This window comes from Eutrigla gurnardus, assembly GCF_963514095.1.
Source record: "Eutrigla gurnardus genome assembly, chromosome: 8".
NCBI lineage: Eukaryota > Metazoa > Chordata > Actinopteri > Perciformes > Triglidae > Eutrigla > Eutrigla gurnardus.
This window is the reverse complement of record NC_139922.1, coordinates 3911771-3972718: the sequence shown is the minus strand read 5'-3', so window position 1 is coordinate 3972718 and position 60948 is coordinate 3911771. Positions and strand designations below refer to the sequence as shown.

General features: G+C 44.2%; 2 protein-coding genes across 3 annotated transcripts; both read left to right on the top strand.

Annotated features, from left to right (window-relative positions):
- The first annotated feature begins 250 nt into the window (after window positions 1-250).
- On the top strand, window positions 251-9676 carry LOC311017216 (troponin C, slow skeletal and cardiac muscles-like). Of its 2 annotated transcripts, XR_014597602.1 has the most exons (7): window positions 251-382; window positions 1152-1182; window positions 1525-1671; window positions 1810-1924; window positions 2193-2329; window positions 9140-9381; window positions 9517-9676. XR_014597602.1 is itself a non-coding variant. In XM_084015436.1 (6 exons), the coding sequence occupies exons 1-6, from the start codon at window positions 359-361 to the stop codon at window positions 9169-9171; spliced, it is 486 nt and encodes a 161-aa protein (XP_083871562.1). In that variant the 5' UTR covers window positions 251-358; the 3' UTR covers window positions 9172-9676. The 2 variants fall into 2 exon arrangements, 1 of the variants encoding a protein (XP_083871562.1); XM_084015436.1 differs by having other exon boundaries at window positions 9140-9676.
- A 2869-nt stretch (window positions 9677-12545) lies between these two features.
- LOC311017213 (phospholipase A and acyltransferase 2-like) lies at window positions 12546-24796 on the top strand. Its single transcript, XM_084015432.1, has 4 exons — window positions 12546-12628; window positions 13090-13210; window positions 16954-17252; window positions 23261-24796. The coding sequence occupies exons 1-4, from the start codon at window positions 12614-12616 to the stop codon at window positions 23357-23359; spliced, it is 534 nt and encodes a 177-aa protein (XP_083871558.1). The 5' UTR covers window positions 12546-12613; the 3' UTR covers window positions 23360-24796.
- Window positions 24797-60948: the final 36152 nt, after the last annotated feature.

Here is a 60948-nt window from a genome sequence, read left to right as displayed (position 1 = left end):
TCTCATAGATTTGATAGAATCGGACCAGAAGAGTGGTAAGGTCTTTCAGAACCAACTACTACTAACTAACTACTGTAGAAAAAAAAGTATATGACAGCTGGCATTTTATCCAAACTAGCTGAGCGGAACACAAATGGAGCTTTGCCTCTTGTGCTGCTGTCAATGTTTCACCATTGTTAGTTGGCTTCTGTTAATTTCTTTTTATAGATCTCTGTCACCCCTCCCTCCGTGGTTGTAGTGGGATGGTCGAGAGATTTTTAGTGGCTCACTCACTCAAACCATAAAGACTGAGGCAGCTACTGCTGGCAGTGTTCGTGTCTGAGTGCAGTAGTGGTGTATCAGAGGCAGACCAGCAGCTATGGATGACGTCTATAAAGCCGCGGTGAGTACTGTGTGATTTATTTTTCTGATGATGATCCACGCATTCAAGTATTAATCACAAAACCTTGAAACAGATATTGTCATTGTGTGTTAATAAAAGACAGACTGTTGCACAAAATGATATAGGAGGTGTCTGCAGGCTCTGATCTGATAAGGAACACAGTGACAGCTGATTCCTGTCAGTCAAGTTTAACATTCATAGAATGAAAGCACCCACAATGCAACGGCAATGCAGTAACTAAAAGTAAACTTAACTTGACTACCAGAGAGGTTTGGATTCAATTATATTGGTGTTTTATTGGTTCAGATTCTACTGTCAGGAAATTCTGCTCTGGTGTTCAGCTGAATTCTTGTTGATTCTGAGGTCATGACCTTCGTATAAACAACTAAAAGATAAGGATAATCTTAGAATAATTGTGTTTAAATTAGACTAACTGTAGAAGAAAGTATACAATATAACACTTGATTCCAACTTGTATGAAACAAGTGGTGTGATGAGCTCACACAGCACAGAGTGATTAGCTCATGTGTCTGACAATAGAACCGAGACGGTCAGTTGATAGGAAGAAGAGCAGCGACAGCTGATGGCTATTAAACACTGCCTTTGTTCTCTGCCACACCACAAGAATAGTAAGTGAGGAAAGAAGGATGACATGCAGTCAGCCTGCTCTCACAATTTTATCTGCATCCCTGCCCAGCTCAAACTCTTCACTGGAAAAAAGAAATGAGGAAATACAAACCATAATCCTCCTGATTTTGTTTCCCTCCAGGTTGAGAACTTGACAGAAGAACAGAAAAATGGTGAGGACATGACTTCTGTTACTGATACTTACTACTCCTATCATCTCTATATTACGATCATATCTAACTTACTACTACCATCATCTATATCTACCATTATATGCCTCAAGGATTCAAGTAAGACTACTGCTGCTACTGATACTTTCTACTGCCATCATCTATATCTGCCATTAAATGTATACCCGATACTGATTAAAAAAAAGTACGACATCCTGTATTGGATGTGTATGTGTCAGACTTTACTTCTGATATGTTTTTATTCTTGTTATTGTTTTGTGTCAACAATCCTTATTGACGTTAAACTCTGTAGTTGTGAGTAACTTGAAAGTATGTTCCTTCTAGAGTTCAAGGCTGCGTTTGACATCTTCATCCAGGATGCAGAGGATGGATGCATCAGTACCAAAGAGTTGGGGAAGGTGATGAGGATGCTGGGACAAAATCCCACCCCTGAGGAGCTCCAGGAGATGATTGATGAGGTGGATGAGGATGGTATGTCAGCAACACACTGTAACATTTCATAGCGGAATAAAATTATTTGAATACAATTAGACCGACTTGAGTGTACATTAAAGACTTTGAAAGGTCTAATAACTGCAAATATGAGAATGTGATGGTGTGTATTTACAGGCAGTGGCACAGTGGATTTTGATGAGTTCTTGGTCATGATGGTTCGCTGCATGAAGGAGGAGAGCAAAGGGAAGTCAGAGGAGGAGTTAGCAGAATTGTTCCGCATGTTTGACAAGTAGGTTTATATTTCTATTTCTTATAACACAGCATATGCACTATCATAATCATATATAATGTATACTATCACCATAATAATCAGCAAGTTAATAGAAGAGAAGTCAGTGTTTTAAATCAGCCAATCAAAGAACTCTTTGGTGACTTTGACCAACAGCCAAAACTTCACTAGAATACATTGTTAGAAAGACATTATGTGGTTCAGCAAAACAGATGTTCAACACATGTTCCAGATGAGTGTAAAACTGACTCCTCTATCTTGCGTCGAGGAACGGGGATGGCTACATAGACTTAGAAGAGCTGAAGACCATGTTGGCCTCCACTGGAGAAGCCATCACAGAAGATGACATCGAGGAGCTGATGAAGGACGGAGACAAAAACAATGATGGAAAGATTGATTATGATGGTACGGGAGCCACACACCAGCTATGTAGGAAACATAACAAACTGAACAACAGAATACATTGTCACCTCCACAACAACACCGATGTAAATTTATTTGTTTGTCACTGAGAGAGTCATCATTATTAGAGGTGGTTAGAGGAGTGTCCACAAAGATAATAATAATGATAATAATACATATTATTTCAGGGCTGTTTTGAGGTTGATTATTTGAGGGCTGAAGGCCCTAGCATCCATTGTGCTGAGCCCTGAGGTGTGAATGAGCGCAGGGAGCGAGAGGGGCCGTAAAGAAATCAGAGATAACTGGGGGCGAGGTTGTGGAGGGCTTTGAATGTGAACAGAACTAGTGTAGTGGGATGAGAATGGGGTGATGTGTTTGGATGTTTTGTTTCGGGTGTTGATCCAGGCAGTCGAGTTTTACATAATGCCTGTTGAGCAGTTTGGTGGGAAGGCCAGAGAGAACAGCATTACAAAAGTAAATCCGGGATGACCAAATTCGTGGACCAGTGTTGGATTGAGACAAATGACAGAATGACCAAGGGCCCTAGTTTCGTACACCAGGCGCAGTCAGCGCGCAGCGCACCTGCGCTACGCCGACGGGGTGTGTCCGCCTGGACTTTGCAAGTTTCGTGCACCGCGCAGGCTAGCGCAAGCACGCCTCCCGTCATTCCCACCCGCGCAAGTGGGAAAGAGGGAGGAGAAGAAGGCGTGAGTGGGAGATGAGGAGGAGACAAGGCGTTAAGGTACGTGTCCACAGGCAGCGGTGTTTCCCCGCGTCCCATTCATTGTCTATTTGAAAAGCCGTGCAATGCATTCTGGTAGCGTCGCAGCGAATGTCAAGAGACGGTGCACGAGGTGGCCGCTCCTCATTTGCATAAAGTTGAAGTCGAATCTACTTCATGCTAATCAGAGGCGCCGGGCTTTTAAATGCGAGTGGACGCGCCGCTTCGCAGTATTGCACGCTTGGTGGGCTGCCACTAGAGGATGATTGACAGGCGCTCTCCTTCATACAATCACGTGCACACTTCATGGCTGCACCTGATTGGACGATCGCTTTCACAGCTGTCCTGTCTGCTCCGGAGTTCACGCAGACCAACATGGCGGCTCGTTTGGAAACTTTCTCTTATTTTACGAAAATAGTTCACCGAAAGGTGTTTCTGAAAACATTTTAAGCGAGAAATAAGCTATGCAGTTGCTGAATCTGTCTTTATTTTAGATCGACAACATTCAGTTTAGAAGATTTTCCTGAGCGTTCCCGAGGCGGCGAGTCGAGCCGGGCGCCTCTGATTAGCATAAAGTAGATTCAACTTCAACTTTATGCAAATGAGGAGCGGCCAACTCGCGCGCCGTCTCTCGACATTCGCCGCGACGCTACCAGAATGCATTGCACGGCTTTTCACATAGACAATGAATGGGCCGCGGGGAAACACCGCTGCCTGTGGAGACGTACCTTGAGTGGGAGACGAGGAGGAGAGGAGGCATGGACTGGGATTAACACAGTGGGTGGGAGATGGTGACAAAGTGAGGTTGAGTATAGGATAAAGATAGTGAGCAGCTGCACGGAGGAGGTTGTTGGTGATTATAACAAGGGCTGTTTCATTAACCAAAGTGGAAGGGTTCATGGAGGTTGTTTGAGTCAAGGTGGGACTGACGTTGAGCAATAACCCCCCTCTCAAGATCTTTTGGAGATGAAGGGAAGGTTGGAAATGGGCCTGTAATTGTTTAGGTCAGCTGAGTCAGCGCCAGATTTTTTGAGGTTGGATGTAATTGCAGCGGTTTTGGCCCGTTAGGGGGGGCTACAGTTCCAGTGGTGAGGGAGGGGTACATTCATTTTTGGGAGCAAGCTGACAGGAAGTGGAATTGGCTTTGAGGATGAGCTCAGAGAGCCCTGCGATAGGCGTCCTGTCCAGGTGAACCCCGCCTTCACCCAATGTCAGCTGGGATCGGCTCCAGCCCCCCCCCCGTGACCCTGAACACAGGATAAGCGGTAGACGATGGATGGATGAGTTCAGAGATGGTGTCTTCCGTTGCTGTGGTGAAGTTGGAGAGGGAGCTGGTGAGTGTTAACTATCCAGGGAGGGTCCCCTGGGGAAGAGCAGGACGAGGCCAACTGCAGGTTGATTTTGGTGTCAAAATAGTGCAGAAAGGACAGCTGCTGCTGCCAGCCCATCTTTCTACTTAGAGTTTGTTTCATAATGGCTATAATGTGTCATTTCATTATCAATGTAATTTCTATTTATTTTGACAGGAAAAGCTTGAGAAGTGTGTGCTCATTTGTAAATAATAATAACAACAATCCACAATCCATTTATGGAGCCGTGAAAGTCAACAACAACAACTCCAAGTAAAAGTCTTGTGTTAACAAATGAAGGGGTTCTGTCCACAGAAAGGCGTTAGAAGGCTTTTATTTTTAATCGGAAACAGGACGTGCAGAGTTAAAAAATACATTTTTTTCATGTCTGTGACATTCTACACAAATAGACATCAATACTTTGATCATTTTGCAGGAATGTGAATTTACTGTCAAAAGATAATTTGTCTGTCAATCTTTGCTGTAAACGCAGTACATAAAAAAAAACAAGCATCATCAGATTCTGTGACCACTGTTGCAATATTGTGGATCATCCTCACAAATCCACTGAGCTAGAAGAATAGAAGATTTGATTTATCTATTCCGGTCACACAATCAGATGTTGCACAGAATGTGGTGTAGCACCGGAATAAAAAGCAAAAGGTTTTGAAAAGTGAACCGGATATACAGTCTAAAAGTGCTGTCATTCTCTCTAGTGGCCATCAGGAGGCGAGTCCATGAGAAAATGACCCTACTTCTAACTTGATTTATTATCTCAGTTAACATTGTAAACATGAATTTATGATCTCAATTGCTAAGTTTCAAGTTTTCTTCAATACAGCATGATCATTTAGTGAGGGCGTGGCTTGTGATTGACAGTTCACTACCGCCACCTTGCTGCCCCCGCTACCATGCTATCTATGCAGTTAGCTACTAAGATTACTTTAAGACTAAGGGCCCTAGTTTCGTAGACCAGGCGCAGTCAGCACTCAGCGCACGTGCGCCACGCCGACGGGGTGTGTCCGCCTGGACTTTGCAAGTTTCGTGCACCGCGCAGGCTCACGCAAGCACACCTCCCGTCTCGCCCACCCACGCAAGTTGGAAAGAGGGAGGAGAAGAAGGCGTGAGTGGGAGACGAGGAGGAGACGAGGCGTGGACTGGGATTACACAGCCGTTATACAGCCGATTCAGATCTTCACCAATCAAATGAGCTCCTCTCCTCTCCTTTAATGCGTTAGGGGAGGTTCAGTGCAAGTTCCGTCCCGGACAGAAGCAGCGCCGCCGCTCCAACCACGCGCATCACGCGCTGTGTGCGCGTATCATAATAATAACAATGCCGATATTATAAAAAACAGGAGAGAGAGAGGGAGATGTTTTGGTCCGAGAGGCTGAGTTTCCGTTACGCGTGCCATCCGCCTTTGATCTGACGTCAGATGTGACAGGACAATCTATATAGATATAAATTCACGTGTTGATTCAATTAGTTGCATTAAATAGTGTTTGTTGTGATTATTTATTGCATTTAAATGTGCCTGGAACTGTGGAAACCTGCCTGTGAGGTCTCGGTGACGTGTACGCACTGCGCGCCGTCAGCCAAACTTCCACTCTGCCAGCTGTAATTCGCCTTGAATGAATGGACTTTATTTGCGCCTTGCGCCGAGAGTAGACCAGGTTGGAGCTGGCGAGCTTTCAGCGCAGTCTCTGCGAGGCTTTTTGCCACGAAACGTCCGCTACGCCAAGCTGAATCTGTGACGCCTCCAACTGCTGCGCCGCCACACCCATCTTGGCGCAGGCAATCCCCCAAACTGCCAAACTGACTTTCCGCAAGGCTGCGCGGGTCGAAACTTGGATTACGCCGCCCTGCGCCACGCCACCCTGCGCAGCCCTGCGCTGCGCCACGAAACTAGGGCCCATAGTTGTAAAGTTGACCTTGACTTATGGAAGCTAACTTTGTGTGGCATAGTCATGTACGGTTAGTGTTGCAACAACGCCACCTGGGGGAAGTTAGCCCCCAGGAATTCCACCTTTAAAGGGACTTAGGGCAGGATTTGTGAAAAAATAAACATTCACTTTAAGTCTTTTAATGCTAATGGGTGATGAAGCGTTCAAAACCAAAAAGAATGAGACCACACACATATCTCCCCATTGCCTTGAACAGGCTGTGTGCTGCATGATGTACTGCAATTCGTGGTCCGAATTTCCCGCGCAGTCCGGCGGACGTGACGTCAAATGACGCTGAATGCGCGTACTCGACGGCTTGGAGACCAGAAGAAGACAAGCGCGGTGGACTCAAGTACTGTATGTGTAGTAATGGACTCTGCTTCGGCCGGAAAACGACCCACCACCACACAAAGTCCACTACAAAGTAATACCAAGAAGAAAACGAAGGTTTTATCAGCGGCAATTCGTCATCCTAAAGTTACACTAAAATAAACACTTGTTTACTTACTTCGTCGCTTGACATGATGCTGTTCGCAGATGTATGCTACCAACGTAGTTCCGCGGAGGCATGTGCGGAGGGCTTGTAGTAAACAGTCACGTGAACAGCGAGTAAATAAATAACCGTGTCACAGCATCAGCTGCACTGAAGAGTTTGTGCGCGCTACCGCGCCGGCTTGGCAGATGGCTGCAGTTACCCTAACGGCCGTCGTGTCACTGTTGAGTCGTATTTCTTGATCCTGCCCTAAGTCCCTTTAAGTAAGGTCACACAGGTTCGAAAAACTTCCACGGGGCAAGAGACAATATTAAACAATAATTATCTTTATTTGATACAAAAGTATAAAACCAGATAGACACACAATACCCAATTAAAACAATGGCACTGGCAGGGGCGGGGAATAACGTGGCACAGGGCCGTGACGTACCGGACAGCAGGGGGGACAAATCAAACCAAAGAGGACTTCAACTTATAACACCCGTGATACCACACTCACACTGCAGCAGAACTCGTGAAGGGAAGACCACCACCAGGACCACTGCTGCCGACCGCTCACGGCCCCTGTGCAGACAAATCAAAATTAAATGAGGCCAAAAGTATCATAACGCAAACATAACATAATTGAACACAATAAGGAATACAAACAAATCATCAAAACATGCAAAAACACCCACAACTAAGCAAAAGAACAAAACAAAAGTAAACAACGGGGGCAACAAACAATAACCTAAAGAAAACAACAAACAGGGAAATGACTAATAATAATAATCTAACGGCAAATAATTAAAGAATAACGACTGCCAACCAAGCGCGGGCCAAACCAAAAAGCAGCCAAGAGCCACGCAGTAAATAGGGGGGAGCCAAAGCAGCAGCGTCCCTAGGGAGTGGTGGCGGGTCCAGGCCGGCGGAAATTCACCACACACTTTAATGAGCCACGGCAGGCACGAGGGAGCCAGGTGATGTTGGTTGGTTTGGGAAGCCCACCGCGCCACGCCAGATGAATGACCGACACAAATACCTCCGATCAGCTAGCGTGGTTCTACGCAACCCCCGCAGCCTGCCACGCTGGGCGTAGGGGATGGTAGAGCCTGCTGAGCCACGCCACACGCGCCACAGCCACCAAGGTGGAAGCGGAAGAGGAGGAGGAAAGAGAAAGGGGGCGCTCCTATTTATAAGCGCGCCAGCTTGCTCTGCCATCACCATGAGCATCACGTTGGCACAATGCCACATTTTGCTAACAGCTTCACTCCAGAATCCGCATGGATACCGATCCAGTAAGGTTGCTGCTCATGGTGCTGTTCTTCCGCTCAGGCAGGCGGTGTGGCCGGGCAGTAGTGACCTACTGGCAATGTAGCAGGTCAGAGATCTCAGTCTTGGAATTTAGTTGAGATGGTGTTTTTTACATCACTGAAGGCTTTTGGAAAACTTGTTTCAGAAACTCTTAGGGGAATCGTGAAACAGATGCCTTCAGATTCACAATAAAACTCAGACAGACAGTTGCGACAGGCTGATTACAACCAATTACAACCACACATTCACGGAATGGTGAAATTATCGTATTTCTGGTCTTTTTTGGGATTATTGATCGTACATCGTACAGAGGGCAAAATTATCGTACAAATACGATAATTATTGTACACCTGGCAACACTGAATCCACCAAACTGCCAAACTGACTGTGCGCAAGGCTGCGCGGGTCGAAACTTGGATTACGCCAGCTCCGCCACCCTGCGCAGCCCTGCGTTGCGCCACGAAATAGGGCCCTTAGTGTTGCTTTGCATACATGGAGAACAGAGTTTTGTGGTGCCTTCTCTTTTAGACCACACTGGGACAGTTACATAACAATAATAATAATAATTTTATTCTTTTGACAGCAGAATGTAAATATGTTCAGATACATAAATACAACAAACACATTAGCAGAGATAAGGTAAAAAGACAATAAAATATAAATAGATAAATAAATAGATAAATAAAATTCTTACCATAAACCAATTCTTCACCCAAACATTCTGGGTGAAGAATTGGTTTAAGGTTACAATTAGGTTCTGGTTAGGGTAAATCTCCAGGAAATGGATGTAAGTTAATGACAGCGCTTCAATTGTGTATTCATCTGGATGAAAATTTCTTTTAAAACCACATTTGTTTTTCAGAATGACAGAGGAAAAAGACCATTTACAAACACGTGTGGCCTTAAACTTAAAAGGAATAATATAGGACATTAAGAGCATAATTAATGCATATGAATCAATCATGTCATTTATATTTTACAAATGTACATTGACTTTGTGATTTTTCTCTCTGCAGAGTTCCTTGAGTTCATGAAAGGTGTTGAATAAATGATTGAGCTGGAGGTGTCGCAGTGCAGCATCATCTCGTGCCACCCCTCAATAAACTCGCCTTCTGACTGTGTTCAACAACTTCCCTCAGCAGACGCCTGCCCTGTCCTCTCCTGTCCTCTTCTATCCTCTCCTGTCCTCTTCTATCCTCTCCTGTTCTCTCCTATCCTCTTCTGTCCTCTCCTGTCCTCTTCTGTCCTCTCCTGTCCTGTCCTCTTCTGTCCTCTCCTGTCTTCTCCTGTCCTGTCCTCTCCTGTCCTCTTCTGTCCTCTCCTGTCCTCTTCTGTCCTCTCCTGTCCTCTTCTGTCCTCTCTTGTCCTCTCCTGTCCTCTCCTGTCCTCAGAGGACGCCTGCCACCTGTCCTCCCTTATTTGTTACACAGAGGGCCAGAAAGGTTTGCTGACAGATTTCAGTGACTGCAAATATCTCTATATTTCTGATACCGCTGATAAATCAAATGTCATATGTAAAGACTATTTTCATTAAAAAGATTTTCATAATTGCATATTTTGTCTGTGAATTTTCCAGATTGAGTCAATCTATTATTTTCTTTAAATAGTGGATTGGGAGTTTTTAGATCATTTTGGCCTCTGGATGAAGGTAGCATGAGTCCATAGTTACTTTTCACACCCTTCCTGTCCAGTTAAAAGCATGTTCCTCCAAATTGTTGATTTAAATAGTTATGTTTATAATATTATAGAGATACATGGTTGTCACAGGACATATGATGATCTTGTAGAATATAATGTATTGATGTAGATTAATCTAGTTAGAACATGCAACATACACATTAATGCAGCAGTAATGTTAATCCAGAAACACCATACAGATTTAACAATGTTACTTCACCGTTTAACTCCTTAAGAACATTTTACTGATAATACCTACTGTAGGTTTAAAATTGTTTAAAAACAGGACTTTAACTTGTACTTTCACATCTTAATCTATAGTATTGGCTATTTAATATTGATACGCTGGACCTGCAAGTAACGTAAGTTATTAAATAACAAAAAATATAATTCCATTTCATATATACGTTTATACTTCTACTCAACTACAACATTTATTTCAGAGATTTAGTTCCAAGATACTTTGAAAAAAAAAAAACATGATAGCCTCATAAAAATAGCCTAATAAAATATATTTCGAAAGATTGGTTTTGCCCCATAACTTCTCAGATCATGGTTAGATATAAATAACTATTTGACACTCCAAAATGTAAAATGCTGCCAAAGCAATGATTTATACTGATCTAATAATAAATTATATAATTATATATGACCCCGCGATCATGAACAGGATAAACGTTGATCAATAATGGATGGATGGATAATATCACAGAGGCCATTTTCTGTGGAAAAAGTACTTTTGATTCTCTAATTGTATTTAGCACATGAGGAGCCCCCAGGGCTGTCAGTTCACTTACGACCCAGCTCGTCAAGGGGAAGAGAATTAGCATAAAACCAGATGCATTTGGTGATTTAAAGTTATTTAATTAGCAAGAAAACGGAACCTAAACAAAATACAAATAACAGAGGCAACTCAAAAAAGATAAAAAAGGGCCTGGGAGTGCTGTATAACTCAAATAAACCAAAAGAGGACCTGGAAACGGCGAGTTACTACAATTGACAGAAACAAAAAATCTAACAGAAAATAAAACCTCCCTGTCTATTTTCAAAACCTTCCAAACCAAAACTGTAGGTGTGTGTAATCAGTACTAACTCCTATACCTGGCCCACTCCCTAAACAATTCACGAGTGCCTCCTTTTCACACAAACTAAGTCTGTACAGTGTCCACACTCAACTATACAAAGTCGAGAGACACAGTTGACGTGCTGATCAATAGAAATCCAAGCCGCCGCGACTGACTGTCCGATTGATGCGCTGTTTCCTGTGCCGCTCCAATCAGGATCCTCAGGAGGCCGGCCAAGAAGTGGGAGGAGCAACAGAGTCCTGAAGTCATACCCCCCTGCTTGACAGGCAAAACGTTGCACCAACACAAAGAGAGGCTGGAATTCAGTCTTTTTCATTTAAAACACAGATGAACACTGAACACTGCAATTGTATCTGTATTGAAAAATAACTGCGACCCATCTGACTACTTTCAAAGGTTTGTGACTTGGTGTAACGATAAGCACCTATTTTTGAATGTAAACAAGACTGGTAGTGTTTGACCAAACCATCACTCGGGCCAACTCATGCAAATATCTTGGTGTTCAGATGACAAGACTCACGTCCTATTCCTGTAGCTCTGCTGTTTCTGCTCTACTCTTTCTGCTGACACACACACACACACACACACACACACACACACACACGCACACAATAAGTGTGTAATGTACACACTTCTTCGAGCTGATGTTTGGGCATGTATGCTGTCATCTCAGGTGGTATGATTGCAGTTTTAAAGGTGATGTTTGTTGATTATTTGAATAATAAACTGTATTCATCCCGAGGGAAATTACTGTACAGCAGCTACAGTAAATTGATAATGAACAATAAACCGTTCCTCTAGTTAATCCAGTCAAGGTTTGATGGATTCACAGTATATTGCTCAGCCAAACTCAGTGCTCTTCACAAGTCAGCTCCCCCTGCTGGCCACAAGGAGCCTCTGCTCCTCAGCCATTTCAAACCTTTAGTCCACCACGCCTCCGCATTTAGATACAGCAAGGAAAATGGAAAATGCTAATAACAGTCATTTTTTTATATAGGTTTTACATTCACTATTTTGAGTTTCATATTTGTTTCCATTTTCTTTTTTCCATCTTTCTAATTTTTAAGTTTTCAGTTTGAGTATTTCCATTTGTCTCTTTTTTCATTGTCACTTTACATTTTCAAATCACATTTTAGAGACATTTTTACTATATATTTTTGCTTTTTCATTTTCCTTTTTACTTAAGATCATTTTTGATCTGATTATTAAAATATTTATTAATGAATCTCTTTTAATGTATTATTTGAACTTTTGATTTGAATTATGAACAAATATCTTCCATATTTACTTAATGTAGAGATAACATACACTCTTTAATACTAAATTACAGCCTCTTGAATACTGTCTATTGAAAGAAAATGCATTCATTTTGAGAAGTACCACTCATATTAGGATAGTGTTTTACCCTGTCAGCTGAGCGAAAGTAATGCAATTACATTGTTATCTATTTTCAGGAAAGAAAAAGCTTAATATGTTGACTGTTCTTCAAGTCTGTTCTTAACATGTAGCATATTTGATGGCTGATTTTTGTTCGAGGCAGTATTTTTTATTTTACTATTGAGGTATTAGTATTTTACTGTATTGGCCAATCAGCTTTCTTTCTTTGTCCTCAGATAACGTCCAAGAAACAAACAGTCCAAACCAGATTGTTACACAACACGCCATGTTAGGACAACGTGCCTCCCAACAGCGAGCACAGTCCTCACACTTACTCCCCAGGAGTCGGCTATGGATAACCAGCAGGTAAGAACCAGACAAAGACCAGCTCTCAATGAAACAAAAACTATTAGAATATGATCTACTGTATTTTTGATCAATCTACTTTCTAGATAAAGTGATGTTATATAATATGCTAATAATATAGCAATGCGACTTTGTCGGTGGAACTGTGTGATGGAACCCTGTTGAGCCATTCTGCATTCATATATTTTGTCATGTTATTTTGTATTACATTGCATATAAGAAGCAGATATGTCTGTCCAGCTCCAACTCAGAATAGGTTCAGTCAACCTCAACAAGATGTCAACAACATTGTTAATGCATGACTCACAAACAACCGTGCTCAGACTTACATCTGATGACTTTGACCTGTACTCACCAATACTAAAGAAGGAACTCAATGCAATGTAGCTCAACCTGCTTTGTGGCTGCATGGGAGTGGAGCAGGGTGGAGACATTTATTCACATTCACTCTCATGAACCAGGTGGAAGAAATCACAGCTGCTGCCAGATTCGGAGACTTGATAGAGTTTTCCTACCCCATTGGATATTCACACTGGGGCGTATATGATGAAGATGGATATGTAATCCACTTTGCTGTTGCAGGTGAGGACAACATTACAGTTAACATTAAATCGATTAATTTTGTTTCAAAAAGGAAGAATGTACAATATCACCTGTGAAAAGACTCCTGAAGGAGTCATACACACCTTGTTTCACTTGATTTTGTGCATTTTTGCAATGAATGAAATGACCCACAGTGTTCGGGCCCCAGGGAGTCCAAGGAGAGGATTGCCTCCATTGATTTGGCGCCATCCTCTGATAAAAGCTCTATAAGCTTTAAGTAATTATGGAGCAGTTAATATCTAATTTAATAAAACAAGCCTTAGATATCTGTATTTTAAGTATTTGACACATTAAGAAGAGATTATTGTGTCTTGTGTTCAGCTAATTTTTCCCAGAATTTAAGAATTTTCCTTATTAACCAAACAGCTAAAAAAATGTCAAGTGTGATGTTAGAGGATACATTTTCTTCACAACCTGGCAACCCAAACGTTTTTCTTATAATAGATCTGTAAAGCATTACTACTACTAAAAGCATTACTGTCGACTAACAAGCAGTGTGTATTAAAACCTGATATACTGTATATCTTCGTCCTTTCTGCTATTGAGCTTCACTTATAGCTCAAAACTAACAGGATTAAACTGCTGCAGTTTGTTTACACAAGTGTTCACTGCCTGCTATTGGTTAACAATGTCCTGTGATCAGGGGCCCGTTTCACAAAGCAGGTTCAACAAACTCTGAACCTAACCCTGAACTCTGAGTTGACCAACTCTGAGATGGGCAACTCTGAGTTTTCGGTTTCAGAACAGCGGTTTTGAATTAGTTCAGTCAACTCTGAGTATGTAAACTCTGAGTTCCGCGTGTGCCTGCCGACTCTATAAAGACATCATCAATGGAGCTCCGATACTACGATTCACCATGGCAACGCGGAGAGCGTTATTAGATATTACTGAGTGTTTATGTAGAAAACAAGCTCATCCTGAGAAAGCGGAGCAACATAACTGCAGCAAAGTAGCGATAGTTGGCGTGGCAGACAATTACTACCCGATCTAATGTGTATAACTGAATGAAACAGTCTATTGATCTAAAGGTAATAACTCTTTATTTTTTGCCTTGCAGAGCAACACTGTGGTGTAATGGTTAGCAACGCCGCCCACGGTGCAGGCGACAGCGGTTCAACTCCCGTAGTTCACAAAGTAGCGCATCAAATAAATTATCATTTCCATTGGGTGTAATCCCCCCAGGCACAGAAAGAAAGTGGTGTCAGTTGAAAATTAAGCATAAGAATATTGCGCAAATACGTTGACTAAGGCATATGATTTTAATCATATTTCACATATTAAACAGTAAATATAAGCAGGTATTTCAACACAGGAATGTACTTAAACATTTCATAAATCTCCCGTTCGCAAAAACGCTAGCTCTGCAAAGAATCTGGTTGCGGATTATGTCCGCGATATGAAATGTTGAAAATGTCGGAGAATATTGTTTAGATAATATCTAATGTGATTGTAAGGAAAGGTAGGCTAATCAAAATTCTCTCCCGACGCAAAGCTGCTAGAAGCTAGCGAGCAGGTTAGGTTCATGGAGTATGTTACCCGGGTAACTGACTCAGATTTATGCTGAACTGGTTTTGTAAAACCGAAAAACCAGAGTTTCCCTCATCTCAGGGTTAACTAACTCAAGGTTTTCACTAAACCTGCTTTGTGAAACGGACCCCAGATGTAATTTCTTTCATTGGGTTTGGATTAGACGTGTCCAGTTTCTCACTTTATTTTCCTTTGAGTGAAGAGATGAACTATAACATCGAAATGTATCTTTTTAAGGAGACTTGAAAGAAATCAAACATGGAAACATTGTTATCTTCACAAGGAGCCTTCTCACCTTCACAAACCCATAATAATCATTCTGAGATCTCCCATATTAAAAAAAATACACAACTCACCAAAATATACATATATATATGCTTTACATTTGTTTTTGAAAAGCTCAGTAGCACTGCTTCCACTGGAGATATGGACAGCTAGAAAATGTATTTACTTTAGTCGGAGATGACTATGATGGAATAAAAGCTAAAGGATAAATAATTCAAATTGGGACAAGACGGCAAACTCTGAAAAGTCCATGCTGAAATGCCTTAAACCTGCATTCCCTCTGCTGGCCATCAGGAGGTGACTCCTCCTACTTCTCACTTGACTGATCAGTAAATATTGTAAAAATTATTTTATTGTCCGTAGGTGTGAATGTGAGCGTGTATGGTTGTTTGTCTCTACATGTTGGCCCTTCGATAGACTGGCGACCTGTCTAGGGCAGGTGTGTCAAAAATCGGCTCCAGCCCCCCCCCCCCGCAACCCTGAATACAGGATAAACGGTAGACAATGGATGGATGGATGGATTTTATTGTCACAATCGCTTCAAGTCTTCTTCAGTCATGATGTTCATTTTGTAAATTATGGTCCAATTAGAATCAACAGACAGAAGCAGGGAATGCTTTAGGGCGTCGCTACCTAGTGATTGAAAGGTTGCCACCACGCCGCCGTTGCCACGCCGCCGTTGCCACGCCACCGTTGCCACGCCACCGTTGCCACTCCACCGTTGCCACACCGCTGTTGCCACGCCTTACATACGACCCCGTAGTTACAACCCTAGTTACAACCCCATACTTACAACCCCGTAGTTACAACCCTAGTTACAACCCCATAGTTACAACCAGTGGCGGTTTTTCATATGGGCAGTATGGGCAGCCGCCCAGGGCGGCATTCGTGGAGGGGCGGCATGAGCGCCCGCACAAAAAAAAGGTGCGTCTGCTGATACTGAGAGAGACTGGTTCACAGCGCCGCGAATAGGCGCAGCCGCCCCGTGCCGTGAAGCGATCGTTTCGGCGTCTGCTCTATTTTTTGCGTGTGTCGCGAGCGTTCGTGTCAATTCTGGCAGGAAATCACACAAAGAAACATGGGACAAACCGGTCAATTTTCAAAATTAAAGCAATTTTCAAAATAAAATACCGCAATTGACAAATGCGATATTTGTGTATCTAAACTCGCACTGGGAAACAGGAAGAGAAAATACATTTAATAAATGTGAAGAGTAAATAAACAAATATGTGTATTTCAACTGTATATCTACACTGTCTACTACCATACACACTCTCTCTGTCTGTCTGTGTGTGTGTGTGTCTCTCTCTCTCTCTCTCTCTCTCTCTGAACGGATAAATAGAAGTGTACAAACTTCTTATAGAAACATGGCATATTTATTTTATGAGGTTATGATAAAAAAAATAGCTCTGAATGAACAACAGATGAGCAGAAGCGCTTGTCGACCGTCTGGTCTGAACAGGGGGGCAGGGGGGGGTCCATTTGTGTGTGTGTGTGTGTGTGTGTGTGTGTGGGGGGGGGGGGGGTGCTAGAGGTGAGGTTCGCCCAGGGTGTCATGAAACCTAGGACCGCCACTGGTTACAACCCCGTAGTTACTACCCCGTAGTTACAACCCCGTAGTAACTACCCCGTAGTTACAACCCTAGTTACAACCTCGTAGTTACAACCCCGTAGTTACAACCCCGTAGTTACTACCCCGTAGTTACAACCCCGTAGTTACTACCCAGTAGTTACAACCCCGTAGTTACCAACCTTGCAAAAATTCCAAGATGGTGAAGGCCAAAATGCCAAACACGCAGCTTCAACACCCAAAAACCAATGGCTGACTACGTCCACTTCTTATATACATGATAGAGACTGAAAACTGCGATTGTTTGCACATCCTGTAAGTAAACTGTCTCACTCTTTAGATGAGGGACAGCTGATGAACAACATACGAACTCACCTACAAGCATTCTTCCCTGTGTGTGGTGACCTTCTTCTTGGAGAGACCAAGATCCGCAGAGTCCCTCTCAGTGAGGTGAATGTCCCGAAAGGAGCCCAAGTGTCCATCAGTAACAGCCGCCACGACTTTGCACCATCAGACTCTGAGGACATGAGACGACGCTGCAACGCCCTTCTGGATCAGGACTTCTCTTATCATCTTTTTAATCTCAACTGCGAGCACTTTGCCACTTTTGTACGCTATGGAAAAGCTGTGTGCAATCAGGTATGAATTTAACATTGCGAATATTTGAGTATAATATAATATTATTGAGTTAGTTATGGAGTCAATCCAAGCTTATACATTTACATTTAGGTCATTTAGCAGATGCTTTTGTCCAAAGCGACTTACAATAAGTACATTTGTCAAAAGAAGGAAACGAAACAAAGAGGGGGGGGGGGGGTGTTAGTGGGTCATGCTATGTAGAGTCGAGGTGTATGGGGTCAGTTCAGTCTCATTAGTAATGAATGCACAGAGAAGGATTCACAAATGTATTTTGTTATTTATATATAAATGACTCTCTTCTCACAAATACATTTCGTTTTAAATAAATGTCATATAAATCCATAAATATATGAATTAAAAAAATATTTGCAATTTTCATCAAAAATGTATTTGTATGTTGTTGCATTTATATACAAACTGTTAAACTTGAATTTAAAAGACGCTTTTCATTTGTGAACTTGTTTGCATTTGTTCGTGAACTGTATTTGTTTGTGGATTTTTGAGACTCTCCTGAGGTGGCTGGATTCACAAATGCATTTTTTTCAACAAGGAACGCCCTTCTCTGTAGCCAATCAGGCGCCTCCCTCGTTTTCAGCCACACATGACTGCATTCCCACGAGGGGTACCTCACCATGGCCACAGCACAGCTTTTTCTCTGTGCATTTTGCGTGGCTTTTCGGTAAAAGAATTAAGGACAAAAAGTATTTAAAAAAGTGATTTTATTCTCTCTCTAGCCAACGTTAGCTTGTTTGTAGCTAGCTAAATCCATTAGCTAGCTAACGTTAGCTAGCTCTTATAGTCAGCACTTTGAAACCAATGTAGTAAGCAATTTACCTATTAGTTATTATGGTTCGCTTGTAACATATTTTTGCAGCCATTAACAACAGGTAAGCTTTAGCAAGCAAATGACCGATACCGTTATGTTTTCTGATGTTAGTAGGATCATATTATGCTAGCTAAGTTAGCTTATGATGCGTTGTCTAAAAGCATTATGGCTAACTAGTTAGCTAACGCAAATGCGCAAAGAAGCTGTGCTCTGGCCATGGTGAGGTACCCCTCGTGGGCATCTGATACCCCTTTTCCACCGAGGCATTTTGAGGGCCAGTTCGGAGCCGATGCCCAATCGCGAACCAGTTCTTCCTGTTTCCACAGACAAAGAGCCGGCTCTCGGCCTGGAAAACTGGTTCCCGAGCGGCTCCAACTCCTTGCTGGGCTGGAACCAGGCCCGGCTTACGTAAGGGGCTGGGGGCGGGGTTAACGCTCGAGGCAACGGGGGAAAATACGCAGCTGCGGAGTTTTACTAACGTTACTGTTCCCGGTAAGTTTCACTTTTAAAATGTTTCACCTCGTTGCAAACCAACGACACATTTCTGTTTAGTTTACCAAGCTAGTGATTACGTTCGTAACTGCAGCAACTAGTGGCTTTGCTTCCTCGGGTAATGTAAGCCGACCGGCTAGCTAGCCAGCTAGCGTGATATTGCTAACAACAATGTTAGCATGCCACTTTCTGACTGCCGTTGGCTCACTAAACGTTCCAACTACCAACGTAACATAACATCTGTGTTTGCAGCGTCGTGGACACGTTTATGATTAAACCACTGTTCTCTGGTTTGTGTTTGTAGAGCTGTCGGACATCGGCGATATTGAACGGAGGTCCAACCTGCAGATGACTAAACATCAAACACTCCGATCTATTAATCACACACTGTTCTACACTTTAAAAAATGTTGTGATTTTAGTATTTTGTGTATTTTATTGTTATTGTATTATTTGCCAAAATAAACACTTTTTTCTGAAGAGACATGTCTGCTATGCTTGAAAGGAGCGCTGCGGGGAAACCTCAGACGTATACAGTGACGTAATGACGTGGCTCTCTGGGCTCTCTAGCCGGTGGAAACGCAAACAGGTTCTCGGACGGTTCGCAAGTTGAACCAACTGCGAACCAGCACAGGCACCGGCCCGGCTCTTGAACTAGGTTCGCGTTGGTGGAAAAGGGGTATGATTGGCTACAGAGAGTTCCTTGTTGCATTTGTGAATCCAGCCACGTCAGGAGAGTCTCAAAAATCCACAAACAAATACAGTTCACGAACAAATGCATACAAGTTCAGAAATGAAAAGCGTCTTTTAAATTCAAGTTTAACAGTTTGTATATAAATGTAACAACATATAAATACATTTTTGATGAAAATTGCAAATATTTTTTTTAATTCATATATTTATGGATTTATATTACATTTAGTGAATGGTTGTTTGTCTCTACATGTCGGCCCTGTGATAGACTGGCGACCTGTCCAGGGTGTACCCTGCCTTCGCCCAATGACAGCTGGGATCGGCTCCAGCCCCCCCGCGACCCTGAATACAGGATAAGCGGTAGACAATGGATGGATGGATGGATTATTATTTAAAACTAAATGTATTTGTGAGAAGAGAGTCATTTATATATAAATCACAAAATACATTTGTGAATCCGTCTCTGTGCATTCATTATTAATGTGACTGAACTGACCCCATAGAGGTGACGTCTGAACAGGTGAGTCTTGAGCCTTTTTCGGAAGATGGCAAATTACTCTGCTGTCCTGACATTGGTTGGGAGTTCGTTCCACCACTGAGGCACCAGAACAGAGAAGAGTCTGGACTTTGCTGAGCGACATTTGTTTGATTTCAGCGATGGTGGTACTAGCCGGCCAGCTGTAGTAGAGGAGGGAAGTGCTCGCTTCGGGGCGTGTGGTTTGACCAGTGTTTGAAGGTAGATGGGTGCCGTTCCATTGATGGCCCTGAAGGCCAGTGCCATCATCTTGAATTGGATGCGTGCTGCAACAGGAAGCCAGTGGAGGTCACAGAGGAGGGGGGTCACATGGGAGAATTTGGGTAGATTGAAGACAAGGCGTGCTGCAGCGTTCTGGATACGCTGCAATGGTTTAGTCGCAGAGGCCGGGAGTCCAGCCAGGAGAGAGTTGTAGTAGTCAAGGCGGGAGATGACCAGTGCTTGGACCAGGAGTTGCGTTGCATCCTTTGTGAGGAAGGTCCGAATCCTGCGGATATTGTAGAGGGCCAATCTGCAGGATTGGGCCACAGGGGTGCAGGAAAGTTGGTCATCAAGGATTACACCCAGGTTCCTCGCAGTTGAGGAAGGCTATACTGTGATGCCCTCGACAGTGACCGACAGGTCCATGCGAGGGCAGTCTTTCCCCGGGATGAAGAGGAGTTTGGTTTTATTCAGGTTCAGCTTGAGGTGATGTGCAGTTGTCCAGACAGAGATGTCTGCCAGACATTCCGAGATGCGAGTTGCAATGTGAGTGTCAGAGGTTGGGGGAAAAGAGAGGAACAGCTGGGTGTCATCTGCGTAACAATGGTAGGAGAATCCATGCGATGTGATAACAGAACCTAGTGATCTGGTGTATAGTGAGAACAGAAGCGGTCCTAATACTGAGCCTTGAGGGACACCCGTGTCCAGAGAACAGGGTTTGGACATAGAGCCATTCCATGCGACCTGAAAGGTGCGATACGTCAGGTATGATGTGAACCAGGTGAGAGCAGAGTTACTGATGCCAAGTTCAGCCAGGGTGGAGAGGAGGATTTGGTGGTTGACTGTGTCGAATGCAGCAGATAGCTCGAGGAGAATGAGAACGGAGGAGTGGGATGAGGTTAGAGTTCTCAACGGGTCGGTCCAGCCCGACAAACCCGACGGGACCCGAAGTTTCGGGCCGGGTCCGGGCCGAAAAAATACGCAAATGAGCCGGGTCGGGTCGGGCCTCGGGCTTCCTTTTTTTTATAAAACACATTTCATCAAAAAATAAAAAATAAAAAAGGCCCAGGTGACGCGAGCCAGGAGACAGATGATGCGTCAACATCAGCAGCAGCACCCGCTCCCGCTGCAAAGAAGACACCGCGCTTCGACCAGTGGGAGAATATATTGGGTGAGACGGGAACAGACGAGGATGAGGTGGACAGCTACGTCCGTCAAAGGCCAACAATGAGTGACGACCAGGACCTGCTGGGCTGGTGGAAGACCAACAGCAGTGTCTATCCTAAACTGGCTCAGTTGGCGCGGCAGGTGCTCAGTGTGCCAGCCAGCAGCAGCAGCAGCGAGAGACTGTTCAGTGTGGCTGGCCGTACCATTGAGGAGAGGAGGACGCGCCTCAGTCCATCCACTCGTGTTATCGTGATAACAAGTGTATGAGGAAAACAATGCAGGCGCGCAGGAGGTCGGGGTCGGGTCGGGTTCGGGCCGACAATTCATGCTGGTGTGTCGGGCTGCGTCGGGTTCGGGTTTAAAAACCCGCGGGCCGGGTCGGGTCGGGCTGTAATTTTCAGGCCCGTTGAGAACTCTAGATGAGGTTCTGGCGTCTCGCAGGGACTCAGTCACTGTGAGGAGGGCCGTCTCAGTGGAGTGAGCAGTCCTGAATCCTGATTGATTAGGGTCAAGGAGGTTGTCGTCGAGAGATAGGATGACAGTTGGTTGTAGGCGGCACATTCCAAGGTTTTAGAGAGGAATCTTATGACATTTTATATATTTTAATATGTGATTGTTATGATTATGTGAAGCACATTGGGCTACCGTTCTGTGTATGAAATGGGCTATATCAATAAACATGACTTGACTTGACTTGAATGAAAGAAGAGATACAGGTCTGTAGCTTTGGATGTCAGCAGCGTCCAGGGTGGGTTTTTTAAGGAGGAGCTTCACTGTAGCAGTCTCTCTGCCGCTGGAATGACACCTGAGGTGAGGGAGGAGTTGATCAGGGTGGTGAGGAATGGCAAGATGTCGTGTGAGATGTCTTGGAGAAGAGAAGAGGGAATCGGGTCAAGGGAGTAGGTGGTGGCACGGTTAGATGCAGTGTTTGGAATAACGCCGTTTCAAAGAACGGCGTTAGGTAACGCCGTTATTTTTTCAGTAACGGTGTAATCTAACTAATTACTGTTTCCGTCGTTACAACGGCGTTATCGCCACTGAACGTTAAGTGCGGTGCGTTACTATGAATTGAATTTGTCAGTTGTCGGTTAAAAAAAAAAGTCAGGATCGTGTTCTGCTTGCGCGCCGCTCGTGCCTGGTCTCGGCAGCCTGTTGTCCGTGGAGAAACGTGCAAACTTGCAGCGAGCTGGAGCCGGAGTTGGGGCTGCTGCTGGTCTGAGCGGCGCGCGAGGGCCACGCGGTGTTGGACGGGAATCCAGTGCAGCTGTGGAGCGCGGATGGTGAAGACGGTGGTGATGATGATGATGAACGGCCCGGCTCGTGGAGGCACCGGGGTCTCGCCGTCATTATGTCTACTGCTGTGCACTCTGACCCTGTTTTGTGATAGACACAGCGTCTCCCACTGTATAATTTCTCCTCAAGTTTTAATTATTCCCGCATGCGAGGTGCGGAGAATGCGATCTCAATTATTATACACAGGACTACATGCTACGTGACTATAGGAGTAGACTACAAGACTACAGTTTGCCATCTCATTACAAGAAAAATCCAAATTCTTTGACATAAAGCAACTTTTTTTACAGTAACGCAAATAGTTACTTTCCCTGGTAACTAGTTACTTTTATTATAAAGTAATTCAGTTACTAACTCAGTTACTTTTTGGAACAAGTAGTGAGTAACTATAACTAATTACTTTTTTAAAGTAACATTCCCAACACTGGTTAGTAACAAGTGCGTGAACGTCTTCAGAGGTGAGGGGGCTAAAGCTGGTAAGGCCATCAGAGTTGAGAGTTAGTGGAGATGTTTTCTGGGAGGTTATAGGAGTGAATGAGGAGCTGATGTCATTTACTTTCTTGGTAAAGTAAGTTACAAAGTCATCAGCAGAGGAAGAAGGGAGAGGGGTAGGAGGGGTGAGGAGGGAGAAATATTGGGCAAAGGCAGCTGGGCAGGTCACAATCTATCACAAGCCTGAGACATTATATTCCATCTCTACTCTACTAAACACTGCTCCTTTAAGAAGTCTGAAATACACCTTTAGGTCCTTGCTGAACATTAAGGACCAATAAGAGACTGTTATTCTGTCATTCCTCTATAGATCCCCATAAGATCCATGAACAAAGAGTGTGAAGAGGCAACTGCAGTCTTCAACGACATTGTCAGCTCCGAAGAAACTACTCAAGACCATTCAGAATGAGCCATCCAATTCTCTTTTGTTTTCCACTTCATGACATGAATTGATTTATTCAAGAAGTGATAGAAGAAACATGAACAATATAAACTTTAAGAATCATGTAACATTAAACATTGGCCCTCTGTGTGGTTGGATTGATTTTCCTTGATGGTGGAGTAGAAAATATGTAGCAAGAAAAGAAGTGCTGCAGCTTTTTTGAATTATTAATTAATCTGCCAAAGATGAATGCAGGACTTTTGCTTGTAGAGTATTTTCATGTTGTGGTATTAGTTCTTTTACTGCAGTGAAAGGATATGAGTACTTCCTCCTTCACTCTCCACACAGACACACACGTTTTACATTCTGCTTCTGTGTTAGCATGAGCGCAAAACGTTGGCCTCATCCTCATCATGAACCTCATAAGGACCTCTTGTAGTAAGTCCACTGGGCTAGAAACGGCAGATGCTCCGGGAGCCAAGGCCACGTTTGTCTCATGTTTAGACTTGAGTTGAGACCTGTCAAGAAATTCACGAGTCAAGTAACGCTAAATTATTGAATAAGCATTCTTCATGGCTACTGAATCTAAATCTAAATCTCTACATGACGTTAGACTACCATACAGCGCCTCGTACTGAATCATAATAACTTGCTACTAAACTTGATTATTTGTGGTCTCAGAATATTTACATTTACATTTACATTTAGGTCATTTAGCAGACGCTTTTGTCCAAAGCGACTTACAATAAGAATAAGAATATACGTTTCTGTTATCTGGTGTCTTTTGCTTTACAAAATAGAAATGAAAACCAAACCCTTTTTTAAATTGCACTCCTCCTTTTTGGCCCTTGAAGAGAAACATGCCTTGTATTTAAATTGTATTATTATTTTAAACAATTAAATGAATATGATACAAAACTCAATATGGGTCTTGACATGTTGTTGTGGTTGGTGGCTGGTGTGTATCAGCTAGTATCTGTTCTGAACACAGACTGGGTGATGATGGTAAGAAGAGAGTTTCAGCTGGAAGGCGATGATGCTTTGCTGATCAACCAGGGACACGTCTGTAGGTTTGACAGTAAGTGGGAGAACAGCAGCCTCTATTGGGCCAAGAGCAGATTGGAAAAGACAGAGGATATTACTTCATCCTTTAGAAAAACATCAGTTTCCATCAGGCGGCAACAATAAACTGTCCAGTCTCTCCAGAATCCTCTGTTTGCAAAAATACATCTGATTGCATGGAAGTCTATTAGAAAATGTCCCAATCCCACTGTCCCCTCTAAAGCCTTAAACCCTGAAACCTCAGGGACTTAAGTGTAATGAAGTAGAAAGTAGCATAAAAATGGAAATACAATTGCCTCAAATTGCATTTAGAGTTTGTTACTTTTTCATGAGAAATATACTGTATGCTGAAATACAAGCTCATAAGAAATGAGATGTCATAAAGAACACATTATTTGTTTTCCCTGCAGAGGACTCTGTCACGATCATTTTCATTACAAATGAGAGGTATATTCACATATCTCATGGTATAACTTGGCTTGAAACATGTGTACTGAATACAAGGTAAGTTAAGAAAGAATCAGTCACTTTACAGTTGTGAAATTACATAATACATATTCAATCATAAAAGGAAGTAAAGTGATAATGATTTGTCAAAATAGTTGGATCCTATTTGCTTGGAAGTCCGTTCTGGGTGAGTTTTGTGATGAATGAGACGACACTGAGGTCAAATGAAGGCTGGTAGTCAACAGTGAAAACACTGAAGACTGAAATCTAACTTTTAGGTCCAGATCTCATCATCACTCTCACTCACATGTCGGGGGATATCTTCTTTGTATTAAACTCACCTGAGTCTCCAGTCCCAGGCCAAACTGCCCTCAGGCCAGGCTTTACGGGTGGAGGAGGAGCATCCACCCACCTTCATATGACACCGTATCTGGGAGGACATGGTGAAATGGCGCCACCTACGGACAAGATGTGGAAGAAGGTTTGCAGGATTGATGCTATAGTTTTAAACAGGCATTTAGGTGGTACCACCTACCACGAAAGGTGGACTGATGTCTACACTGAGCTCATCTACCTTAAAAAGTTGCTTGGAAAAGAAATTCTGATACGTTCATACTTTGAGCCCACTACATTTATCTAACAGCTTCAGTTACTGGTTCCTTTTACAGTAAGATTAAGATTCAAATAACGATATATTAAGATTAAAATTTAGTTTGGGAGATTAAACTACTGCACAAAATAAATTAAATTAATTAAATTGGCTCCTCCTCAACCATCTGACATTAAAATGCATTAGACATAATAACCCACCATGTGCTGAATTAACCATCATGATATCATATTTTCTACTGCATTTCTATTGCACATTTGCTACCTGCACCTACCCATGTTAGAGCTACATCCAGTCATCTCCAATCACTGGACCACTTCATCATTCTTTTCTGGTTCAAAGCTGAAGATGTAACACAACCACCAGACTGTTTCCACCGGCACCGCTCTGGTAGCCATGGTGACCACAGACGTTCAGAAGTCACATTTTTCTATAATTTAGAAAGAAAATATTGCACCAGTCCACAAAGTCCAGGTTCACTTCCCTGTACTCTGTCGTCCCTGTCCCTGAGGAGGCCGACGACCGCAGAGTCATCAGAGAACTTACGGAGGTAGCAGTGAGGAGTTGCACGTGAAGTCTGCAATGTAGAGGGTGAAAAGGAAATGAGCCAGGACGGTTCCCTGCCCCGTGCTGCAGACCACTGTGTTGAACTGCAGTCTACTCACATACTGAGGTCGGTTAGTGAAGTAGTCCAGGACCCAGGCAGCATTCAGAAGGCTTCATGCCTTAAAAGAGGAGTCAGACAAGGGGTTGTCTGATTTTACTGATTTATTAGAGTCAACTAGATACAACTGGTGATCTTAGGTTGGCTTTCGATGTGAAAATACTGCAGTGCATGATGGGAAATGTAACAAATAGTTCTCAAGTAAACTGAAAATCATCTTTTTGTCAGCTTTGTTAAATGATTGTGTTGTGTATTAAACGTGTGTCTCTCCTCAGACTCCCGGTGGTCCCCGGGTATGACCGATCTGGTATCTGTTCTCCGCACCGTGAGTCAGCGTGGTCTGTCCGTGAATGACTGCGCGGTCTCAGATCAGTACAACTCATACTTATCTGGCAGGGGAGATGCCATGATCAAGAAGGTGGTTCACCCAGGGCGAGGCTTAGCCATTGCGCTCCGGCTGAGCTGCAACTCTGTGAGTTCCCCAAATGTGGGAATCTCAACTGCATAATTTAAGATAGTGGGGGACTGCGTTTGCGCTCTCCCTGTCAAAATCACCTGTCAAATATTAAAAATAATACTTACTAAAATTTGATATATGGACTTACTCTGGATGGCGCTATCACTACACGTACTAATGACATAATTTACGTAAGTAAAAAAGTTGCCCCATTTTCATTCAGACGCGATAAAAAACAAGTGTACCTTGTATATTATACATATTTTTATATGAAGTACAACTGTTTACTTTTAGTTTGCAGTATTTTATCTACACGTGTGTTTTGTAATATTCTGTAGTTTCTCGAATGAACTCTGTTGTGGGTTTAACGATCAGTTCAGGCTTGAATCCTGCAGCAGCTCTTCTCCACTCGAGACGACCAGAAGCCGACTTTGAAAAGAGTTTTCCTTTTACCAATGCACTCCCTTTTAAAAGACTTTTAACATGAACACTCAACATGTATGTCACACAAATATATCTTATGTACACCTTTTAACAGATTACAAATTTTATCTGTATTACCTCTTTTAAATAATTGTTTTATTGTTTAGATATGGTTTTACAGATGTCTTTGTTGTATTTTAAAAGGTTACTTGTGTACATTTTTGCTTGATGTTTCAATAAACATTTTCCTAAAAAAAAAAAAAATCGGTTCTTATCAGTTTAATATCTGATACGTCCCCTACCCAGGGACCATATATTAAATTGCTTTTTGGAACTGGTGCAGCCCCACTACTTGTCGAAAATAAAAACAGAAGGTCATTTAGTTAAGGTCAGCTTAATTTGTGTTGTCAGGCGCCCGTAATGATATTTCAAGTACGCTGTCGAGAGCTGTGTGGCTGAGAAGAAGAATGGTGACATCCAAAGTCTTTGAAGTACAGTACGTCAAAATACTCAAAACGGACTCCTCTGAAGTTATTCAAATTTCCTGGCGATAAGTCCACCCAGACGTTAATGGTGGTGACCATCAACATCTATAAAGGGCTTTTCTCCGACTCCTTCTTTGGCTTACGGCCATACCACCCTGAACACGGCCCTTTTTTGTTGCAAACCAGGAAGTAGCTCAAAAAGTTTGGTGCATGTGTGTGAGGGAGTCTGTCTCATTTTGTTTGTTTTTTCAAGATTGTCGTGAGAGTGAGTGATATTTCAAAGTTTGTTTTGTTTTTGTGAGTTCCCCAAGCAGTGTTTCACTGTTTGGGGAAACTTTACAATTGCCTGTTTTTTTTTTCTGAGGATGGAAAGAATGGCAATGACACGGAACGGACAAGGACAACGAGAAAAGGACAACGGACAAGGTATGGCAGTAAACAAAAGCACGTACTCAAAAGAATTAACGGTGCGTGTGGAGATGGAAGGAAACGAAAACATAACTGTGATGGAACTGATGAAGAAGATTAAAGAGGTGTGTGGAGATCTGGTGGCATGCAGAAGCACAGGAAATAGAAGCTTCGAAATCACGCTGAGAGAAGAGGGGGGAAAAAACAATCTAATGGATGGGTTAAAAATAAAGAACACGAACATAATAGGGAGAGAGCTAACCAATAATGAAATGGTGGTGTCTTTCTTGAGCCTGCCGGCATATATACCAGATAATTCATAAAGGCTAAACTGGACATGTGGGGGGTGAAGTCAATGACACCAATCAAAAGAAGGATGTGGCCCAGCACTGACGTTGCAGATGGGACGAGGTATCTTAAGGTTCAGTTTAATGAAGAGGTACAGTCCCTGCCGTACTCAACCCAGTTCGACACAGCAACGGGCCCGGAGTATTTCCGTGTGATTCATGACAGGCAGGTGAGAGTGTGCAGGATCTGCATCCAGCCGGGCCACATCTTGAGAGACTGTCCTGAATTCAAGTGCTTTAAGTGCAAAGCACAAGGACATTACGCACGCGAGTGCAGCGGTGGAGCTGGAGGTGGAGCAGAAGGAGCGGCTGGCAACCGAGAGGAGCCACAGCAGGCAGGGGAGAGAGGAGGAGACGGCAGCGGGGATGAGGAGCAGAGACATGTGGAGGAGAGAGGAGACGAGGAGGCTGGAGGCGAGGAGGTTGGAGAGGAGGACGGGGAGGTCGGAGAGGAGGTCGGAGAGGAGGACGGGGAGGAGGACGGGGAGGAGGCGAGAGCAGGAGTGGAGGAGACGGAGAGCATGGAGGAGGGAGAAGGACGGACGAGAGAGGAGGAGGGCGCGGACGAGGTGGTCGAGGAGACGCAGATGGACGAGGAAGGTGAGGGAGAACGCATCGGCAGCAGCATGGACAGTGGGATGAGGGAGCTGAGTGCTGCGGCTTCATCTGAGAGGAGAGGCGTCGGGGTAGAAGGGACAAGTGCGGCCAGCACTTTCTCAGACATCACTGACAGCGACGGGGATAAGTGGAGCCAAATAATAGAGACAAGAAAAAGACCCCAAAGGAGGAAAGTGACGAGGGCTCAAACAAGATTGAAAAAGTGAGTGACTGATAATGGCATTTTGTTTATTTTTACTTTTAGTTTTTTCTATGATTCAGTTAATTTCATTTAATGGAAATGGGCTAAGGAGTACACTAAGGAGACAGCATATCTTGAGAGTCTGCTCAGCCGATATTATCTGTTTGCAAGAGACACATTGGGATATGGAGTGTGTGAGGGCAGTGGAGCAAGTGTGGATGGGAGAAGTGTATGTGAATAATGGGGGAGTGAAGGGTAGAGGGGTGGCCATATTAACAAAGAGGGGAGTGATTGAGAATGTGAGAAAGTGTGAGGATGATGGGGAGGGCAGAATCATTGGGATTACTTTTGAACACATGGGGAAAATGATCAACTTAATCAACGTATATGCACTAAATGAGGAGAAGGGGAGGAGGGATTTCTTTAAGAAACTGGGGGGATGTGTGGTGAGGAGTGTGTTGTGGTGGGTGACTTTAAGGTGTGGTGTGGGAGATTGGATGCGTCTGCGAGTGCGTGTTTTAGGAGTGATTCTTCGAGGGGTGTGTTGAATGATGTGATGAAAGAGAGAGGGATGAGTGATGTGTGGAGAGAAAGGAATCCAGAGGGGAGAGTTTTTTCTAGAGTACAAGTAGTCAGAGGTGAGTTAAAACAGAGTAGGATAGATTTAGTCTTGAGCAGCCTGGCTTCCGGTGTCATGGCGGCGGCGTAGTTAACCTCCGCGTCCACCCTCCACAAATTTTGAAAAAGAAAATTAATGTCTATGTGGTCAGTTCCCCACTTTCCGTGAATGGACTTTTACTTACAAAATCACGGACCGAACTCAATGAGGGAAACAAGACAAACTGTTGCCGCTAAGCAAAACGCGATGGATGAGCTCCAGAAACAGCTAGGTGATGAGAATGCGGCCCTGGCGAAAGTAATGGAGGCGACCATGGCAAAGTACTTCAGTGAGGCAGATGAGAAATCGGAAGCCCGTTTCAACAGGCTTGAGAAACGAATTGACGGCATGCACGCCACTCTTTCTCGAACACCGAAGAGATAAGATCTATTCGCACCGAATCAGTAAATCATCAGGAGCGTATCGCTAACGTGGAAAAATCAACGGCTATATGTCTGAAGAACTTACAAACTTATGAAGCCAAACTCATTGAAATGGAGGACAGGGCACGCAGGGACAACTTGCTCGTATTCAACCTCAGAGAAGGAGCTGAGGGCATGAATGCCCATGCTTACCTGACGGAGAGGATTGCTGCCTGGTTCCCTGCCCTCGGACCATCTTCGCCTGAGCTAATGAGATGCCACCGTCTTGGGCTCCTATCCAAGCTTGGTCCCGGTAAGGTACGTCCGCGGCCGCTGATCATCAAGTGCCTTCGCTACACTGACAGAGACCGTCTACTCAACGCAGCGCGGAAAAACCCTCCTGAGGTAGATGGCATTCTGCTGAAGTTTACTGCAGACTACAGCGAGGCCACGACAAGGCGCCGGAGACCGTGCTATAAACTTATGTATGAGGCCCGCATTCTTGGATTTGAGGCTTTCCTTCTCTATCCCGCTACAATCAAGCTCTCCCGGGGGAGCGACACCCACACCTTTCAGGAGCCGAGTGAGGCTGAAAAGTTAATTGCTTCCCTGAAGGAGGACTAAAAGAGTCGGTTGGTGAATACGCACCGAAAATGGTAAGACTGAACTAATAAGTGTCAAATATGAAAAACTCCAAGAACTGCTCAGACTGCCGAGGGGGTTCCCCCCTTTTTTTTTTTTTCCTCGTCACTGCTCTGTATAAAGCTATCATAATATGACGTATACGCTGTCCTTGATTCCCTTTGTTGTTTGTTTATAGAATGCAGCTAATCTTATTAGCCTATTCGGACGATTACGTCTAACCGACAGCAGTCCTTCCTGTTTAGCTTTGTTATTTAAGATATAATGACTCAAGGATAATTTATGTTGTTAGTTTGACCCAGTATGCACGGCTTACTGACCCATAGTCTAAAGGCAACCATTATTTTATTTTGATGGAGGGTGGAGGGGTTGCGACTGTTTCTCCATGATGACTGGTATATTTTTTGGGGGGGTGGGCAGTCTTCTTCCTTTTTTTTTGGAGAGGACCTCTGATGGTCAAGTTGAGCGTTTTTTCCCTTTTTTTTTCTCTCTCTCTCTTCCCTTTCCTTTTCTTATCTACCTGTGTGTGTGTGTGTGTGTGTGTGTGTGTGTGTGTGTGTATGTGTGTGTATGTGTGGTTGTGGGTGGGGGGGGCGGGGGCCGGCCATCGATCCTACCAAACTGTTTCTTGTTCGGCCCTTTTATATCTGTATGCCTAAATAAATATGAATAATATCAATATTATGTCATGGAATTCACGAGGCCTTAATTCTCCTCAGAAGCGTATAAGCACTCTGAAGCTTCTACTCAGGAAGCATATTCACTTTGCCTTTATACAAGAGTCACATTTTCTTGATGTTGATGTACATAGATTTAAGAATAAGCACTATCATGTGATTGCCTCATCCTGTTACACAAAGAAGAGCAAAGGTGTCTTTATAGCTGCAAAACGTAACTTAAAGTACACTAATCTGGGCACAGGTGGATCTGATGATGGTCGAATTACCTTTTGTAAAATAATTTATAATGGTATTAAAATTGCCTTGATTTGTGTTTACGCCCCAAATCACTTCGACCAGCATTTCTATGATTCGCTCGCTTCCACATTAATAGATTTTCCAGAATACCAGCTCTTAATAGGGGGTGACTTCAATGCTGTATGGCTTCATGATATTGACAGAACAGGGGTAAAAGCAAGCAGAGACCAGCAACTGGCATCTATTGCATTACAGAAATGCTCTATTGATTATGGGGTGATTGATACTTGGCGTATGATGAATCCCTCTTCGAGAGAATATTCCTTTTTTTCTGGTCGGCATAACAGCTTTTCAAGAATAGACTATATATTTGCATCCAAAACCCTTTTCAGTGATATTCGCAGCACTGAGATGACTCCAATTGCTTTATCTGATCATAGGGCTGTTTTCTGTAATTTCTCATTAAGAGCTGGTCAACCTAGGGCAGTTCGATGGCGTTTTAATACATCTCTGCTTCAGAATGACACTTTTATACGAGAGCTTGAGGATGAGCTGGATGAATTTATTGAAATAAATAGCCCATCAGTTGATGATCCACGCGCGCTTTGGGATGCAGTCAAAGGTTGCATTAGAAACAAAACTATATCCTTTGCATCCAATCTTAATAAATCTAAAAAACATCGTATAGACTGTCTGGAATCCAAAATCGCAGCATTAGAGCAAGACATGTTAAACAATATCTCTCCTGAAAACATCTGTAAGCGACAAAAATCAATTGATGAACTTAACAGCCTGTTAAGAAAGGAAGCAGAATTTACTATTCATCGCACTAGGCAGAATTACTATTCTAACAGCGCTCGACCCAGCCGTTTGCTTGCTTTTAAACTAAGGAAAAACGATGACCTAGCAAATATATCAGCCATAAGGACTAAAGAGGGGGACATAACTTCTGACCCGATACGCATTAACAGTACTTTTCAATCATTCTATCAAAACCTTTATACGTCAGAGGTGCTTCATGATGACAAAATCTGTTCTGAATTCTTTAAATCACTACAATTACCTAAATTGCCCCAGGAAGCAATCGGTTCTTTAGAGGCACCTATCAATTTGGAAGAATTAAGGATGGCCATTAAAGCAACGAATAAAGGCAGATCTCCAGGCCTGGACGGAATACCGCCAGAACTACTTGATGCTTTCTGGCCTCAACTCGGTCCTCTGTTGTTGAATATGTTAAATTTTTCCATTAATAGAGGTTCCTTTTCGGCCAGTTCAAATATTGCAATAATTTCTTTATTATTAAAAAAGGACAAGCCACCTGACGACTGCTCTTCTTACAGACCTTTAAGTCTTCTGAATTGCGAAGTCAAGCTTTACGCTAAGGTCTTAGCTACTCGCCTAGGGCGCTACATGCCTCATCTGGTTCACCATGACCAAACTGGGTTTATTAAAACCAGACTAGCATCTGATAATGTCCGCCGCTTGCTTCACATCATAGACTCAGCCTCGGCTTCAGAAGACCAATGTGCTATTCTCTCATTAGATGCAGAGAAGGCCTTTGATCGACTGGAATGGTGTTATTTATGGTCTGTTCTCCAACTTATGGGTTTCAGTGAAAGCTTCATCTCTATGATTAAGTTACTGTATGCTAACCCCTCGGCAGTCGTTATAACGGGCAGCAATTGCTCATCTAGGTTTCCAGTTTCCAGATCTTCTCGTCAGGGTTGCCCTTTATCTCCACTTTTATTTTCTTTGTCTTTGGAACCTCTTGCCCAGGCGATACGACAGTCTGAGGCTCTTGAACCAATCACTATTCACAACACACCACACTGCATTTCCCTGTATGCGGATGATATTTTGATCTTTACAAAAAACCCTTCCAAATCCCTCCCTCATCTTCTAAAAATGTTTGAGGTCTTTAGTAGTATTTCAGGTTACAAAATAAACTGGACGAAATCTGCCTTAATGTTACTGGGTAGACTGGATGAACAGACACACCTCTTTAATATCCCAGTTGTTTGTAATTTTAAATACTTAGGAGTGTCCATCCATCCTTCCCTCAACTTACTAACTGCAGACAACTATAATGAAGTCCTAAAAGAGGTGGATGGCGACTTGAAAAGGTGGGGCATTCTCCCTACTTCTTTTCAGTCCAGACTCTCAGTCATTAAGATGAATATATTACCTCGCATTAACTTTGTTAGCAATATGATTCCCCTAGCTCCACCGGGTAGTTACTAGAAGAAGCTGAATTCTATCATAAGCACTTATTTATGGAACAAAAAAAAACCCAGAATCAAAGCTTCTACTCTACAAAGACACAGATTATCAGGAGGGATTAGTCTGCCCAATTTTGAATGGTATTCATGGTGCTTTGTTTTACGCCCACTTATCGCTTGGCTGAATCCAGAGATCTTGGTGTCATGGCGCCCTATTGAAGAACATTTAATATATCCACATAGTTTATCTAGCCTGATATATTCTAATATACCCTATAGGACAGTCAAACGAGATTTTGGGCCAATAATTTCATATCTTTTCACTGTATGGCATAAAGTCCACCGATTTGCCAAAATTTGCAATACATTCTTCGCTCAATCCCCTATCTTCTATAACTACTCTCTCTTGATTGAGAAGAAACCAATTTTGTTTCCACAGTGGAGCAATAGAGGTGTTTGTTTTTTTAAGGACATCAAAGGGAGACAAGGTCTCCGTGAATTCCATGACTTAGAAAGGTCTTATGACCTGTCGGGCACCTTTTATTTTTATCTACAGCTACGTACAGCAATGCGTGCTCAGAATGTTCCTTGGGGCACTGAGCTGGGGAATCATCCTCTCCATATCATTTTTGACACTAAGGGTAAAAACAATGGTATTGTCTCGGACCTATATACATTTATAACCAAAGCTTCGTATAAACCTATATCACTTAACAGACTCTGGAAGACAGATATTAATACCTCCTTGGATCTAGACTGGCACACTATATGGTCAAACATAGCTCTGTCATCCAGAAACCCTGACCATCAAATGATACATTATAAATTCATTCACAGGTTTTATTTAACTCCTCGAAGATTACAGCAAATGAAATTCAGAGACAATCCGTACTGTGATTTTTGTCCAGACAATACCATTGCTACTTTTTATCATATGGTTTGGCAGTGTCCAGAGGTCAATAGATTTTGGCACAATGTTTCGCTCACCATGTGTAGTATCATCGAAGAAGCCATCCCTCATTCACAGTCTTTGCTTCTACTTAACGACACATCATCTTTAAAGCTAACTGTAAATATTAAGCGTATTCTACTGGCTGGTCTCACAGCTGCTAAAAGAATGATAGCCTGCCGCTGGAAACCACCACATGCATTGTCGATGAGGGAGTGGCTTTCCTCTTATCGGGATATTGCCCAGCTGGAGCTCTCTACAGCACGTTTACATTATGCCAAAACATCTAATATTGATTGCTGGTCAAAGTTATTAGAGAAAATAAATGAAATGTTCTAAATATCTATGGTCAAACTGTCCTTCTCAGCTTTTGTCTACATTTGGTCTGTGTTTTCCATATATCGTTCGGACTCCATAATGTACATGGTATACTATGTATATCACTTGGGTATTCCACTCTACGTTCTTGCTACTTCCGTGGATATCATCATATGATGGAGGAAAGTAGCACTCATTTAATATGTATACATTATATGTATACTCTATGTGACTTCTGTGGATATCATTATATGATGGAAGAATCTAACACTCGTTTGACATTTCTATGTCTGGAAGATGTATATATGTATGTATGTGTGTAGGTATGTATGTATGTATGTGCATGTATGTATGTGCATGTATGTGTATATACATATGTGTGTGTGTATGTATGTATATGTGTATGTAGATGTATGTATATGTATGTATGTATGAGTGTATATGTATGTATATATATATATATATATATATATATATATATATATATATTCTCTTCTGAGATTCCGGGGTGGCAAGAGAAAAAGGTTGAGAGTGGTGTGCGTGTGTGGTTTCCCTTTTTTTTTTTTTTTTTTCTTCCTCAACACTCTGATTTCATCATGCGAAGGCTTAGAGGGTGGGGACAGATTGGGTGGGTTGGAGGGACTGCGGGGAGGAGAGGGGGAGCAGGCATCGGAACAAGCAATATTTCACTTTGCTGTTATCACTGCTAAGGATGCTCTTATAATTTTGCTTTCACTTTGTTTCTTTTTGACTGTAAATATGCTTCCCCCTCCAAGATGTGCAAATAATGATTGAATAAATAAAAAAAAAAAAAAAAAAAAAAAAATTGATCACAAAAAAGATTTAGTCTTGAGCACAAAGGGCATAGCGGAAAGGATAGGGAGTATATAATATAGTACGACTGCACTTAGTGATCAAAAGATGGTAGGTTTCAGTATAGGGAGTGTAATGCAGAAGAGGGGGGGGGTGTGGTGTTTGAATGGTGAGGTGTTGAATGAAGAGAAGTATAAAAGGAGAGTGAAAGAATGTTTAAAAAGGAGAATGGATGAGAGAATGTATGAGGAGGACATAGGGAGGTGGTGGGAGAGCGTGAAAGAGGAAATAAAGAGGATTAGTATAGGGTATAGCAGGCAGAGGGGCAAGTTAGAGAGGGAAAGAGAGGTAAGGTTAAAGAGAGAGCTAAAAAGAGAGAGTAGGAAGTTAGAAAGGGAAGCAGGGCATGATTTGGAGGAATATTTAAGATTGAAGGATGAATTAGGAGAGATAGAACAGAGAAAGTGTAACGGGGCAATAGTCAGGAGTAGGGCAAGACAAATAGTTGAGGGAGAGAGGTGCACAAAGTATTTTTTAGGGCTAGAGAAAGTGAAACAGAAGAGGAATTATATAGAGAAGGTGGTAGGGAAAGATGGGAAAGTAATAACAGATTTTGTAGACATAGCAGATAGGGTACAGGAGTTTTACAGGGAATTATTCAGGGGAGAAAAAACTGAGGATAGGGACATCGAAGAGGTATTAGATAAGGTGAGTGCTAGATTAACTGAGGGAGACAGGGAAAGCTGTGAGGGTGAGATAGGGACAGGGGAGATAGAAGCAGCAATAGCAGGGTTAGGAAGGAACAAAAGTCCAGGGACAGATGGGTTAACGGAAGAATTTTATAGAGAGTTTAGAGAGGAATTAGTGCCAGTGTTAGATAGATTATTTAGACATATAGAAGAGACAGGGGAGATGGTAGAGAGCATGACGATAGGATTAGTTAGTATCATACACTCAACAAAAATATAAACGCAACACTTTTGTTTTTGCTCCCATTTTTCATGAGATGGACTTAAAGATCTATAATTCATTCCAGATACACAATATTACCATTTCTCTCAAACATTGTTCACAAATCTGTCTAAATGTGTGATAGTGAGCACTTCTGCTTTGCTGAGATAATCCATCCCACCTCACAGGTGTGCCACATCAAGATGCTGATCTGACATCATGATTAGTGCACAGGTGTGCCTTAGACTGTCCACAATAAAAGGCCACCCTGAAATGTGCATTTTTTTGCTTTATTGGGGGTCTGGGGACTCAGAACCAGTCAGTATCTGGTGTGACCACCATTTGCCTCATGCAGTGCAACACATCTTCTTCGCATAGAGTTTATCAGATGGTCAATTGTGGCCTGTGGAATGTTGGTCCACTCCTCTTCAATGGCTGTGCGAAGTTGCTGGATATTAGTGGGAACTGGTACACGCTGTCGTATACGCCGGTCAAGCACATCCCAAACATGCTCAATGGGTGACATGTCCGGTGAGTATGCTGGCCATGCAAGAACTGGGACATTTTCAGCTTCCAAGAATTGTGTACAGATCCTTGCAACATGGGGCCGTGCATTATCTTGCTGAAACATGAGGTGATGTTCATGGATGTATGGCACAACAATGGGCCTCAGGATCTCATCACGGTATCTCTGTGCATTCAAAATGCCATCAATAAAATGCACCTGTGTTCTTCGTCCATAACAGATGCCTGCCCATACCATAACCCCACCACCACCATGGGCCACTCGATCCACAACATTGACATCAGCAAAGCGCTCACCCACACGACGCCAAACACGCTGTCTGCCATCTGCCCTGAACAATGTAAACCGAGATTCATCCGTGAAGAGAACACCTCTCCAACGTGCCAGACGCCATCGAATGTGAGCATTTGCCCACTCAAGTCTGTTACGGCGACGAGCTGGAGTCAGGTCAAGACCCACGATGAGGACGACGAGCATGCAGTTGAGCTTCCCTGAGACGGTTTCTGACAGTTTGTGCAGAAATTGTTTGGTTATGCAAACCAATTGTTTCAGCAGCTGTCTGAGTGGCTGGTCTCAGACGATCTTGGAGGTGAACCTGCTGGATGTGGAGGTCCTGGGCTGGTGTGGTTGCACGTGGTCTGCGGTTGTGAGGCCGGTTGGATGTACTGCCATATTCTCTGAAACGCCTTTGGAGACGGCTTATGGTGGAGAAATGAACATTCAATGCACGAGCAACAGATCTGGTTGACATTCCTGCTGTCAGCATGCCAATTGCACGCTCCCTCAATGCTTGTGGCATCTGTGGCATTTTGCTGTGAGACAAAACTGCACATTTCAGAGTGGCCTTTTATTGTGGGCAGTATAAGGTACACCTGTGCACTAATCATGATGTCAGATCAGCATCTTGATGTGGCACACCTGTGAGGTGGGATGGATTATCTCAGCAAAGCAGAAGTGCTCACTATCACACATTTAGACAGATTTGTGAACAATGTTTGAGAGAAATGGTAATATTGTGTATCTGGAATGAATTTTAGATCTTTAAGTCCATCTCATGAAAAATGGGAGCAAAAACAAAAGTGTTGCATTTATATTTTTGTTGAGTGTATATAAGAAAGGAGATAGGGGCAGATTAGAAAATTACAGACCACTCAGCATGTTAAACAATGACTACAAAATACTAGCACGGGTGTTAGCCAACAGAATAAAGAGAGTTATAGGGACGATAGTGGGAAACACACAGGCATACAGCATACCAGGCAGGGACATAGCAGACACAGTAAGCAGCATAAGGGACACCATACAATACATGTGAAAAGACAGGGAAAAGGAATAGTAGTTAGTTTAGACTTAAACAAAGCATTTGATAGAGTAGATCACAAATATTTTCACAAGGTGTTAGAAAAGATGGGATTTGGGCATAGATTGATCGGATGAATTAAAATAATGTATGACAGAGCAGTTAGCAGGGTTAAAATAAATGGGGTTCTCACAGACACTTTTAGGTTAGAAAGGTCAGTTAGACAGGGGTGCCCGCTGTCGGCTCTGCTGTACTCACTGTCGGCAGAGCCTTTAGCGGCACTCCTGGCACACAATGGTGACATAAGGGGCATAGAATTACCGGATGGGCAGGTGAGCTTACTATACCAATATGCAGACGACACAACAGTCACAGTCAGGGATAAGGAAAGTGTAGGGGCAGTCTTTAGAGCAGTATGGGAGGGCATCAGGGGCAAAGGTCAACATAGATAAGTCAGAAATCATGTATGTAGGTAAAGATAGGATAGACAGGTGTGAGTTAGGGCTGAAAGAAAGGAAGGATTATTTTAGTGTGTTAGGGGTGAATTTAGGGATAGCAGATAGAGAAGGGAGAGATATGCAATATGAAGGGATAGTGAATAGGATAAAGAAAACATTAGGGTTTTGGAAAATGAGGGGACTTAAATTAAAGGGGAGGGTGGTAGTTGTGAATGCGTTGATAATGAGTAAGCTTGTGTATGTGATGAATGTGTTGGACATGCCTGAGAGAGTGAGTACGGAAGTGGAGAGAATGGTGAGTGAGTTTTTGTGGGGAGGGAAGGGAGTAAAGACAGCGAGGGAGGTGTTGGAGAACGAGCACGAGGACGGTGGGTTAAAGTTAGTAAATTTAGAAAAGAAAAAGAAAGCACTGAGGGTGAAGATGATGGGGAGATATTTAAAGAATAAAAAAGATCATGTATGGAAGGTGTTTTTAGGGGAAGCAGTAAACAGGTGTGGAGAGAGTGGTGTGTATATGAGAATGAAAAAAGGAATGCTGAGTGGTGTGAGTGAGTTTTACCAGGAGATGTTGGGAGCATGGGGAGAGTTTGTGGTGAATGTGAAGTATGAGTGTATGAATGTGAAACAGGTATGGGAGCAGCCAATATTTTTAAATCCAAAAATCACACATGAGGGACACACACTAACAGGGTCATCTGGAGGGCGGGCATCAGGAAAATAAGGGATATAGTTTACGAATATGTACCAGGGTTTATGAGGGCACAGGTGATTGTGGATGAAGTGAGAGAGAGAGATGAGGAAATGTGGTTGGGAACGGCTGAGGGAGTAATGGAAAAAATAAAGAACGGGATGCCGATGTCACGTTTTGGGCTAGGAAGCGGGCGTGGACTCGAAAAAGGGAGGTGAGGACCCAAATGCAGTTAAACAAGGGTTTTATTTTAATAATAAACTAAATACAAAACCAAAAACTAAGACTAAAACAAAGTATCAACAAAGGAAACCACAAGGGCAAAAACGGTCATGAAAGAAACACTAACGAAAACAGGAACCAGAACTCAAAGGGACACGGAAGGCAGGACGCGGGTACAGGGAAACATCCAGGGACATGACATGGTGCAAGACAGCGACAAAAGACAACGACATCGACAGCAACAATGATCCGACAAGAGACAGGGGAAACACACAGACTATATACACAGGGAGGCAGGGAGCTGACGAGGGACAGGTGAAACACATCAGGGCAGGCATGGTAATCAACACGAGAGGGAGGGGGAGTCAAGACAGCGGAAACGACAAGGACCAGGAAGTACGAGACAGGGAATCACACCAAGGACAAAATAAAACAGGAAATCAAAACCAAGGAAACAGAACATGATAAAACACAGACATGACAGCCGAGAGAATGGGTGAGCATGATTGAGAGAGGGGATGGAATGAATGGGAGGAGTGATGTGGAGATGTATGTGGGAGAAGGGGAAACCAAAATAAAGCGGACAGATCTGAAAACAAGGGTGATGTACAAATATTTGAGAGGAAAAGATGTGAGAAGACCGGCGGGAGAGAATGCATGGGGGAAAGTGATGATTGGTATGGATGTGAAGAAAATGTGGGGAAATCTAAGAGTGAAATGGAATAGTAATGAATGTGAAAATTTTGATTTTTTTTTTAGACACAATAGGGTTTTTAATAATTTAATTATCAGTAGGTTTGATGTGAATGTGAGGAAAGAATGTGATGTGTGTAGAGTGGGTGTTGAAAACTGTATGCATGAGTTTTTTGAATGCAGTGAGCTGAAAGTTTATATTTTAAAAAAATACATAAATTTAATTTACAATTATATTAAGGAAGAGGAGTTCACCAGTGGGTTTGTGGAGGGGAGCACGTTGGTTTCAATTGGGGGAGATGGGGGTGTTGTATTTAATTTTTGAAGGATGTAGAAAGGACACTGTCATTTTGGAGGGTATTGACTGATTTGTTTTGATTGTTTCATTTTGTTTGGTTTTATTTTGTTTGGAGTAGGTTCTGTTTTGTTTTGTTAATGGTTTGTTTTTGACCCAGAAGCGACAGATCTCTAATTTTATTTTATTTTAAAATGTGGGGTTTGGTGGAGGCAACATTGTATATAATGTGCACATAAAATATGTATTTTTGATAATAAAATAAAAAAATTAAAAAAAACACGCCCGATCTCGTCTGATCTCGGAAGCTAAGCAGGATCGGGCCTGGTCAGTACTTGAATGGGAGACCGCCTGGGAATACCAGGTGCTTTTTCATTTGTCTTGACAAACAGCAGAAGGCGCTGCTTGCCCTTCCACGGCGACATCGGATGGATATATATTCTGAAAAGTTATGTTCTTCAGCACTGTGCTTTTCACATGTGAGAAAAATCTGTTGTGATATGACAACTATTGAATTGTATTATGGCAGTAGCCTTGTGATTAAGATCATTTGAACTGCTGTTGGATCGTTACCCATTTGTTGGAGTCAAGTAGACACAACTGGTGATTTTAGGTTGGCCTTTGATGACACAAAAAGTGTTTATTCTGTATTAAATTCCTGTAGATAATCCGCCTCTTTATAGTCTCTGGTTTTGGTGATTTCAAGATAGTCTCTCATGTCTCTGAGCTATAGTCATACTTACCTGACAGGGGAGATACTACGGTCATACATTTTCATTCAATCACTTCACCTCTAAGGTTTTGAAAAATGTTTTCTAATAATTACACGTTTCATTGATTGCACTACTGCAGCCACAGTAGACAGTATTTAACAATATGTATTACCAAAAAAGAATGCTCCCTGGTGGTCACACGTGGACATGGATTCAATGTGAAATAACTGACGATTATTTTTTTCCGCTGGCTGGCTACTAATGTTTATTGGTTGGTTCTCAAAGGCTGGAGGACAATTTCAGGTAGGTAAACGTGAATGCTTTAACAAACCGTGTCTGTTTGTTCCTTCCGGTCTCTCTGCAACAACAACGTTAACCGTTACATGTAGCTAATGTTCAGAGTTGTTACAGGTTCTGTTGCTAACGTACCGGCTAGCGTTAGCCGCACTACACTAGCTGATGGGCTAGCTAATGTTGTACGGGGGGATGCAAACGGACGGTGGGAGATGTGATAGTAGGAGCATAAATGTATGTCTGTTATTCTAATGTTGAGTTCACGGTTACTCATTCACTCTGCTTAACTTTAGCGTCAAGACAAACTAACGTTGACCCCCCCCCCCCCCCCCCCCCCCCCCCCCTCGAAGGAAGCGTCCAACTGTAACGTTAACATAGTCAGGTAACTGGCTCATTGAACTCGGTAAGCAAGTGTAGAAGTTCACTAGAAACTTCTATGAACTGATTGTATTTCCTTTTTATCTGTATTGCCTCTTTTAAATAATTGTTTTATTGTTTAGACATGGCTTTACAGATGTCTTTGTTGTATTTTAAAAGGTTACTTGTGTACATTTTTGCTTGATGTTTCAATAAACATTTTCGAAAGAAAAAAAATCTGTTCTTATCAATGAGACAGTCAATGCTGATGACATTTGTATATGGCTGCGGAGATACTGCACTGTTAAAGGCCAGGCTACCAAAGTGAGAGATGAAGATGGCATCTGGAATTGTGCCTGGAGGGTCCCCATCCAACAATGGCAGGACCCTCAGGGCTTCCAGGGTCTAAAACATCTGCCATCCATGATAGTTCTGGGTAATAACAGGGGCTACATCCACTACCAAGGTCAGCCCAAGCTCTGCCGCAAGTGTGGTGAGCTTGGGCACCTGGCAGAAGCATGTGACAAAATTATCTGTGGGACATGTAGAGAAATTGGGCATACTTTTGAACAGTGTACCAATGGCAGAAAGTGCAATATTTGTGGAGAGACAAACCACCTCTTCAGAGACTGCCCAAGGTCTTTTGCCAACAAGTTAAAGGCTGCAAAAGAGAGACATGGAAATGAACAAAATGGTGGACAGGATGGCACACGAAGAGAGCTAGTTGAAGAGACTGGGCTGGAAAATTCACATCTCCCGCCAAATCCTGTGATTGGAGAACAGGGGTCAGGTGAGGCGGGAGAAGGGGAGGGGCCTGCAACTCCAGCAGGAAGCAGTGAGAAAACTGGAGAGATGCAGGCAGAAGGCGGAGCTACCCTTGAAAAAGAACACCATAGCAATGATGCCTCCCTCCCCAATGCCCAGTCTGCCAAGAGGCTCTTATCAGAATCGTCCTCTGAGTCTCCAGTAGCCTCAGAGAAGAGGGTGAGAGCTGGCTGCTCCTCAAACAGTTCCTCTGTGGAGGAGCCCAGAGTCTTTCCCTCCGATTCACCAAATGAGGTCTCCTTTTTAACAATAGCTCTGCAATCAACCCCCAAGAACACACAATTAAATGCAAGATTGTAACAGAGGCCAACACCAAGAGTTCAACGGGGGAATGCAGCTCACCCTCCTCCCTTATCCCCTTTTGAGGTGAAGGAAGAGCTCCATTCACACGAAGTGCAATAACTGCCTTGTTTTAAGATTTTTTAACACTGTCACACCCTTTTCTGTCTTTTAAAATGTCATACTTGTTGTTTTTAACAATACTCATGACACTCACTTTCTCAACAATCAATGTGAGAAGTGTGAAGTCGAGAGTTAGAGCCCAACCTTTCTTAACTCTTTTAAGTCAGATGTGTTTTTAATACAGGAGTGTGGCCTACCCTTTTTAAACCAATACAGAGAGTTGGAGGAATTGTGGCCGCGGACGTCAATTTGGACCGTATCAAACGAAAATCGAAATGATGGAGTGGCCATTTTAATCAAAAACCCCCATGTCTTGGTGAAGGGCAGCACTGTGGTGAGAGAGGGCTGAGCACTTTTAGCACAAATTACTTTTATGGGGAAGGATTTTAACCTCTTAAATATTTATGGCTTTAATGACAAAAATGACAGGTAGGACTTTTTAGAAGAGTTGCAGTCCCACATGCTAGGTAGGGCACCCTTAGTGGTAGGAGGAGATTTGAATTGCATTTTAAGCAGGACAGATAGGAAGGGGGCAGGGGATGATTTTAGAGTAGACAAAACATCAGTTTTATTACAGGATATATGCAGGGATTTTAAACTGTCAGACTGTTTTAAAACCATGCATCCTAGAGAGGAGGGCTTCACTTGGTTCAGTAGTGATGGCACCAGAGCCTCTCGAATAGACCACTTTTTATCATGAGATTGCCCACCAACTGATGCTAGATTGGAACCTGTTTTCTTTTCAGACCACGCAATGCTTTCCTGCACTCTGTCACTCTCTTCTGGTGTGACATCAGGGAAGGGTCTGTGGAAACTCAACTGCTCCCTTTTAGAAGATAGGGAGTTAGTTAGTCAATATCGGGAGCAGTACCAAGAGTGGCAGACCCTCCAAGACTTTTACGATACACGTGCACACTGGTGGGAAATGGTGAAAGGTCGGACCCAGACTTTCTTTAGGCAGGCAGGTAAGAAGAAGAAAGATAGGGACGACAGACGCATGTTGGGACTGCAGAAACGCCTCCAACGGTAGTGTAGCGACCCTGCAGTAATCTTACTGTTATAATGTGTTCTGTGTTCTAAAGTTCTGTGATTTCTGACTGTCAGTGAATGTGTTTGGTATAGACAGGTATGTGGTTGGATGAGTAAGCAAGGGGGCGGGGTGAATGTAGGAAGTAGTGTGTGTTTGCATAAAAAGAGTGTGGGAGCTCTTGAGGGAAAAGAGCTGTAAGACTGTTATTTTGGCGTAGTTACGGCCGACAGTAACTGTTGTGTTCTAATAAATGAGAAAGGTGAGACCAACTCCTCGTCATTCTTCTGACGTCCGGTCGGACGTTACATTGGTGTCAGAAGTAAAAACCGCCGGAGTTTGACTTGCTACCGTCCACCGCGGCTAGCCCTGACCCGGCTAACTCGGGTCGGCTTGCAGTATGGCTGCGCGGCGGGAAGAGGCCGACGCTCGTCCGAGAGTCAAGAAAGAGGTGATGGATGGTGCTTATGGTGTGTGGTCGGGACGTGAGGCGGAGTTTGACCGTGCTTCTTCGGAGCACGTTGCTCACCTGAGACAGATGGCCAGGAGGCTGGCTGCCGATGCCGGCTTCGGCTCGAGCACCGGGAAGAGCGAAGGACAATGCGGGGCCGGATGTAAACAAAGATGGCGGCGCGATGGAGAGGGTGGCAGTGGACATAATGGGCGAAGTTTCCTCGCACAGACAGGGGCAACCGTTATGTTCTAGCCGCCATGGACTATTTTACAAAATGGCCAGAGGCGTATGCCATACCAGATCAGGAGGCAGGGACTGTTGCAGAAGCTCTGGTTGAGGGCATGTTTGCCAGGTTTGGGGCTGCTGTGGTCATTCATAGCGACCAAGGAAGAAACTTTGAGTCAGGCGTGTTTTCTGCTATGTGTGAGCGCTTAGGCATGCAGAAGACGCAAACTACTCCTTTACATCCGCAGAGTGACGGACTCGTCGAACGATTCAACAGAACCCTGGCAAAACAACTCGCCATTCTAACTGCAGAACATCAACGTGATTGGGACATGCACCTGCCTCTTGTCTTATTGGCCTACAGGTCAGCGGTGCAGGATTCCACCTCATGCACACCTGCCCTGCTCATGTTGGGACAAGAGCTGCGGACGCCAGCAGAAATGGCTTTTGGCAGACCCTCAGACTCACCGGCGGTGCCACCAGGACCAGAATACGCCAGAAGGCTCCAGGACCGAATGGAGTCAGCTCATGTCTTTGCTCGTGACCAGCTGCAGAAAGCGGGCATGAGACAGAAAAGAAACTATGACATGAGGGCTAAAGGGAGAGACTTTAAGGCTGGAGACCTTGTGTGGGTGTACAGCCCAAGGAGAAAGAAGGGCCGGTGCCCAAAACTGGACAGTCACTGGGTGGGGCCTTGTGAGGTATTGGAGAAGCTGGGTGAGGTGGTATATAGGCTGCAGCTGCCCCCTAGGGGGAGACGAGTGGTCCTCCACAGGGACAGATTGGCCCCATACAGAGGTGATGCACGTCAATAATAATGGGGATTTATTAACCCAAACAAAAAGAGGCTTCAGGGTGAGCAATACCTAAAACAACAAACAAAAGAGCCAGGTGGTAAAACTAGCTTTCCTATCCAAAATAAAAGGAAACAAAATACAAGTTGTCTTACCTCACTCCCTAGCCAATAAACAGCTGAAAAAGGCTACTCACCCCTACTAAAACTGGACTGACTGCAAAATTAACACTATTTACATTATTTATACCGTGGTCCAGAGACTCTGCCACCACCATCAGTTTACACTGGTACAGAAGCGAACAAAAGGCTACGATTTCAATAACGAGCAACAAGGTCAGCATGCGAGGGAGAAGGGAGAGGAATCGACCCAGCGCTGCTGCAGGCTCCATCTTTTAAATGTTCCCCCTCCAACGATCCTCCAATCAGCCGTCTCCACCTCGACACACACACAAAAGGCACAGCAGCCACTGCATGAAAAGTGGGATTTTCGTCAGTTAGCGGCCCTGTAAATTGACGTGGAAGTTCAGGTTTACGACTGCAAACGGCAATTTGCAGGAAACACCGAAAACTGACGTAAATTGCCGGGAATTGACGTGGACCTGCTTGGCAGTTGTCCCCCCATGACCCCCCTCCCCGTAATCCTAGGGGAAGCTTTAACATGTAAATGAAAATGCTGTGAGCTATACAAATGCAAATCAGGGTAGCAGGGGGAGTTTTCCCCCAGGTGACATTTTTCTGAAAGGTGTTAACTTAATTTCATCTTCATTCAAAGATATAACTTAATTTCATCTTCATTCAAAGATACACAAAACAATTTGCTTCAACAATTACTTTTAATCAGGCTTTGCCACAAAGGTAAAATGTACATTCATGCAAACAACATCACAGTCTCCTAGAGCTCAACCACTGTGCATAGTGGCATGACTACAGTGACCCTTTCTTTGGTCTTGCTTAAATGCACAGTGGATGTGTTAACCACACATCTCCCAGCAATGCGCTCAACAGGCAGAAATGATGCTGGGTATGACGTGTCTGTTCCCTGCAAGCTCCAAACTTCTATTGGCTTTCCATAAAAATGTCTGTCCGGATGGGGATGAAGCCAGGAAACTTGCGCAGTAACATGTTTAAATGCAGTACCTTTTGACACAACATTAACAACTATAAACTGCTTTATAATGGCTGGTCGTAGTTCTGCTAGAGGGTCAAGGATGGGTTCATAGATCATAGATCTCGGCTGTGTTCGAAATGCCATACTAACGTCCTACTCGTAATGAATTGTGACGTAAATTTGAGTACGTAGTGCGTTCACATACAATAGTATGTGAATTTGTGCACGCGAGAAATGCCCGGATGTATACTGCATTGGCAAGAATTTCTGAGTACAGCGGACCTTGCTAAATCTACTCAACTTCCCAAAATGCATTGCGGCTCGTCTGACTTCACAAGTTTTGGATAATGGCGGACGACTGCGGTGATTCTGGCGAGGAGCCCGACACAAACCGCGTACACATGTAAGTATACTGTAACATGACTTTTATGTTTCCAGCTGACTTTTAAATCGTATTGATAATGAACGTTACTTTATTGTTGTTGGAATTGTACGTTAACGTTACGAATCGAAGGTCCTTCCAGCCGGTTAGCCTACTGACGCTAATTTACCATTTAGGGGTTAGCGAGCGCAAGCGAAGCGGAAAATGTGCCGTTTTTACCGACGTTAACTAATAATATAGTGCTTATGTTAAACCGTGGTTATATATTTACTAACGGTGATTAATAACGCCGTGCACCGTTGTCCGTTAAAGGGGCGGATGCAGACACCGGGCGCCTCATTCAGTGGGGGGAACGATGCGGAGACGTTCACGTTCACCGGCAGCAGGAATGCTGCTCTGAGAGGCTTCACTTAAGAAAATGTGGTTTAAATGTTATAATTCTTATATCCAGGACTGCTGGAGACTCTGAGGATGTCCCAGGACTGCTGGAGACTCTCAGGATGATTGCGGTAAGAATATGTTCGGTGACTGCTAGCTAAGCTAAAATTAGCAAAGCAAGCCCAAGCTTAAAGTAGCTTAAAAGCTAATAGTCCAAGCTAAAAGTAGCATAGTAGCCTTGTAAAAGAACAAGAGAGAGGAACCAGTGTAACGTTAAGTTGCTTTGTTAAGTGTACGTTGTTGGTCTTTTACAGGAAGCAGTACGCCGTCTTCACAACTCGGAGACGAATTGTAGGCGCTACGAACCGGAGCAAGGGTACGATTTAAAGAATGTGCTTTCATTCTGCTGTATAAGGAAATAGATGCGTTAACAGTAGATACCGATCTTAACTGTTCATTTTGTTTTCACAGACGAACCTCGCCTCATAACGAAGCTGTGACCTCTTACTTGCTCGGAGCTTTGTCCGCAAGTCCGGATTTCTATGACGCTGATAGTGACGCCATTGTGTGTAAGTAACTTTTACTGTTTTCTTCTTCCTTGTTTTAATTTTACTGTGACTTAAGTTTTCTTATTCATACCACTCATTTAATTGTTTTCCAGCTGCCTGCAAGACATACTATGAAACGGTACGCAGGAGCTTCAGACACACACAGCCTGATCTTGCATCGCAGGCGGAAGCTGTGAAGAGGTCAGCTCGGAGTCGTTCCAGGAGAAAGAGGGTAAGACTTATTAGATTGATTAGATCCGTTTTTGGTCAATGTGACCAAACCTACCTAAACCTATTTTCAGGTGCATTAATAGATGTGTTGTGTCCATGCGCAGTGCATCGCGCAGTACTGATTGTCTTTATTGATTGTTTTACAGCTGCCGGAAGCGAGACGGAGTGTGCTTGCTGGCGATGAGGTGGACCGTTGGAAGTGCGCCACCACAGACATGATGTCTGATGAGGAGGACGGCGTCGTTGGCGGGGTGTCTGGATGGATTGTGCGACCTCCATCCTCTCGTAGCCAGGAGCTCACCGAGCTCTGTGCGACTACAGTCGCGATTAGAGAAGACTCCCAAGTACAGGGCCACGCACCGCAGGCGGCTGTAAAATTGACCAAATTCGGACAGAATGTTGCCAGTTCATTTGTTTGTTGTGTGGGCAAATTTGTACAGTTGTGTGTTGTGTTGTCAATAAAGCTCTTTCTTTGAATACTTCCTCCTGGCAATTTTTCCTTTCCTCAATAAATTCATTCATATTTATATTTATAAATATATAAATAAATAAAAATAAATGTGTGTGTATATATATATATATATATATATATATATATATATATATATATATATATATATATATAAACATATGTATATATACATGTGTGTGTATATATATGTATATATATATGTATATATATATAGTGATAGATCTGCTAACCAATCACTAGTGATTATTCTTGTTTAAAAGACCCAGTGTGACCAATAGTAACACATCTACCCAACGGGGGTGGGGTTTACATTTATAATGATTCATCAGGTTGACCAATAGTGACAGATCTACCAACGTGGGTTGGCTTTACATTTATAATGACCAGATCTGCCAACCAATCACGAGTAGGGATGCACGATATTGATTTTTTGAAGCCGATACCGATATCGATAACTTTCTGCTCCTCGGGACCGATACCGATACCGATAACCGATAATATTGTTATTCGTTTTTGAATGTATATTCAGATCAAATTCAGGTCAAAAACACTAATGACTAAGCTTAGGTAGATTTAGCATAGCTTTGCCTTTTACCAAACACCTAACCAGATGTATCACAGTGACATGATAATTATTACTATGAACAAAAGAAAGCCAAGAACAGTTTTGACTCTTCAATAAAATGACAATATTTATTTTTTAAAAATAAATATGTAAGTGAGTCAGTCAGTCAGTCAATGACAACTTTCCCTGAGCAGCATGGGATATGCACACACAAGTGCTGCTACATTAAACTGTTGGTCCTGATCCACACAGAAATGTAAACTACGGTAATAGGCAGAAATATCAGCAAAGCAACAGCCACTACTGCGGATGTGATCCCCTCCATTCAAGCGCTGACGCGACTGCTAAAACAAACGTTACCAACAGACCACGGAGTGAAAACATCAAAGGAAACCCCGTTAAAAGCAGTGGAAACGCGTTTTGGTGACATCGAGGAAAAGCCACTGTATTATCTCTCAACTATATTGGACCCGAGGTACAAGGACCGCTACTTCACCCGTGCATCAAAACGCTAAGCTACGGGCTCGCTGCTTCTTTAGCGGCGCCGGCGTCTTCATACGCTTTTAACACACCATCGTAGCGATGGTGATGTGCGAGGTGACTTTTAAGGTTGGATGTATTAAAGCTCGATGCCTTTTTCCCTCCTCTTGGAACTTCTGCATTGCATTTGTTACAAATGGCAAGCGATTCAGTTTCCTCAGAAACTTTGAAGTAGTCCCACATTACAGACGCCATGCGTGTTTGTTTACTAGTCTTCCTCCTCCACTCGCTCGCAGCCTCTACGTCACAGCCAGGCATGAGAAGGGAGCGCTCGATTTGTGGATTAACTCCCTCCTCCGAAACCTGTGATACCACAGTAACCACATCACATGCTAAACGGGAGGCGCCTAGAAAAAAACTAACGTCCCTCATCCCAATCCACCCGTATGACTGTTTTAACACAAACATCCTATCGTCGGATTATCGGAGGTATTAATAATTGTATCGGATTTATCGGGTTGACGTCATAATTCCTATTATCGGGCCGATAATTATCGGTCCGATAATTATCGTGCATCCCTAATCACGAGCGATTATACTTGTTTAAAACTAGTGGTTTCATCCAATCCTGAGTGAGGATATTCAAGCCATCTCTGGCCAGGCGGGGTATCGCCGCTATTCATATGCTAATTAGAGCCTTCGCTGTGGTTCGTTTCCGACCATTTTCGGCACAGACGAACGCGGCATTCGCAGCCTGTAAATTGTCGTTAACTCCCGAAAATTAGGGAGATTTTCGGGCGTTTACAGGGACGAAAATCCGACTTTTCATGCAGTGAGCCCCTCCTGACAGGGAGGGAGCACAACACAGAAACACAATACAACATAATGACCCCCCAAGGGTCATAACACCCCCCCACTTAAGTTCAAACATGTCTTCCTAAGACATTTTGACCTAAACTGCCACACGGGAGAGTGCATCGGCTACCACATTTTTACTCCCTTTAATATGTCTGATGACAATATTAAAATCTTGTAGTAATAGGGACCAGCGCATGAGGCGCTGGTTGTTGTTGCGCATACCGGACAGGAACACCAGCGGATTGTGGTTGGTATAAACCACGACCGGAATCGAGCTTGAGCCTATGTAAACCTCGAAATGTTGTAGAGCTAATAACAAGGCTAGACATTCCTTCTCGATAGTACTATAGTGTACTTGATGCTTATTGAACTTCTTGGAGAAGAAACACACCGGATGCTCAATACAACGGTCATCCTCCTGCAGCATTACAGCACCGGCGCCCTGAGCACTTGCATCGACCTCGACTTTAAAGGGACGCGCAAAATCAGGCGCTGCCAGTACTGGCGCACTGCAGAGAAGAGCTTTAGCAGATTTAAATGAGTCCTGACAATAATTTCTCCACACAAATTTTAGGGAAGGACTCACTAAGGTAGTCAGCGGTGCCACAACACTAGCAAAGTTCTTGCAGAACCCACGGTAGTAGCCACACATGCCTAAAAATCGGCGCAACTGCCGCCGCGTCTCTGGCACAGGAAACTCCAAAATGGCCTGGACTTTGGCCAATAGGGGGCGCACTTGTCCCTGACCTACTTGTTTCACCAAGTAGGTGACAACAGCTTTACCGAATTCACATTTGGCCAAATTCAACGTTAGCGAGGCATTTTTCAGACGACCGAATATTTCCCGCAGGGTGCGGAGATGCTCAGACCAAGTGGCAGAATAAGCCACTATGTCATCCAGATACGCCTCACAGTTCTCCACACCTGCCATAACACTGTTCATTAATCTCTGGATTGTCGCAGGGGCATTCCTTAATCCAAACGGCATGACAGTATACTGAAGGAAGTGGTCGGGTGTGACGAACGCCGAAATCTCTGATGCTCGCGGTGAAAGAGGCACCTGCCAGTAACCCTTGAGTAGGTCCAGTTTTGGGACATATTTGGCAGAGCCTACTCTATCCACACAGTCATCCATGCGAGGCAAAGGAAATGAATCAGGCTTTGTAACAGCGTTTACCTTGCGATAGTCGTTACAAAAGCGAGCCGTTTGATCGGGCTTTGGCACTAACAAAGAAGGAGCGCTCCACGGACTGGAGCTTGGCACAGCAAAACCATTCTCTAAAAGATACTCGACTTCAGACTGCATTACAGCCCGTTGTACCGGGTTGACGCGGTATGCGTGCTGCTTTATCGGTCTGTGGTCTCCCACATCTATGTCATGCGTCAGAACGGTGGTCTGGGTGGGCTTATCGCCAAACAACACAGCATGACCACGAATGAGGCTACAAATGTCCCGTTTAGCTGAATCACACAAGTATGACAGATGTCCTTCCAAGTTCTCCAAAATCTTTGAGTTTTCCAAGCGCGCACTCGGAACTGAACTAGCTTGTTCACACAACCCGTCCTCGTTCGGACTGTAGGGCGGTGTAACCACGGAAACTATGGGTGACGCGCATGGCTCAGATGGCACAGACTGCGCTTTTACGCATCCGCGGTCAACATATCGCTTGAGCATGTTGACGTGACACACTCTGGACTTTCTCATTCGGTCAGGTGTCTTGATCACATAATCGGTGTCGCTCAACTTACGTTCAACCTCATACGGTCCACAAAACCTAGCCTGAAGACACGATCCAACCACAGGCAACAAAACAAGAACACGGTCACCTGGCAGAAACTCACGACTAAGTGCATTCTTGTCATAACGCTTCTTCATCTCTGACTGGGCAACTGAAAGGGAACTACGCGCTAGTTCACAGGCAGAGTGTAATCGTTCTCTAAATTAACTCAGAGCAAAAACCTTGGACATAAAGTTAGAGCCTTGATCAGACTGAATGCGTTTAGGCAACCCGAATGTGGAAAAGAACTTGACCAGAGCTTTTACTACTGCTTTCACTCTCAGCGAGCGCAACGTAACGGCTGCGCACATCACAGTTAACATGTATTGATAACCGGATTTAGTTTTCGGCAGAGGACCGACACAGTCAATAATGACGTGTTCAAAAGGTTCACCAATTACCGGAATTGGGCGTAATGGTGCTGGACGAATGACTTGGTTCAGCTTTCCTGTAGTCTGGCAGATGCGACAGGATCTGCAAAATCTAGCCACATCAGACTTTAAACCTGGCCAAAAGAAGTATTGAAGTACACGATGGTAGGTCTTTCTCACACCAAGATGACCTGACAAATTGTGTTCGTGGGCTAAACTCAATACTTGCAGCCGGAACTCTCGCGGAACAACAATCTGCGTAACCAGATCACATCCTGCACCAGAAGTCGGGGACCATTTACGCACTAGCACACCTTCCTCAAATAGGTACGTCATGGGCAGTTTTCCAGTTCCCTGCCCCTGGGCAACAGATAGACAGGCAGCCAACGTACTGTCAGCTTTCTGCGCTTTAATCAGCTGCTCTTTATTGACGGCCAAACACAATTTTGCAGTATCAATTTCCACATCGACCGACAGAGCCATCGGTAGCTGGTCACGCACCGCTACTTGTACCGTACCAGTCACTAACTCAGAGGACAGACAGACAGTGTGACGCGGAGCACGGATCACACTCAACTTAATTCCCCACAGCAATAAATCAGAGCCAAAATAAGACTGGTCCGAAAAAGGTAACATTCCACGGTGAGCTACGGAATAGGAAGCACCAGTATCTCTCAGAATAGTAATCGGCACTCGAGTTGTCTCATCCCCACACAGTGAAACAAATCCTTGCGTCGTGAACGGTTTGAATGACTCTTCCACCTCGGTCAGATTACCCCGCTGATTGACAGTAGGCTCTGAGTGAATCAGACCCACAGCAGAGGGCTTCTTGTTCTTAGCTTGGTCTTTGGATTTTAGCACAGGACAGACCGCAATGAGATGACCGCTTTCATGACAGTAAAAACACTCTCGACTTTCACCCGTGGCAGAGAATTTACGCCGGGAGCTTCTAGGCTTTTAGGCTTATTAGTCACAACGGACCTCAGCGATTCCCATACCGGCGAAAGGAAAGCGGCTTTGTGCGTCAGCGCAATCTCATCTGCAAACACAGCAGCTTGTGATAGCGACACAACTTTCTGCTCGTTCAAATAAACCACAATGCGCTCTGGCAGGCACTTTTTAAAGTCCTCCAGCAGCACAAGTTCTCGTAGCTGCGCAAAGTCCTTCGTTTTGCTGGCGTGACACCACTTGTCAAAAAGCACGCCCTTGTCGCGCGCAAACTCCACATATGTCTGGCTGACACTTTTCACACAATTTCTGAATTTCTGTCGGTACGCTTCAGGTACCAACTCGTATGCTCGTAAAACACTGGCTTTAACAATGTCATAATCAAAGCTCTGTTCAATAGTGAGGGCGGCACACACCTCCTGAGCTTTACCTACAAGCTTACATTGGAGCAACAACGTCCAGACATCCTTCGGCCAATTGAGAGTAGCTGCAATTCGCTCAAAAGCGCTAAAGTAGGCGTCTACCTCAGACTCTCTAAACGGTGGCACAAGTGTAATAAGCCGGCTAACGTCTAAGCTTGACTGGAGAGAATCAGAGTCGGGTGGGTTGAGATGAGGATGAGGAGCAACGTTAGGCTGGCGTTCCAGCTCCAACGCTCTTACTCTCGGGTGCATAGCCTCCACCTCCAACTGCCTATTCCTCAGGTCGATCTCCTTGATGCGGAATGTCAGCTGGAGGTCCTCCCCTGACAAACCTGACATAAGGGCCGAATCTGAGGGAACTGGCGTGACAGGCGGGACATGCTCTCCGTAGCCTCTTTACCCACAGTTTCTCCACCAGGAGAAATACCAAACACTCCCCTTTCCGACAGCTTCTCCACTAGGAGCCGCCTCAGCCCCTCCTTCCTCCTGCAGGGACCTGCACATTGTGAATGTTAGCAATTAACATTAAATCCACCTTTTTACAACCATCGAGTTGCTCCAGTGTAGGCTGCTTAACAAAACAATCCAAATCAAAATCCATCCGCTAATTGAAATAGTGTCGGCCAGAAATATGCAAAAACCAAACTAACGAAAAACAAACGGAATGAATCCGCCGCCAAACAAAACACGGGGACAAAAGATCCCGTAACAAAACACGGGGACAAAAGATCCCGTAACACAAGGGAAAAAGACCCGGACGAGCCCCCAATATGTTACGCCTGGCCTAGGGGTTGCCAGGACATAACACACGTGACCCCTCTCTTTTCCCACTCCCAGAATAAAACACACCAAAACCAGAATGGATGCAGTCCAAAATAATGGGGATTTATTAACCCAAACAAAAAGAGGCTTCAGGGTGAGCAATACCTAAAACAACAAACAAAAGAGCCGGGTGGTAAAACTCGCTTTCCTATCCAAAATAAAAGGAAACAAAATACAAGTTGTCTTACCTCACTCCCTAGCCAATAAACAGCTGAAAACAGGTACAAAGAAAAAGGCTACTCACCCCTACTAAAACTGGACTGACTGCAAAATTAACACTATTTACATTATTTACACCGTGGTCCAGAGACTCTGCCACCACCATCAGTTTACACTGGTACAGAAGCAAACAAAAGGCTACGATTTCAATAACGAGCAACAAGGTCAGCATGCGAGGGAGAAGGGAGAGGAATCGACCCAGCGCTGCTGCAGGCTCCATCTTTTAAATGATCCCCCTCCAATGATCCTCCAATCAGCCGTCTCCACCTCGACCTAGGACACACACACAAAAGGCACAGCACCCCCTCCTGACAGGGAGGGAGCACAACACAGAAACACAATACAACATATATGTTGTATTGTGTTACACAATATGCCCAGGGTCATAACAGTGGGTATCGCTTCTCGGCCTTTTGGCTAAGACTGCGATCGCCTCCTTGTTGTAGGAAAGCTCTGCCTGTTTGTGGTATTGCTTGCCTGCACTTTGGGAGGAAATTATCTATCTCTTGTGTGACGTATTTCAACCATCACTGTTGCAAATCAACTACACAGAGGTTTTATTGTACCTGAGAGCACGGTCATACCATCTACCTGCAAGGTAAGTTTTACTACTTTTACTTTTGTTATCTATTTATTTGTTTAACTTATTTTTTAGTTTTTTTTTTAAAGATTTTTGTCCTTTTAGGGATTGTGTTTGCCTGTTTTGTTAGTGCTAGGTGCCTCCACCATGTTGGCTGGATGTCGAGGCTTGACTTAATCCAACAAGTTTTGCATTTCCCACCAGAAGACATAAACTGTATTGTTACACTGCCTTTTAATAAAGGATTTGATGTAAGCTTTCGCTCTGCCAGTCTGAGAGATTTTTGGACACGGTTTGAAAATGAGAAACCCCAGTTTTCTGCTTTCAATGTTGAGAAACTGACCGACAATGCCTTTAAAACAGGCATTGTCAGAATGTTCAATGAGACAGTAAATGCTGATGACCTTGGTAGTGGATGTAGCCCCTGTTATTACCTGATCCGGGACACCATCTGTTATGCGAGAGACAGAAATATCCGGCTAGTAGTCTTAAATTTAAATTTTGAGAAAGCATTTGATCGCGTCTTGCACCAGTACCTATTCCAGGTACTGCAAAAAAATGGGCTTCCCGAGTAGGTTCATAGACTGGGTGGGATTGCTGTTCCGGGGCATTACCAGCAAAATTCACTGTTAATGGGCATCTAACAAAAGCAGTCAACATAAACTGCGGTGTCCATCAGGGTTGTCCATTATCTGCCCTCCTCTACATCGCCTGCATACAACCATTGGCACAGATCTTGAGAAGGGACAAACGAATCAATGGGGTGGGAGTGCCAGGGAGTGGGAGGCTTGCAACCAAATGCATTTTATACATGGACGACATTAACATTTTATGCATGGATGTTTTATCTGTCAACAGGACGCTGGACTTGACTGACTGGTTTGGGCAGGCCCTTTGGTTCAAAACTAAATAGAAATGAGACCCAAGCCCAATTTTATGGACCATGGACAGCGACTGAAAAGACAGGACTTCCTCTGACTGTGACTCAGACTGACCACAATATACTCGGGGTCAAATTCGATAGGGAGGGGGAAGGGACAACAAATTGGCCAGACTTGGTAGGGAAAGTTAGACAGAGACTAGGGTACTGGACACTTAGAGGACTGACTTTAGAAGGAAAGGTTTTAATCATCAAAGCAGTGATTTTACCTTTGCTTTTACTCATCAGTTCTGTTTTTATGCCACCTAGGAAAGTGATTTTAGACCTGGAACCAGCCATCTTTTATTTCCTGTGGCGGTCCAAATGGGAGAGACTTACAAGACACGTGATGAAGAAGACAAAGGACAAAGGAGGAAAAGGAGTCCCAGACCTCAAATTTGTTTTTAGGAAGCAGATATACCGGACTCCAGGTCACAGCCGCAACCACCCCATCCAGAAACACAAACACTTCAGCAATTACACGGTTCTGGATGGGGTCATACCTCAGAAGACTGAAGATTTTACCCTGGGATCTTAGAGTACCTGTTTCTTTTAACCTACCTCCAGCATATGCTTTTATTCAGACCTTTTTAAAACGTTTTAACCTGGAGCAGGAAGAGTTGCATGTTTTAACCAACCACCGCTGTCTGATTTCTCTTGTGCAGGAGCGGGAACCAGTGAGTCCAGTGCGCGGGCTCGCACTCAGCGAGCCCCAAACAGTTTGGCGCAACGTCAACCACCCTGCTCTCCCAAACAGACTCCGGGACCTGTCATGGATGGTGGCTCATGAGATCCTCCTGGTCAGGTCTGTAATGCACTCCCGGGACATGTCAGCGCTTTCATCTTGCCCCCGACCAGGTTGTGGCGCGCCTGAGTCGGTGAGGCATCTGCTCTGGGAGTGCAGCACTGCCGTAGACCAGTGGGCAACAGCCAGCTCCATGCAAATTCCTGTACTTACCAGCAAGGGAGGTCCTCACAGCACAGCTGGTGCTGTATGGGGTGAGCCAGAACAGTCAAGTACCACCACGTGACTTTGCCAAACAACTGCTTCCGCCATCAAAGACGCCATATGGATCTCCAGGAACTTGCTGGTAAGGAGGCACACGCAGATCCCCCCCGTGGCTGTGATACGGATGGCCGCAGCAACGGCCCAAATGGCCGGAGCTGCAGGCGGCAGGCCTAGGTCATAGCCACAAAGAAAAATCGCCTCTGTTCCCATTCGGACGAAGTAGTTGGAGCCATACGGGATAAGGTCAAAGCAGCGGTGGCCTGACTCTCCGGGTGAGGCAGGTGGGAAGAAGCAAAGGGGAGTGATCTCCTCTGAGCACCACGACAGGATCCCGAGAGACCAATTCTGTTTGGGGGAGCAGGATGAGTCTCCGTTTTTATAGACTCACTGCGCTCCTGCACAAGAAGGGACTTTGAAAAGAGTTTTCCTTTTACTAATGCACTCCCTTTTAAAAGACTTTTAACATCAACACTCAACATGTACGCCACACAAACATATCTTATGTACACCTTTTAACGGATGACAAATTTTATCTGTATTGCCTCTTTTAAATAATTGTTTTATTGTTTAGATATGGTCTTACAGATGTGTTTGATCAACTTTGTTGTATTTTAAAAGGCTAATTGTGTGAATTTTTTCTAGATGTGTCAATAAACATTTTCAAATGAAAAAATTGGTATATGTGCTGGAGCTGTGCGGTGTATGGAGCCCAGTTTCAGTCAGCTAATGCTAGGGACAGTTGCGGGGTTCGTTTGGAAAGCTAGAGAGAGGTCTACTGGAAAACGGTAGTGGTTCATTAGGACAGTGCTGATAGAAGCACTGAAGATGGATGCGGGCCAGGTTTGTTGTTTGCAGTGGAATGTCTTGGAAGTGTCCTATGATCTAACACTGCACAGCCAGGACTTGTATGACCGGGTGCTTGGGACATGCATAGAGAGGGCAGACTCTGTGCCCTTTTCAATGTTCAGGGTTGAGCAAAAGGAATGTCCGGATTGTACAGTTCACCTTTAGAATCCATATGTCGGGGACGAGGCAGTGTCAATGTTCCTGGGCAGGTATTGGAAGGTGAACAAGCCAGTAAAGTACCTGAGGGACAGCTACGGTATCTGGTCCGGACAGCGACAGTTCCGGGTCCTACAGGGGGATGACCCAGGCAGCAGTGATGGCCTTCGGCACCCTCCTGCCTACTTCTCAATCGGGGGGGACAGGGGTTTTTTGTTTTATTCAGGGCAGCCGAGATTTTGTCGGCAGTGTCGCAGCTTCGGACATCTGGCGGCTGGATGTGCCCAGTCTCACTGTTGGAACTGTGGGGGTGCTGGGCACGGTGCTGCCTCTTGCGCTGCACCGCGGGTCTACCATGGGTGTGGGGCAGCGGGGCATCTTCTCAGGGAATGCCCTTCTTGTACTGGAACATACACAGATATGGCAGGGAGGATGCAGGCCCCAAGCCTTTGGCCACTGGAGGGGGTACTGGAGGAGGTCCAAGCAATGGCAGGGCTTGTCTAGACCGAGGGGGCAGTTCCGGCAGTGGAAAATGTTCCGGTTGTGGAGGCCGTTCCGGCTGAGGGGCCTGTTCCAGCTGAGGGGGCTGATGCAACAGCGGAGGCCTCCCCTGTTTCCGGGGAACCCCTTGTGGATGCAGACATATGGGTAAGCCTGGGGGACTCCTTGCCTCTGCTGGGGTCCTGGGCAGACTGCGGGATGGAATCCGGGGAGGGTTCAGCAGCAGAAGATGTTCCAGGAGGGGTGAGGAGGCAGAGGGGATCTTAAGGAGGAGAGCTGATAGAGACGTCAGCGGAAACTGGTTGGTCAGAGCCGATGGTGCATGTGCGGAGGAAGAGGAAGAAGAGGAAGGGGATGCGGGTGGGCAGTGGAACGGAAGCTGAGGGAGCCCCTTTGGCATGGACAGGCCGATATGATGCTCTCGTCGTGAGTCCGTTGGAAGAGGAGTCTAGTGGAGTGTCGGATGCAGGAGAGGGTGCTTCTAACCTCACTACGAGAGGTCAGAGGGAGGGCCCAGAGGCTGGTCAGGTCATCCACTCCGTGGGGGCTGATCAGGTTGATGACTCTGGGTCGGCATCCCTGCCTGTGGACTTGGAGCCGATGTCACCTCGGAGCCCTGTGCGCTCTGTCCCCGGGGCCGGATCACCCAGTATAGTTGCATGCCTTCCAGAAGGGGAGTCATCTGACCCGGAGGGATCTTTGGGGATTGAGACTGAAGGGACTGTGGGTGAGCCAGGAGGGTTTTTGCCCAGCGTATGAGTTTGTTTTCTGTTTTAACTATGAATGTAAGGGGCATGAGGGATGGGGGGGAAGAGGGGTGATATCTTTCAATACTTTTCCCAGGTTTCTTTTCACTTAGTTTTTTTGCAGAAAGTTCATTTGAAAGATGATGGGGATGTGCAGGGTTTTTCAGGGGATTGGATCAAGGGTGAGTCCAGGTGGGGGGTGGGTGGGGTGCATTCATCTGGGGTAGGGGTGTTATATGGGGATCGGGATTTCCACGTTTCCTGCAGTTTTTCGGTGGTACAGGGAAAGGTCCTTGTGGTGGATGCGGATTCGAGGGGAGTTTCATTTGAGGGAAATGGGGATTTCAGTTTGCCATATCTGAGGGATGTGGTTCAGGGGTTTATGCTTCAGGATGGGTTCAGGGTTGTGGACTCTTAAGGGAGAGGGGATTACGTGGTCCAATTCTCTGGGTTTTCGCAGCCGTATTGATT

Excerpts from the sequence above, each read along its gene's own strand:
- LOC311017216 (XM_084015436.1), top strand. The coding sequence starts at position 359 with ATGGATGACGTCTATAAAGCCGCG. Across the intron at positions 383-1,151 it reads ATGACGTCTATAAAGCCGCG|GTTGAGAACTTGACAGAAGA; the intron begins GTGAGTACTGTG and ends GTTTCCCTCCAG. Across the intron at positions 1,183-1,524 it reads GACAGAAGAACAGAAAAATG|AGTTCAAGGCTGCGTTTGAC; the intron begins GTGAGGACATGA and ends TGTTCCTTCTAG.
- LOC311017213 (XM_084015432.1), top strand. Across the intron at positions 13,211-16,953 it reads AATCCACTTTGCTGTTGCAG|ATGAGGGACAGCTGATGAAC; the intron begins GTGAGGACAACA and ends CTCACTCTTTAG. Across the intron at positions 17,253-23,260 it reads GAAAAGCTGTGTGCAATCAG|ATCCCCATAAGATCCATGAA; the intron begins GTATGAATTTAA and ends ATTCCTCTATAG.